The following is a 72,089-nucleotide window of genomic DNA, read 5'->3' on the forward strand; positions in this document are numbered from 1 at the left end:
TGAACTCTCCCTTCTGCATACACCCTTTTACTAATCTCCTCCATGATTAGTTGTGGACATTTGGTGTGTGGTGAGTGAGGATAAGACTGTCTGGTAAATTGGGTTGGCTGGAGTTAAGGCTATGTTGCTTGTTGTGTGGGTCTGCATTGTTCCTGAGCCCTGAGTGCTGCTACCTCTTTGCTATCCCTCTCTCTGAAGCTGATACAAAACTCCCATGATCTCAATGGGTTTTGGCTAATCTCAGGAAAACAAGGCTCAATCCAAAGTGACTGCAGGAATGATGTTGCCTCTCACTGAAGAGGCCTTCCCCCAAACCTGTCTGCAAAGTGAAAATGAGTGTGGCCCACTCTCATGGACATGCTGCTGTGGTTGCAAATTGAAACATGGTGAATTTGTATGAATCATCAGATGATCTTGCTCAAAATTTCCTCAGTGGATGTATTTATTCAGGCATGTCCCCAGCACACCCTACCTGCCAGACAATGGTTTGTGGAGGCATGACGCTTGTAGCTCCTGAACCTGTCCCTGTAAAGAGGCTCAATATATGCAAATACCATTATTCTTCTTATTGCAAACACTTTGAAATGTTAGCTTTTAAACTTCAAATTTCACTATTGAAACAACAGACGTACCTAGAGTGTAGTTGTTCCTTAATTACCTACAAGCCCACTATAAAATTATTTTTTCCACCAAAAAGATGTAAATAGTTTTAAAAAAAATCTATTAACTACTTATTTTTTTAATTGTGTTTTAACTGCTGGATCAATTTTAGTCCATTAAATGATTAATATTCGCATCACTATTTGTTTTACATAGATTGTGAGAGAGCAAAAGGTAATTTGGCAGTAAAATCTTATGCTGCCCTTCCATAGTCTCAGAGTACTAATACACAATCTTGCATAACTTTACCTTTTGATTTATTTTTATTTACTCTGAAAACAACCATATTAGTTCAGACCAGGGAGGAAATAACTGCTTTGAATAAAATATGAACCAACCCAGACCTGGAACCAATCCAAGCCTTTTTTTAAAAGGTTGGAAAAGGTTTATAACATGTTATGTTTCTGTGTCCCTCTGTTCTTTCTGAATTCGGTTAGGGCTTTTGTCAACTCTCATGATTAGATAAATCTCTCAATATTTTCTGCTTTATTTGAAGTCCTAGATCTTAGAGTCAAGTAATCACATGAGAATCTTTTTTTCATTTAATAATAATAATTAATAATTGTTTCTAGTCTTGAAGGTTGTAGAGAAAAGCTTGAAACATGAACCCTAATGACTTTAAAAAGAGAAGGCAAATAAAATGACCCAACAATGTATTCTTTTTAAAAATCTTATGCCTTAGGTCAATCGTGATTTTTGAGGGTGGGGAAGGGAGTCATGATTTTTGAATGTTTGGGGATAGCAATGTTGTGTACTTTATGTCTAAGTCAGCACATCCTGTCCCATTGACTTCAGTGAGACCTACATTTGGGTAATCTAAATTAATAACAAAAAATCAGGGAGATAGAAAATCATTCAAGTCTGTTAATGCCAGTGTTATTTCTTAACACACCAAACACACATATGTGTGTGTGTGTAATCACTCATAGATATTACTCTCTGATTTCATATGAAATAAATGCACAAACAGAATCTAGAGCCTAAAATCAGAAAAAACCCAAAAGCTTTAGATTTCCCGGTAGACCAGTCCAAGGGTCAAAAAGTAGCAGACCTAGTAGTAACAACGAATGTTACTTGCATCTGAAGAAGTGAGGTTCTTACCCACGAAAGCTTATGCTCCCAATACTTCTGTTAGTCTTAAAGGTGCCACAGGACCCTCTGTTGCTTTTTACAGATTCAGACTAACACGGTTACCCCTCTGATACTTAACAAATGTTGATACATTTTGGAAGGGATATTAAATTTTGCACTTCAGGACTTAAGCCAATCTCTCACTACTAGTGAGGAGGATGAGAATTATGGAGGCGGGAGGTGGGGGAGGGTTCCACATCTGCCTACTGCAAGGCTCTTATGCCTTCCCTGAAAGTACCCTGTACTGACCACTTTCAAGACAGGATAGTGGACTAGTCTCAGCTTGGGTTTGATGCCGTGTGGCAATTCCAGACTGTATCCAGTGTTTGCCTACATATAAAATCCAATAGTGAGGCAATCACACTTTAAAAACAAAAACATAGATACTCCACATTCTCCTGGCAATATCAGATTCACATCATATACTCACAATCTCAATTGACAGTGGATATCCAATCTTGTAATAAATATCCAATCTCAAAAGAGGGAAGCTGTCCTTTAAGATAAGTGTTTTCTATCCAGTTTTTACATAATAGTGGGTATCTCATCCAAACATTGGCAGCTGGTAGATGGAATATGCTGAGGGAAAAAAAGGGTAATTTGAGAGAATTCTCAAAGGCTTTGCAAACCCAAATACTTCAGTGACAGCATATCTAGAAGGTACTGTGCAATATGCACACTTATCTTTTAAGAACCTTTCTGACACCTTCTCTGATAACAGATCATTAGAAGACTTTGTTAGGGTAGATAGTTATTAAAATTTATTATTAAAGATTGGGTGTGATGAAATACTGGATTGGATTCCCTTTGTACATGAATCCAGTCGCATCATGAATATTTGAATTCATGGAACCCTGTTCCAAAATAGAATCTAAAAGAACTTCACAGTATTTTTTTTTTCAATATATGTAATTACAAAGATTCACAATTTTTAAAAACAATTGATATGTACAACTTTATTTCTATCCATGAACTCACAATATTTATGCAGGTACTGGCCCTGATGATACACTGTGATGTTGTGATGTGTATTGTCTGATCTCTGCACCTACCTGGAATGCCACTGACTTTGACTGGGCTCTATGTGGGTGCAAGCATCTATGCAGATCTCACAGCAAAACTGAAGTCTTTATACTTTATACAGAGTCCCACACATGCTGCAATTCTGTGGACATACAATTTGCCTTTGGTACAGAATTGTGTTTCTGAATCAAAGTATTCATTTAAAAATGTCAGATGTGTAAATTTGATGCATCAATGCCATCCTGAGCCTACAAAAAGCTTGAAATCGTACCTATGGAAAGTGTGACCTGTTCCTGTTCATCTCAATGAGTTGTTGACTGGACAACCAGAGAAAATTCAAGTCAGGGACTCTCCAGATGAGACATTATCCATTCTCCGGTCTCAGAAGTGCACACCTAAGACTCGGTAAGCGTAACATCCTAGCTGCCGCAAAGGTACATACCCAAAAAGAACCATGTAATGAATTTTATAGGCAGGGTCAGACATTACCAAGTAAAAAAACTATTGATCATAGCATGAGTTGGTCTTATAACACTGGCAGCTAAGAGTGGCTTTCCAGCTATCCAGATGAGCAACAGTTAAAAATATGTGGAAAAAGTGAGGTATCTAAAGCCAGGTATTGGAAAAGACAAGATGCCTGCTGACTAGATATGGGGGATGGCTTGAGAGCTATATGCCAAGTGGGTGGATTAAAGGAGGTCAGGAGCCTGGAGAAGAGCACATAGGTAGTCCCTTTGGAGGGGCAAAACAACTCTTCTCTGTAAGTAAAGCCTGAGACTTTGTTTGAAAAAAGCTTGAGATTTGCTTTCATTGGGACGGGATCTGCCACCATTATTCATACTGAGAAGAACCTTAACTCCTACTTTTAGAGTAAGAATGTGGCTACTTTCAGAGTAAGGTACTAGCCACCATGAATAAGTGTTGCATAATCTGTCTCAGAGGATGCAATTTCCTCAAGGGGACTGCTTCCTCAACAAGCATTGCTTGTGCTGTGTAGGGCCGCCCAGAAAGAATATCTAAGTGATGTGCACTACAGTGGCCTTTCTTGGCGGCCATGCCAGCTCAAATGTCACAGGATATCACATGTATGTTAAATGAGTCTAATTAAAAAAAATAGGGATGCTGGGCTTTTGAGATAAAAGCTATGCTCTGTCAATTTACAGTGCAGCATATCATCCTTTGGCTCCATATTTCTATGTAGTTACATGTGTAGACAGCTATTAAGGTTATCACTGTAATAGGGGTGAAAGAATCTGTAAAGAAGGAAATGTGGAAAGGAAAGCACCTGTAGTTTTATGTAGGAAAAAAAAACAGCTGCTGCTAGATTTATTTATTTGTATTAATTTCTGTTTTGCTTCAAGTTACATACCAATGAAAACACAAATCTGGTTGCAGGGAGTGGAGGTGGGTTGGGGGGGAACCTACTCTCGTAAACAAAATGAAGGCCAATTTATTCTCCAAATGAATGGACATCCTTTGAAAATATACCTAATGCCTGAGCTAAAGTGATAAGAATGTTCTAACTGCATTAGCCAGTCTTTTAGACTTGTATTATTTTCCAGACCTGTCAATTGAATAGTGCTTTTAATTTTTCTTTCAAGCACATCATTTTTCATTCAAGCCAGATAGGTTGGTAAGTGGTAAGGGCACCAGTGAACAACCTGATCTAGCTGATTGAAAATAATGTATAAATGCAATATTTTCTTTCTAGTGTTCTTTTGAAACCTACTGTATTAGTGAAATAAAATAGACAACAATAAAGCTAAGTCACATGGTACATTTTAATGCTTCCATTCTCACTTTGTGGTTCCCACTCACTTGATGCCTCTTAAAATACAATGGAGAGTAAAATAAGGCAATAAACACATTGTAGGTTCAGTAGTAGCCTAGCTCTGGTCCCATTGACGTCAATGGAACTTCTACCATTGATTTAAAAGAAGACTTAAATTGATACTGAGCACTTTTAAAAATATCACCCTATATATTTTTTTAAAAAAATGTTTTTAAAAGGGACTTCAAAATCAGAATGGTCAAGCCCATGGAGGAAATAACTCCTCAAACTATCATTATATGTGACAGTACAAGAGACAAAACTGAGGGAAAGGTGGTCTTTTGACTAAAGCATGTGATTGTTGCTCAAGCTTCTTGTCCCAACTCTGTAAGGAACTGCCTGTGATACACTGAGTCTATTTGCCCAGTCTTGCCTCCAAGGACAAAGGGAGTGCTCCCAATGGTTTCAATAGAACCTGGACTGCAATCTTAGCCTCCCTGTGCCTCAGTTTCTCATGGGTAAAACGGGAATATAAGAATAATTTCTTACCTCACAAGGATGTTACAAAGCCAAATATATTATTTGCAATGTGCTTTGAAAGCCTCATGGAAGGGTTACATAAAGCTTCAGTATTATAAATTACTCTAAGAATATGCTGGGACAATATGCTTTGCCTCTGGTGAGGGAGTCTCATTTCTTAAATCCAGCAGTGAAAGGTAGAAGCTACCAATAGGGCAGCTTCCCTTGACATGAAGGTATAAGAGATACACAGAGCACTTAGGGCAATAATCTCCCATGGAAGCCACACAGCAGATATGAGCTAAACTGAAAAGTTTTTTTTACCCTGGTTGCACTACATAAATGTAGCTTCTCAAGGTCTAAATAGGGATTTTTCTGGTGACATTGTTTCCATGTTGGTACAGGTGGATATTCAAAAGGAGACACAGTCTAGTTATAAAAGGATGTTAATTTTTTTATCTGCATAACACAGATTTTATTATTTCAACATTTGTGAAACTAAATAGTGAATTACACAGAAATGAGCTGTTGTCCCTTTGATCGAGTAGCTGTTCAACTCTTTCCACAGCTGCAGGAACCGTAGGCAGTTAAATCACGTGCCTCTCTACATACACAGATTGCAAACATGAACAGAGCAAAGCAAAATATTAGAAGTTGGGAATACCAAGATGAACATGACTGAATCTCAGACATTATGTCATTCTAGACTGGCAGAAATTCACTTGACATCTTCTGTGTAAGGTAACCTGGTGTCCATATGTCTCCCTCTAAATGACAGGAAAATGTACTCATTTCCCTCACACTAGAAATTCAGAAATGTTCAGAAGTTAACTTCTCAGCGTAAAGACAAGAAGGAATACAGGAGAAAGTAACTGAGATATTCATACGTCACTGAGGGCTGGTCTACACCCAGCCGCTAGTTCGGCGGCTGGGGATCGAAGTTCTGGGTTCGACTTATCGCGTCTGGTCTGGACGCGATAAGTCGAACCAGGAAGTGCTCGCCGTCGACTGCGGTACTCCAGCTCGGCGAGAGGAGTATCGCGGAGTCGACGGGGAGCCTGCCTGCCGCGTGTGGACCACGTCTGAACTGCGGTAAGTTCGAAGTAAGGTATGTCGACTTCAGCTACGTTATTCACGTAGCTGAAGTTGCGTACTTTACTTCGACTTGGGGGGTTAGTGTAGACCAGGCCTGAGAAAGCAAATAGAGACAATGATTAGTGAATTGCTGTCAAATACCATGCAGGAGAGAACCCCACATAATGACACAAGCCACTAAAAACAAAGCATGGGCTTCCTGCAATATTGAGGGATGTTTAGCATGAATGTGAGTAAATTGTCCTCTGGTCTGCATTATTTCATGACCATAGTAATTAGTTTGCTCCTTGTATAATAAATAGTACTGTATGCAAACCTTGAAAGAATTTCACACTTTAAGATGATTCCTAAGTTGGGTCAGTGATGGGGTGTTCACCCCACACTAGCCTAAGAAGGGTTAGTAAGATTGAGAAGGTGCCAATTAAGTGGATAGGCCACACCTGAGGGGAATTAGGTGGCCTAAGTAAACATGGATGGATGGAGATCAGTTGAGAAGGAATAGGTGGAGCTAGTATGAAGCCAGGAAGTTGAAAGCAGAAAAGAGGGAGCCTGCAGCTACTCTTTGGGTGTTCGTGAGGGAAGGAAGGAAGGGAACCTAGGGGGAGAGTAGAAACCCCAAGGGATCCTGCCCTGGAGGAAAGGTTTATCCAGAAGAGTGATGGAGCAAAGGCCTGAGACAGGCTGAGTAGAAGAAGACTCAGAGAAATGGCAGAAAGGTGGGATGTTGTAGATCTTGGCTGCTGATTAGTGTTGTCCCTGATCTGGAACCTGGAGTAGAGTGGGGGCCAGTTTCCCCTACCAGCCACTGGGGAAGTGAACGGGAAGACTGCCTGAGACAGTTCCATGGAGACACTTTGATATCACAGAAGAGGGAAAACACATAGTGACCTGGCTGGAGGACCAAGTCACAAAGAGGGAGCAGCCAAGCTCTGAAGAGAGAGCACCCTGAGGTACAGAGAGAGAGAGAGAGAGAGAGAGAGAGGTGTCAGGACATGTGAATGAGTGACAAAAGGGGGCTCGCCAGAGCAGCCAGGAGGAGGAATCTCAGAGATGAATGAACCCCTTGATAGGGTGTCTGAAATTTATGGATGGTCCCTAAACCATTCAGTTGGGAAAAGGGCAGGAGAAATCTGCACAAAGACCAGTCATTTTATTTCGGTTTTCATAGAGTATCCGTGAGCAGAAAAGAGAGTAACTTCCAATTAAGTCGGAGGACAGTACGGGTTGAAGATATTAAGCTGATAAAATTTTGCTTAAGGGTGAGAATGACTCTGTGTGAGTTAGATTATTTTATTATTCAAAAAGACATAATAGGAACTGACCATTGTTAATGAAAAACTAAAATCATATTAAGGGAATTGTAGCTTAAAAATGTTAAGAATTTGTCATGCATTATTCCAGTGGTGTAATCTGATTTGGAAATCAGCAACAAAGGAATGGATATAAATACAATATTGTATTGCACTTTTAATAGTATGTTTTTTTCCCCTACACTGTCTCTTTGGAGCAGGCTGAACAGGAAAAAAGATCATCACGTTCACCAAAGGGTGTTTTCACATCCATGGAGACTGGCAATCCCAGGCAGAGTGACTGATTTGCTAAAGATGAATTTGGTAAATGAGGCATTATCCAAACCATGACCCTCTTTTTTGGGGGTGGAGGGGGTGGGGGGAGGGGGAAGGCAAATTTGAATTCTTCCAGTTTGCTTGTAAGGACTACTGTGGGTGCAAGCAGTAGGTGTTGAGTGAGTTCATATGCTGTAAATGTAATTGGCATGAGTGCACCTAAAGGGAGTGCACAAAAGCTGCAGATGTCTTAAGCAAATCTTGTTGCCCACCGTAAGTGTGAGGAGTCCACGAACTGAGAGGAAAGCAAGGTCATTCCATCAACCAGGAAAAATCTTTTAAACCTAATTAACTGGAAATATGATGACCCTCTCCGTGCACCCGAAGACTGTTAGGACATCTGTTTCCTGATTCTGGATGCCTGATACATACCATGAGTGAGATAGAACTCTCCTCCTGGTGAGAGAAGTACACTTACGTCCTGGCAGTTTCTACTGGTGAAGTTCTGCAAGTAAACTGATATTTGAAATAATTTTTTCATCTCCCCATCAGACAAGCCAACACATGCCACCATTCCACTATTGTAGCCTAAATTTGTATAATAATTTGGCCCACCAGTAATGACTGACTATCCACTTTCCTCTCTTCACTCAGTAAATGTGATAGCCAGTTTATACCCATAACAACTTGAAAAAAATTAATACTTGGAACTAGGTGATAGTTCCCTATTCTTGACTGGGGGCAGGGGATGAGAGGGGAAGGCAGTTGTTAGTAATAAACATACAAGGTAGGATTTTCAAAAGTGTACATTAGCCCAATTTAGTTTCCATTAAAATCAATGGTAAAATTCCCCTCAACTTCAATGGAATCATTGTTAGGCCATCACTGAGTAATTTTGAAAATCCTACCCATTGTGGAAACAAAACAGTGACATTTCAAAAACATTGGGCTAAGTTCTCTACTCATATAAGTCTGTTGACTTCCATGGAATTATGTTGATTGACAATTTGGTCCAATATTTCTAAGTAACAATGCTTTACTGTATCACATTGGTGGATGAGCAGAAAATCTTCCTAGCAGGTTGAGGAAGCGTGGATAGTGACCAACTCTTATTTAGCTCCCCCTATTCAAATGGGCCATCCTCAAGTCAGCAAGCTAACCAAGGATTTTCTCTCAGGGCCATATGGTGTGATTCAGAGTTCACAGGAAATGGCTGGCCCATTGGTTGACACTTGTATTGTTCCCCTTGCCATTCCAATTGCGAAAAGCTTGCTGCTGTATTTAAAACTTGTATTTAAACCATATTTCTTCAGATAGTTGAAAAATATTTGTCTTCATGGAAAACTTCATTCCTTGGCAAGTCTGAAATCTTAAAAATATGTATATTTCTTTCTAAGATATTTGAGAATTCCCAAAAGTTATTTTAGTTTATAGAATAATTCTGTGTCTATTATAGAAGAAAGTTCCACCATAAAGTAGTGATAAATGCAGAGAATTTTTAATGAAAATGTGTAACATTATCTATCGTTGCACCTTGATGGACTGTGAAAATTTAAATGCCAATTACTGTGAAAATGTAAAAATCTAATTCACAGCTGGTGTAAATTTGTGTAGCTCCAGTTAAATCAATTGAATTAACCCAGGCCAATTTACATCACCTGAGGTGCGCATGTTTCTGTTATCAAAAACCAGTGGGAGAACACTTTAACCTGTCTGGTCATTCAATGACAGACCTGCAGGTGGCTATTTTACAACAGAAAAACTTCAAAAACAGACTCCAAAGAGAGACTGCTGAGCTGGAATTGATATGCAAACTAGATACAATCAATTTAGGATTGAATAAGGACTGGGAATGGGCCATTACAAACATTGAATCGATCTCCCCTTGTAAGTATTCTCACACTTCTTATCAAACTGTCTGTACTGGGCTATCTTGATTATCACTTCAAAAGTTTTTTTTTTTCTCTTACTTAATTGGCCTCTCAGAGTTGGTAAGACAACTCCCACCTGTTCATGCTCTCTGTATGTGTGTATATATATCTCCTCAATGTATGTTCCATTCTATATGCATCCGAAGAAGTGGGCTGTAGCCCACGAAAGCTTATGCTCTAATAAATTTGTTAGTCTCTAAGGTGCCACAAGTACTCCTGTTCTTTTTGCATTTCTGTGTGGGAATTCACTTTGATCAAATGTGTCCACTACTGAAATTAATGACAACTATCAATTAACTTTTCATTAAGATATGGTTTTACACCATAAGTATATCTAGCAATTTGTTTTAATGAGTGTTATATCGTATAGAAAATCCTTATGAAAAAGGAGCTGATTTAGACCAGTTTTACTGCTGTAGGTTAGCTTACAATGAGTCTTGATTAAATATCTCCTTAGATAAATTCTTCTTTCTCCCATCTAATCTACTTGCTTAATTGCCAGCAAACGTGTTTCCATAGCACAACTAAAGATCAAGTAAGCCTTGATTCTAGTGAAAGTTCTGTAAAATGAACTGTAGCAAAGATACAATTTATCAATAATATAAAAATAATATAGCTCTTATAATACCTTTAATCCTCAGATCTCAAAGGACTTTACAAACGATGGGTGGTATCTTTACCATCATGTTACAGATGGAGGAACTGAAGTACATTGAGGTGAAATGTCAAAGCTCATGCAGCAGACCAGTGGAAAAGCTGGGACTTAAAACCAAGGTCTATTGAATCACAGTCCAGGGCCTTATTCACCAGGCCACACTGCTCCCCTGGCCACCCCAAGGATTTCATTCTTTTGTCTGTGTAATAAGGGATAATAGTGCTAGTGAAAATGAAGGCGAAACATTCATTCATTTAGTTATAGGTGAAACATGTAGAGAGGAGAAGATAGGAGAAGATATACTACACTAATACACTGATGATCACCAGAAAGAGCTGCTGTTTTTTAGTGATTAATAAGTGCCTGATTCCTCCAGGACTCTCATGTGGAAAAAAGTGACATTTTTGTTAAGTTTTACTGACTTGTACATAGTCATCTTGGGAATAAACTGTAACCACCAAATTTGTGGGTCTCGCTACCTTAAGATAGACCGTATAATTGGAGGCTCAAATGCAAACGCGTTTCAAGTACTTACTGGCCACCAAGCCATCCAAATCCCATACTAATCAGCTCTTTAAAAAAAAAAAACAACAAAAAAAAAAAACACCTCAGTCTATGAACTTGTCATCTTCTGAAGAAACATTCATTACACGAATTGTAATAAAGACAAGGGAATCCAAGAGGGTCTCTGGATATGCTCCAAATGCCTAAACCTATGAGAACAGCAAATGCAATTGCTTAATTCAAAAGGCAAGCGATATCTGGGGAGAGAATGAAAAGATGGGACAGAAGTCCTTAGGGAATCCAACTTTAAACATGTAGTAAAGTACAACTGGGAAGAAGGTGGGATATAGTTTGATATTTTCTTCTTATGGTTTTGATTGAGTTATTGCACTGGGACTTTATGATTCATACTCTATTAACATCTACAGCTGGAGACAAAAAAGAAGGATGTTGTTTAAAATGAAATATACCAGGTTAAACACTTAAATGGTGAATTCATAATTTTGCTTTATCACAAAGTGACATTGTCAACCTGTTTAGGCCCCAAGATGTATCTACAGTACTTAAACATTGTTAATCTGTCAAGGAACTTCCTTTCGATGCTGCGCAGTGTGGTCCTATATTGGTAAATTCAGCCCAGAGTATATGTGATTTAAATGGCACCTGTTTACATCAAAATGAATTTGGCCCTATCTAGTTAATAAAACACTTTAAGGTAATATTCAAAAGCATTAATCATTTACAAATTATCAGTAAAGCTGCATAATCAGGCAGTTATCATAAGAAAAGTGTTGGTGCAGAAGCCATTGTTTTGTGTTGCAAAAAAACAGTTGGGAGTTCTTTAAGGGCATAGTGCTGCTGAGTGAGTTTTCTTTTTATGTTTTTACAGTGCCTACCACAATGGATCCCTAATCCTTAAATGAGCCCTACAGGTGATACCACAATACATACAATAAATACTCATGAGTTATGAGTGGTAGCCTTACTTTTTTTTAAGACAGGTTGTCTGCCTAGTAGGGCCTGATTCTGCAAACTCTTACACATGGGTGTAACTTTCCTATTGTAAGAAGCCCTGGAAATAGTAAAGTTAAGCATGTGCATAAGTGTTTGCAGAAATAGGGCCCAGATTTGGCATATGAAAGATTTTTGGCTCATTTCTTAGCCATTATCACTGTATCATACTTTCACAGAGTTGCAGTACAGGTATGTGGGTGGGAAGGATTCATATATTGGGATGGGGGTAGACTTTTCAAGCTGATCTTTAATTTTGAAGTAAGCACATGTTGAAAAACTAAAATATGGAAAAAAATCGACTAGTTTATAAAAAAGTCAAAGTTTATCCTTCTAACCTTATATTTTATATATTAAATTTAAAAAAACCTTCCCAAACTCTCTCTATTACACTCAATTAACTTTCCGTGATAGGTTGTTTTAAGAAGTAAACACATTTCTTTTCTGGAAAATTCAAGTAATTCAATACTTGGGCAATTGTCTAAGTATTACAAAACAGAATTGTTGCTATGAAAACTCATTCTGTGATATTATTAAAGCAAGACTGGCTACCGTAAAACTCAAATTAAGTGTATGTCACTGCTTCCTATTCAGGGGTTCACAACTCTTCAGTACAAATTTGCTCCCAACTGAAATTGGATTATGAAATCTTGGTTCATAAGTAATTTTAAATTCAAAAATAAAATTTGAAATAAAAGGGGTATTCAGATGTATCTTAAATCTTGCTAAGATTCTGCCTTTACAGAGGCATGGTCTCAGGAATGTGTGCCTTGGCCCTGTGGGTCCTACCGGCCAGCAAGGCACTATACGTTGAGAATTCTAGTTAGAGGTCAATAACTTTCTTTCATTCAGTGAGAATGCCATTGCAGATCCACCCCCTCCCACTCAGGAGACCATCTTTCAGTAACAAACTTTTGTAGTGGGACTGAAGGGAGTACTGCAGTAAATATTGAAGCACTACTATCTGACCTGCCTCCTACATTGAGGGTAGTGACACTAGAAAGATAACATTTATCCATTGGCATTAATGTTGCCTCACCATAATATCCCACGTTAGGAATAGGTGAATATCCCAGATTCTCATAATCAGATCAATATTTGTGATAAATTAAATGCGTTGGGTAGATTTTCAAAAACTCTCCACATTTGCCTAACTCTTCTCCCTCTGAAGATAAACTCCCATGGATTTCAATTAGGGCTTTCAAGCAATAAAAAAAATTAATCGCAATTAATTGCATTATTAAAAAAAAGATTAATCATGTGATTAATCGCACTGTTAAACAATAATAGAATACCATTTGTTTAAATATATTGGATATTTTCTACATTTTCAAATATATTGATTTGAATTATAACAAATTCAAAGTGTATAGTGCTCACTTTATATTTATTTTTATTACAAAAATTTGCACTGTAAAAAACCAAAAGAAATAGTATTTTTCAATTCACCTAATACAAGTACAGTAGTGCAATCTATTTATCATGAACATTGAACTTACAAATGTAGAATTATGTACAAAAAATAACTGTATTCAAAAACAAAACAATGCAAAACTTTAGAACCTACAAGTCCACTCAGTCCTACTTCTTGTTCAGCCAATCGCTCAGACAAATAAGTTTGTTTACATTTGCAGGAGATAATGCTACCCTCTTCTTGTTTACAATGTCACCAGAATGTGAGAACAGGTGTTCGCATGGCACTGTTGTAGCCAGTGTCGCAAGATATTTACGTGCCAGATGTGCTAAAGATTCATACGTCCCTTCATGCTTCAACCACCATTCCAGGGGACATGTGTCCATGCTGATGACAGGTTTAGCATATCTGGCACATAAATACCTTGCAATGCCGGCTACAAAAGGACCACATGTATGCCTGTTCTCACTTTCTGGTGACATTGTAAATAAGAAATGGGCAGCACTATCTCCCGTAAGTGTAAACAGACTTGTTTGTCTTAGCAATTGGCTGAAAAAGAAGTAGGACTGAGTGGACTTGTAGGCTCTAAAGTTTTGCATTGTTTTGTTTTTGAGTGCAGTTATGTAACAAAAAAAAATCTACATTTCTAAGTTGCACTTTCACAGTAAAGAGAGTGCACTACAGCAGTGGTTCTCAAACTAGGGCCGCCGCTTGTTCAGGGAAAGCCCCTGGCGGGCCGGGCCGGTTTGTTTACCTGCCATGTCTGCAGGTTTGGCCGATCGCAACTCCCAGGGCCGCGGTTTGCCTCTCCAGGCCAGTGGGGGCTGCAGGAAGCGATGTTATTTCATATTAAAAAAGCAACTTCTCACTAGTGGTATTTAGTGATTTAAACACAAACAAGCAGCCAGACATTATTGTGTCTCAGGTCAAAAATCTGCTCCTTAATGTCATTGAATATTGATTTACTTGGTTGACTGTAGTGGATCTAAAAGTGTTATGGTCTATTTGGTTAATATTACATGCTTTGCAATAGAGCTTTATGATGTATTTACATGATACATCATAAATCTTGAGCTACTGTTAGGGATGAAATGTGTATTATGTATGGATTACAAGGTCAGTTGTAATAACTGGCTTAAATAAGACTTCATAGAATTAATAGAGTAGTTAAAGTCAATCACTTCATTTGAAAAGGTATCTGCACTTTCAGGAGAGATTATATTTTCATAACAATTCTTAAAGACTTCACAGGAAACACACATGCATGCACATACACAGACAAAAAGAAAGAAGGAAAAAAAGAGAAGTCTTTTCACGTGTTACCAGTCAAAGCTCCTGAATTGCTCTTACTATGAAGAAATCAATTCCAGTTGTCCTGCAGAGGATTTCCTGTACTACGTGGTGAATGCAATTGGATCATATTGTGCTCTCCTCCTAAAGGGCATTTGGGATATTAAGGGTTTGGGGATGTAAATAAGGTACCAGATAGCCTAGTGGCTGCATTATATGTTCCTATTAGAAGAATGATCCCTAGCCCATAGGCCAGCAGGAGACAGGAGCAACACACAGGTTTTGGGAGGGATAAAGCAGCTAGCATCACTCTTGAGTAACTTTCTCTGGCTGAAGAGTAGACACATTCAAAATCTCCCTATGGAGTGGTGTTCTACTCTTTTTTTGTTGGACTTTGCCTCTGGATATCTCACAGCACAGCAACCAAATGATGTAATGATGCTAGGGATCTCTGGGGGCTCAGAAGAGGAGCATTCGTGGGGGTGGGGTGGGATGGGGTGGGGTGGATGGGAGCCTACATGGAATTAGTAGTTTTTTTCTTAAACCAACAAAAGGTGGCAGTTTAGAATCATGCCTTAATTTTCTCCATTATGTTTAGTTGTAACGACTGCAGAGTTTTCTATGTCATTTCAGATAACTAAGAATTTTAAAAAGACTACTCTTTCCCCAGGAATGAGGTCTATTTAAAAACTTTTGATGTGCTTGCAAATGTAATGCAGAAATGCAAAATGCATTTTTGTAAAAGCCTCTAAACCATCCAGTACCAAAGGATTAGCAGAATTAAATCTTATATATAGGTAATCTGAATAAATTTATTAATTCCATTGTTTTAGCTTAATCCCTGGACGAAAGATGTCTGGATTTTAGTTAAACAGTAACACCTTATTTGTGCTGAAATCTTAATGCACTGTACTAAGGGATCTACAAATTAACCCTTCATCTAAAGAGTCAGTCGAGCAATGCATGTGCACGCTGTGTATCTCATTCTCAACTTATATGGAATGTATGGGAGTAAAGGAAGGTCCCAAGGTGGTCTCTTCACTTGTTGCCAATCAAAGCTTTGGGGAAGCCAGATACTATGCTGAAACCAAGTGCAAATTAATCAAAACTTGCTCCATTTCATAAATCATTTTTCCAGTTTTAAGTGATTTGTACTTTGGATAATGATGGGTGTGCATAAACTCTGCAAGTAGCAAGAAACTGAAATTTAAACTATCATTTATAGGGAAATATGAATTTCCACTTTGGTTTAGTTACACTATAAGAAAGCATTGTAGAGATTGCGATAATATTTGCTAGAGTTAAACACCCCTGTTCATTGCAGTTATTTGGGTGTATATTCTAATTATATTGTACATAAAGGCCAAATTTTTCACACCCGAGTGCCCCCCACTTAAGTGTGTGTGATATATATAGATATAGATAGGTATCTACATGTAGATTTAGGAGCCTAAGTGTAGGCACCGAGATTTGAAAAGTTTGGCCAGTATGACTTTGCTAACCACATAACACATCCCTATAGCAGAAATTATGAATGGATAATTTGTTAAAAATCTATTCCTGGGGAAACTCCTATTAATGTCCATTAAATCAACAGAAATACTCCTGTTGATACCAATCAGAGTTGCATCTTCCTTTAATTGGGCAGGAGAGAGAAGGAGCAGGAAAATGGTCAGATAGCAACTTGTGTTGCTGCAAATATCCTCTAGTGAGTAATATAGTTGAAAGCAAGTAGGTATGATCCTATATCACTTTGTAGTTTTCTAACCATCGTGTAGGAAACATCACTGATGAGCAATTTTAAATGAGGTCCAAAGCAGGGTAAATGTATGCAGTTGGGACATGTTCCTTTGCTGCACAAATCATATTAATATTATCTGATATAAATGATTGATACCTAAGTAATGGTGCTGGGCTCTTTCTCTAATGGATCTCTCCTAACCTACTCTAAGTAATGAAAGTGGAACAGGGCATGGAATGTGTATGGATCAGCAGCAATCCTTACAGAGCACATGCAATTCTGGCACACACTGCTCTTTACTTTTATGTTTTGTCAGACTGGTATTTGGGGGCAGAGGCTGAATTAGCCAGAGCTGTGGGAGAGAGAGATAAGGTGCAAATGAGATTTATCCTAGTCCACTGACACTAATGATAATATATCAAATACATAATAGGCTCAGTGATTCATCCAGAAAAGCCACTCTCATTTCTCTTGAACTCCAAGACATTGTTAGACCATTTTCTTTTCTGTACCTTTGCCGAAAACGGGCTGTAAATTAGCTGGCTAGGAGTTCAACAAGAATAGGTGAAGTGGCAAACGTACAAGGACTCTTGATCTTTTTTTGGTAGATTATTTGGAGGAGGAGGAGGCATAAACGTTCTCTATAATTTTGCTTTTTGTGTGTTTTCAGAATGGTGCCTAAGCAGATGACAGTTATTGTCAGTGCAGTGCTTTCCCAAACTGCGGCTTGTGCTCCTGGGCGACCTATATGTGTAGATATAAACCTCCCACAAATTACGTTTAGTTTACACTTTAATCATTCCTTCTGATTCTCCCCTCGGAGACTATATAGGAGATGGACTATCAGGCCTGCAAACCTAGTGGATCCCAAGGATCCTCTGTTATGACAAAGCATGACCCTTCAGGTCCCAAGCAATCCCCATGGGGGGTGGGAGGGAGGGGCTAAATCTTCCATTCTGGTGTCCTACCTCTTGCCTAAATCCCAGATACTCTGCATTCTTTGGAGCATTGCTGCTCTTAGGTAATTGTGTTGGTGCCAGAACTTTACATCTTTCCATGGTGGCATAACAGGTACAGAGGTGGAGTTGATCTTGGTCTGAACACTATAGCTTCCAGTCAGAAATCTATCCAGTCCCAAGAACGGCATGCTACTTTGAGAGGAAAAGGAAATCCCATTTATCTTCTCTCAGAAGATGGCTGTGATTAAAATAGGTCCATCTTCCCTGTGCCTGAGCAGGTGCTCCTGGTTGAGCCAGTTTAGGGGGTGGATCTGCACCTGGGCTATAAAAGGTCAGAGAGAGTTTCAGTGAGGGTATAGCCAGAAGAGGAACTGCAAAGTGAAGTTGCAGGGAGGAAGGTCTCCTGCAGTGGTCTCTGAAGAAGGAAGTTAGGTCTGGGTAGGAAAACCTAGTGACAGTTTTGTTCTTCCTTCGGGAGAACACAGGCCAGGACTTGCATCATCTTCAGCTGCTCAGTTACCAGGAAGGAACAATACCGCAGGAAGGAGGAGCTGAGCTTAGCTTATGGCTGGGTGGAAGATTTGTTTTTGTTTGCTTTTTAGAACTGTGTGTTAATAAAGAAACGGATGCCAAAAAAGGGCTCTGAGGGCTTTGGAGTGGAGCCCGGAGCTGGAGCGCGGAGCAGCTCCTGAGCAGTGGAGCTGCAGGTTTTTGCCTGGAGCTGGAGCGGAGCCGGAGCACAGCTCCAAAGCCCTGTGTGAGTGGGTGATCAAGACTGTATGGAGTCTTGTTTAGGAGCCCTGAAGAAAGGAATATAGGAACAGCATACGGCAGAGGCACCGCTGGCCATGAGGGGGCACTAAGGTGGTGGCTACAAGGTTACGCCACCCATCTCCACAGAAACCTTACTATGTGCCTCTGGAGCAGCGGGGCCTCCATGGTATCTGGGACGAGAAGGAGCATATAGAAAAGCCACTGCTGTCCACATGTTTGGAGTTTTTTTACATAATAAATGGTAGCAGGAAGCCCTAGGGATTTCCTGGAAAATATACTGAGAAAATGTGAGGGGTTTTTCACTTGCTATGTTCCAATTCCACTGCCAGGAAAGTCACAACTAAGCTAGACAAATATAAAGAGAGAATTTGTATTGCTATAGATGCTGAGTACTGGTCTGATTTTAAATACAATACAGAGACAGCAACAGAAGCAAACATATTTAATTTTGTGACCTAAAAACACTGGTAACCATGCTGATAGTGTCCATCAAAAGAACACATGGAGACTAGCAGGCATTCAGTGCTGGCTGCCTACCTGAGCAAACACATCTTGCTATTAAAAACCAAGTAAACTAATATGTTTTTTGTAACCTTTCTCAGCCTATTTGGCAACAGCTGACTGAACCGTTAAAATACTGGGCTAAAAATAACAAATGTGCAAGAAATTGCAGAAAACGTTTGAGGGCAGCCATGTCAGCAGCTCCTGTAAAAGTCCAGTTCCACATCATGAAATTGCTGTAATTCATTGGGTCCTCTGGCCCTGGACATATTGAAGTTATTAGATGGCAGTCTCTCCTAAGGGGGAGGAGATAAAAGCAAGAACTACACTTTAACCTGCATTGTTTGGCTTTGCAGGGGAATAGGGCAATTTATACCCTCCTTAACCTTTTCATGGTCTACCAAGACTGATAAGTATGTGAAGTAAGTGGGACTATATGGCTATTCATTCCCTTCCTGGAGCAAATGGGCAGTGAGGACAGAGTTTATTTACTCTCTGGTCAGCGGGATGAGTAGTAATTAGAGCTATCAAGCAATTAAAAAAATTAATTGTCATTAATCGCACTGTTAAACAATAATAGAATACCATTTATTTAAACATTTCTGAATGTTTTCTACATTTTCAAATATATTGATTTCAATTACAACACAGAATACAAAGTATGTAGCACTCACTTTATATTATTATTTTTATTACAACTATTTGCACTGTAAAAAAACAAAAAAAATATTATTTTTCAATTCACCTAATACAAATACTGTAGTGCAATCTCTTTATCATGAAAGTTGAATTTACAAATGTAGAATTAGGTACCAAAAAACTGCATTCAAAAATAAAACAATGTAAAATTTTGGAGCCTGCAAGTCCACTTAGTCCTATTTCTTGTTCAGCCAATCGCTTAGACAAACAAGTTTGTTTACATTTGCAGGAGATAATGCTGCCTGCTTCTTGGTTACAATGTCACCTTAAAGTGAGAACAGGTGTTCTCATAGCACTGTTGTAGCCGGCGTCGCAAGATATTTACGTGCCAGATGTGCTAAAGATTCATATGTCCCTTCATGCTTCAACCACCTTTCCAGGTGATGACAGGTTCTGCTTGATAACAATCCAAAGCAGCGTGGGCTGATGCATGTTCATTTACATTATCTGAGTCAGATGCCACCAGCAGAATGTTGATTTTCTTTTTTGGTGGTTTGGGTTCTGTAGTTTCTGCATCGGAGTGTTGCTATCTTAAGACTTTTGAAAGCGTGCTCCACACCTCATCTCGCTCAGATTTTGGAAGGCACTTCAGATTCTTAAACCCTGGTTCTAGTGTTGTAGCTATCTTTAGAAATCTCACATTGGTACCTTCTTTGTGTTTCGTCAGATCTGCAGTGAAAGTGTTCTTAAAATGAACAACATATGCTGGGCCATCATCCGAGACTGCTATAACATGAAATATATGGCAGAATGCGGGTAAAATAGGGCAGGGAACATAAAATCCCCTCCCCCCAAGGAGTTCAGTAACAAATTTAATTAACACATTATTTTTTTAATAAGCGTCATCCGCATGTTCTCTGGAATGGTGGCCGAAGCATGAAGGGTCATACAAAGGTTTAGCATATCCGGCAAGTAAATGCATTGGAATGCCAGCGACAAAAGTACCAGGCAAATGACTGTTCTCACTTTCTGGTAACATTGTAAATAAGAAGAGGGCAGCATTATCTCCTGTTAATGTAAACAAACTTGTTTGTCTTAGCGATTGGCTGAACAAGAAGTAGGACTGAGTGGACTTGTAGGCTCTAAAGTTTTGCATTGTTTTGTTTTTGAATACAGTTATTTTTTGTACATAATTCTACATTTGTAAGTTCAATGTTCATGATAAATAGATTGCACTACTGCACTTGTATTAGGTGAATTGAAATTGTAATACCTTACTCAGAAGTACCTTGTGTAGTTCCATTGAATTCAATGGAACTTCTTGTGCAATGAAGTACCATTTATTGTCAATAAATCTACCACAGTCTGGTCCTAACAGTTAATTTACACTTAATCTCAAAATAGAACATGCCATTCCAAAACACAGTTCTACAATTTTTCATTGTTGAAGACAAGAATACTGTTGCACTTGCAGTATCGCTAGGCGTTTGAACCTATGTAAACATGGTTCTCTCAATTGGAATAGTTGCATGACTAATAGGAACCAGACTGATTTAAATGTCAGGGAGTAGCTGGATGTCTGTATGTATATTTATTTCTTGTCTGGGTACAACATAGTCATAATCTGAGTTAATCATGTTAGTTAATACAAACTCCCAGGGAAATGAAAGCAGAAAGATAAATAAAAAACTGAGAAAAGACTCCTCTGTATTAGCCTGTGAGAGTAACTCCCTGTTACTATGGTAAAACAATCATGTGGCCTGATCCTGACTGCTTTCCTATCTACCAAAGCCAAATCTTTCTTTAACTAATGCTAGTGGTTATGGGATACTTGAAATGGATAATACGTTCAGTTAACATAATTTTCCAGTACATATATTAATACTATGCCTAATATTTATGTATTGGCTAACAAGAAGTTCCATTAGCTATAAATTAAGCATTCTTTTATATGAGGGTGACTTCTTAGGGTTACATCTAGAGGCATTGGAATTTTTGGAAAATAAAAATGCTGTGGTGTACTGAATCAAATAAGTATCTGATTGGGAGAATTTTACTTTTATCATTTTGACATCTGTTTATTTTTAAGCCTTTTTTTCATTTCTCTATTTAAATTTTCACAATTGCAGTAAATTATGGAGGGGAGGTCAGACAATAGTTATTTGACAAAAGAAGCCATTGAGATTCAAAAGGTTAAAGTTTTATAACTCTTGAAACACCGCTTATGTTTAAAGATACAATATGGATATCCGTAAACTCCAAGTTCTGGAGCAGTGTTTTTCTTTGTCTATCTCTAAATTTTGATTATCATCAATGGAAATATTTGTGTGTGAAGGATGAGATTGATGTTTACTGATAAAAAATTAAATTCTTCAAGTCTAAATATTTAAATAAGTTACAATATCTTCACTGCCAATACAGACACAACTTTCCAGTGTCTTTTTTGTGTGAGGTGCATTCAAGAACACAAACAATGTTGGGATTAACATAATATGATGTAATTTTCTGGCTCTGTAACTTTAGAATACATTCTAATTACTCCTTGAGCAAAATTATACAGTAGTTCAATGGCTGGATTAGTATTATTGCCTAAAACTATATGTGTTCAATTATTTAAAGAACATCTGTATCATATATATTTAATCTGTGTAACTATAAAGAGGTTTGATACATGATGAAGCATATAAATGTTTAACATGCAGAAATACCTGACTGATGATTAAGGACACAACAGTGATGCTAGGAGTTAGTGTCTGTGCAGATTTCTTTCTGTTCTGTTATCACCATGTATGGAGAATGTCAAATGCTGTTTTAGTGTAATGAATTACTACATCTTTAATTGGCAGAGGTTTTCCTTTTTAGCAAATGTCTATTTGATACTTTTATCAACAGATTATATAATATTTGAAGAAACAAGACAGATTATACTGGATATGCCTATATCCTACAGGCCATTCATTGCAATATATTATAAATATAGGGCCTGGATCAGGAAGGTAGCTAACTGTGTGTCTAATTTATGTATGGACACTGAAGTCAGTGGAAGAATACTCCTGTAGGTATAGTTAGACATGTACAGAAATGTTTCTGGGATTGGGGCCTTAAACAGAACAGAAAAACCCTTTTCTCCCAGATATACTATACATAAAACAACAAAGAGTATTGGCATTCAAAAGTATTTTTTCTTGTTTATGTGACTTTTAAATCAGATATTTAGAGTTGCCAATATCAATCTCTCTTTAAAGTATAGACACCAAGGAGGAAATGGAGTATAATTTTAGGCTATAACTAAAAGTAAAGAGATGAAATTAAATAAAAATAAAAAGTCTAAATATCAATACAAATTTTCTGGGTGTAAGGTTGAGTGCATAAGACAATGGAATACTTTGACAATTGAAGAAATTGAAGCTCCATCAATAGAGATGTTTATAGCTAGATTGGCAAAGCACTACAAAATGTACTATGGGGAGCAGTCTGACACTGGTGGGTGGGATAGGTTAGAAGACATTTAATAGTTCTCCACTTCTTATTTATATAATATAATGAAATGAATGTGTCAGAGTCACTTTTCATGGAGCTGCTAGCTGTGAAGTTTGAAATGCTTCATGTTTGAACAAAGCAGCTTGGCTGAAAACTAAAATTATGGTCTCAAAGAAATGTACCCCTCTAAACATTGATCATTACTATATAAATCAAAAATAATAGTGTTCCCAGTAATTGAGGCAATTCGTTCCTTTGGTTGTATCTCTGTGCTTCCACAACACACGCTAGGAGCTGGACTCTGGTTTTATAAGTTTTAACCCATTATAAAATTAATACTTTTAATGGAGTCATTCCTGATTCACACTCGTGGAAATGAGATAATAAACTGCCCATAGGTTTCCCTTTTCATGTCACAAGGGAGCTCTGATCCCAGGTAAAATTTCCTTTCTACAATAAGCATGTCAGCCATACTATCAAATCATTCAAAAACTAAAAGATCTCGTCATAAAGAGTTAAGGCCTAGATTGTGTCACTCTCTCTGACAGTAGTATCTTAATGTGCAAATACTCTCACTGAAATTAGTGGGACTAAAGTACTACTTATCTGGAATAAAGTGATATGAATTTGACCCTAGGGCTGTGGGTTTTGCTAGAGTCCATCTATCGCTCCAAAATAACATTACACTTTCTTTATAAAAATTTGCATCTTAGTACATGATGTCTTTGCCTACTTTCCTCATTATGTGAACCCAGCCAATTAAAAGGCCATATTCGATTTCCCCCCTTCTTCCACAGGTTTTGGTGTCCTCTGCGCAAAAGCTTGTAGCCAATTAGAATGCCATATCAGCCAGAAAATCCCACCTTAGCAATGACATCTCTCTGTCCCAATGAGAGACGGAGCACTTCTGCAGGAGTCCTTCCTCTTCAATGATCCCTTCTGAGGTCAGTTAGGAAATAGAAAAACCTCTATGTACTGTCTTAAATTAAAAAAAAAAAATAGTGATTCTGAATACACCTGCACTCTGTGCATGAAGGAGTCCACCCCTTTTTCCTTATTTTTATTGTGTCCTACAAGACGATTGGAATACCCCATTTTCAATAGGTTGTTTGTAGTTGTAAGAAGTTTAAGCATGACTTTCCCCATTATGAAAATGATTTCTAACTTAAATTTAGAGAGACTGTATTATAAAAAGACTTACAAGCATAGGATCACAACAGGAAGGAAACAAGTGGTTTAAGTTAAATGGAAAACAGTTCTTATGAAGCACTATCAATAACAGTCAAGATGAAAACTATACCTGTATTTGTTTGCTTAAGTAGCAACAAATGAACAGAACCCCAAACAAAGGGACTCTTCTGTGGAGTAGCCCAGACTGAATGACTCCGTATTTGTAGAAGTCTCTTCTGAGGCGTAGCAAAAGCCCCCTTTTCCTGAGCAAACCAGAACAGCTCTCCGCATAGCATACCATTTGGAAAACCCATGGCAAAGTAACTCTAAGTTTAAACATTATTTTACCAGTGATGTGGCCAGTATCATCCCTTCCTGAAATAATTCATGAGAAGGGGATTCTTGGGGAGGAAATCACTGCAAACATTCCCTTGTGAAGAGTGACCTGCATGGAGATGGGGGGATTGTTTTGTCCACAGAAAAGGTTTTGGGTCTGCCCCCAACATTGTGGATCCCAGAGGAACCATGAGAGGTCAATGCCATATGTGGGGCATGTTTTGCCTCTGCACCCACTCTGGCTCCTGGTGGGGCTTTCTCAGCTCCCTGATCCAATGGCTCCATTAAAACTACATTGGACCCCCCATTCCCTGAGGGACTGAGGCTACAAGGAAGAGGTAACACAACTTGAGGATGTATAAATTGTTTGTGTAAAATCCATGGAGCCAAAGGAGCAATGGGATGGGGCATATGCCCATGCTGGAAAATAAAGGGTTAACAGGGATTCTGAGGGCCCAGTTAGGCTATTTGGTGGCACCAGAGGGGAAACAGCTAATTAAGGGTTAGACTTAGATGGGAAGGTTCAGGCTGCATGGTTTCTATAAAGGAAGAGGGTTGTGGGAAACTCCTCTTCTTGAAGGAGGAGAGAGGAGATAGAGGGTACGTCTACACTTACCGGAGGGTCCGACGGCAGGCAATCGATGTTCTGGGATCGATCCCGGAAGTGCTCGCCGTCGACGCCGGTACTCCAGCTCGGCGAGAGGAGTACGCGGCATCGACGGGGGAGCCTTCCTGCCGCGTCTGGACCCGCGGTAAGTTCGGACTAAGGTACTTCGAATTCAGCTACGTTATTAACGTAGCTGAATTTGCGTACCTTAGTCCGAAGTGGGGGGGTAGTGTGGACCAGGCCAGAGTCTCCTCTTTCTGCTCCTGTAGCTTCCCTGTCATTCCTTTCCCAGAGTTAGCCCTGTGGCAGGCCGTGGAAATGGAGCATGATCCATGGAGACAGTCCTGCAAGTTGGTATTCCAAGGGTGGAACAAAGAATTGAGAAAATCTAGAGAGAAGTTGGGGAGACCTGGTGAACCAGAGAAAGAACTGTATTAAAAACAGGCTATTGGAAAATGGAGCAAGGGGCTTAGAGGTGGGAAGTGGCCAAGGGAAACAGCAGTACATCTAAAGGATCTAATTGCTTAACATGGACTCCCTGGTCCAGAACCCAGATCACACGGTGGAACTGGGTTCCCCTACCAGCCCCACAGAAGGAGCGTAAAAGCTAGACACAAAATCTATTAAACTCAGAATGGGTCTCAAGAGTGAGTACACAGGAGAGGCTGTGGAGGAGTTTAAGCGAGTCAGGAGAATCATGTTTTGGGACCTTTGGACTTTTAGTTGGATTATTTTTCCCCCAGCAGGGGACTGAATTTAAGTGTGACCTGGCTGGAGGGCTGAGTCACCCAGCAGATGACGTGCTGGAGCCAGACTGCCCAATGAGAGGGAGTGTTAGAGTGGAAGAACCCCTGCAATGCCACCTCCTGGCATGTGGGGATGCTCCACTGGAGTTGCCCACAATACAATGGACTAGTGTCTCTAAGCCCTACCCCATTTTGTCTCCACCTCCTTTCCCCAGGTGGATTTTGAGTGCCCTCTGAAGGGGTGGAGTAGAAGCAGTACAATGGAGTTAGCTCAAATTGCCTTTCTGCACAGAGAGGGGGGAATATCCATAATGGAGGGACCCCTTTATGCATGGTCTCAAGCGGGATCATCCAGCCTGTAGTGTTTGTTTACTAATGTTGTTTAAACTAACCTTTACTTCTCTGTGCAGAGACCATTTTTGTTATATGCTTGTACAATGTCTAGCACAATGGTGCCGCACCCTGTAGGCACTAACACAATACAAATAACACATTATTAAGAGCATCAATACAAACATGAAATTGTAAAGTGCATTTAGCAGAATTTTGGTTGAAGACTAATTCCATGTTTATATATTACTATGAAGAATAAACTTGATATTGACTATTAACTGAACCAAGTATAGTTTCTGAAGTGAAAAAGAAAAATTTGGTGTTGGTATTTATTATTGGCATTTTAGTTTGTAGACAATATATAATACTGAAGGTAGCAGTAAAACAATGAAATGGTAAAGTAAGTTTGCAATTATTACTGACTACCTGTTACTACTTACACCTTGCAATAAAAAAGTATAACATTTTAAATTAGCTGAAGTATATATAGACTAAGGTTAGCATACTTTTTTAATATGAAATAAAAACAAATACACTGTTTCTTTAACATTTTAATTTACAGAACAACTAAATCTAACCTTATGTTATTAATCAGTAAAAATGTGTGTGTTTGTGGTTGCACACAAATGGGAAAATAGCTCTGAGAAAAAAAACTGCCTCTTGCATCTTAGTGGGTTGTTAACTCTGAAACATAAAGAATGTCAGTGTCAGCATGAACAATCACACTCCTGATCTTTTTAACAGAACATAATTTAACAAACAATCCCCAAATAAGTCACACCAGGGCTACTTTACAGATTTTTTTTTTTTAATTCAATAAACTCATTTTTTAAAATTTTTATGAAACTGCCATAGAATTTCCACTTGTGTGCACAGAATTCAGGTGCTTGCCATAGAAGTTAGGTTCTTTTTCCATGTTGTACATTTGGCTTCGTATATAACCTCAGACTCTTGTCCTGTTTGTGTCCCATTTATGTCTTTAGAGGGAATAAACCCTATTTTTGCTAATGTATTTTTAGGAATCCAGAGTATAATCCCCAGGGTCTAATCTTCTTCTTGAAACCACATTTTGTGTTTATACATATAATTTATTTTTGTTTCTCCCTCACCTGCAAACAGGATCATTAGTGCATCTTGGACTGTTCAATTATGTGAGTTTTAGTGGAGATTGTATGTGTCTAATAATCTGCTCATATATTAAATTCCAATTTTGTAGTCAATGTATTTTCTTGACATAATTCAACATGAAATATAAATTCATGACATATACATCAAGATTAACATGCTAAATGAGGGGAAGCCAGATTTTCAGATAATGAAGCAGTAAATCAATTTTTTCTCTCTTTCTCTCTCTTGCGGGTACACACAGAGAGATGCTGAGAATGGATTTGAATTTATGATGAAAATGGTATGAAGATGCATCACCATAATGACTCTTCTACTTTATGATGTAAATACAAACAACATTGAAATGAGAAGTAGATGATTTTTTATACAATTCTGATTGGAATTCCAAACTTGCTCAGCCTTGTTCAGTTAAAATTATCTAGCTCAGAATATGTTTTTCGACCATGGGAACACAGTGGAATTATGTTCTAAGGCAGTATTTCCTAGATATTTGAAAGCTGTGTCCCACTTCAGGGAGAAAAAGACCCCAAAGGTCTGAGATGCAACATATGCAGTAAAGGAAATTACAATGGGCCCAATCTTGAGAGGTGAGGGACATCTGCAACTCCTATTGGTGGCAACAGTTCACTAGTGAGGAGGGGATAGGAGCAATCAATATTTTAGTGAAGGAATGATGGTCTTGTTGCTAAGGCACAAGCCTGAGACTCAAGAGACTGAAGTTCAATTCCTAATTTTGCCACAGACTTCCTGTGTGACTACAGGGACTTAGTTTCCAACCTAAAAAATGGGATTAACTTTATCTCCAACTGTTTCTCTTTCTTGACTATTTAGATCGGAGTTCTCAAACTCTGTGGGACAGGGGCTGTATCTTACAATGTGTACATACAGTACCTAATGCAATGGAGCCATGATCTTAGCAGATGCTCAGGTACCACGATAATATTACTACTAATTCTTTTTCACAAATGACTGACACTTTAGCATTGCTGAAAAGTCATGGGTATAGAATTTTCATGTGTGCAAGATGTTCCTTCTCTTAAATGCAAAATGTCCACGTCCCACTCAGGTAATAGAGAAACAACTATCTTGGTTGCAGATGCACATCTTGATAAATGGGGGAGCCAATCAATCAATGCTGAGAGACTTGTATATTTACTGTGTAATTATCTAAATGAGACTGGCATAGCTAATCACAGTGCAAAGATTTGCACTTCTGAGGGGGAAAAAAACTCAGCTATGAATCTGGCTGAAGCTGTAACCAATTGGTTTATTTTATCATTCATTTATTGTGTGTTGTGTGATGTTATAATTAACTCATATGCTATGTTGTATATAATCGCATGCTAAATAGATTGAAGCTGTAGGATTATAGAAGCATAAAACTGATCAGTAGTCAAAAGGGAGAAGTATGAATTAGGTATCTAAGTAAGTGGGATTGAAATACAAGGCTTGCAGGCTGAGGCCTGTAAAATGTCAGCTTAGCCATACTAGGCCATAGGCTTAAGAAATGCTTGACATAAGTAAGTGACCAAAGAATAAGCCAATGCCACACGATTATGGGAAAAGATGTCCCAGTGGGTGGTATTGTGAAAAATTAAATGCCTATGTGCTTCGATGCTATGAGAATAAAAGGAACTACAAACAACCTATGGAAAATGGGGTACCCCAATATTCTTGTGGGACACAATAAAAATAAGGAAAAAGAGGACGGACACCTTCACGCACATGCACAGAGTGCAGGTGTATTCAGAATCACAGGATAAAAGAGGGCTCCCAGGTGGGGTAAAATGAATCCCCTACGGGATCCCTCTGCTGATGAGCAATTGGCAAGGCATTCATCAGACCCCAAGAATATCATTAAGGATGTGAGTATAGCTATATTTGTAACTTGTGCATAGATCTCTATAGAATTTCTATATGCTTGGGTACTCATAACCTTAATTGTAACTTTAACAAAACTTATAAAACAGACTATGCCTTGTACTTGTAAATATATGTGTGATCACTATCCTTGGTCTTTGTGTTCCTACAGACACTAAATCTGAAGCAAGTAACAGAGGTGACTTTCACTCCTGTAGAGCCTGAAACAGTAGCCACCAGAGCAGAACCCATGGGGGTGTAATACAACATTAGTAAATTCACTTTAAATGCTATAAAACAATTTTCATTAAAAATTCACTTAGTTTTCTGTGACCGATTTTTTTGAACTTTTTATTAAGGCAAAGTTACAATAAGACATTTACATACTAAATAGTACATTACTTATTCAGGATCAGGTTAATAGTCAAAGAACCTGGCTGGGGAGCCCTCATCCTCTGAGTATGCTAGAAAGGGTGACTAAATATCTAAATACCTATCCTTTCTACAGTGAATGTGAGACTACAGATACAGAATCAAACTGCAATTTTGTGGCCGCAGTAGAATGCAGAAGTTTAAACGTGAATGCACTAACTTGATGTGCTGCTGTGTACACTGGGGAAAGGATATATAAAACATGCTGAATTTCAGGCCCTATTAGTAAATCACTTTGAGAACAGCATGTGAAAAAAATTATGACATAAAACTGCTTCCTGATGCTCATCTCAATAATAAACTACAGCGCTCAATGACTTAGTCTACTATGTCACAGTAAACTATGCCAGGTGTGACTTTTTGTGGACAGAACTTAACAGCCTATCCAGTGCCCGCATATTTTTATGTCATACTTAAAGGTTTTTTAAATGCATTTCCTGTAGTATGAATTCCTCTTGGCTACATAACAGTAACTTCAACCAGATGCTAATTCTTTGAACTGTAATTAACAGCATAACACTTAAGTAATTTTTATAATGATTACAGTCACTATACTTTGATTCTTCTGAAGTGGTAAGTACTGTAATCATCACCTGTTCACAGACAGGCTTATTACGCCACAGGCTATTAACAACTGATAGCACCATTTAACTAAAGCTTGGTTCCTAATAAATTGCCAGTAACTGATTTTTTTTTTAAATGTCAGAAAATGAGGAGACAGATAATGCATCTACTTAACAGTCTGAAATTTAATGTATTCTAGGCAAATAAGTTTTATGGACAAATTTTGTTTGACATTTTCAGCTGTTTTTTAGTTTCTGTTACAGATACAAAATAGTTTATTGGGGAAAATGTGATGAGATTCTGTCAACATTTCTAATTTGACTATATGGTTTGAGAAAGTGTGGCCGTAGTGGAAAAGATGGGAAAGACATACAATCTAGTGAAAAATATACATAAATACGGCCAGCTTAATATCTTACAATGGAGTTCTTCCAGACTTACACTTGCGTGACTGAGATCAGAATCTAACACGTGGTTATTTTTAAAAAAAATGTTGTATGTAGAACAGTGCCATAACTTCCAAATAGTAATCATTATTGCTGTTTTGGTGTCTCCTTCTGATTATAGTAATTGTTGCTCTCTTAAAATCATGGTTATAAACCAGCAATGGTACCTAATAGTCTAGGGCTAGATTGTCAACCCTTTATTCACATTTGTGAGCAATTCTTCACACAAGTGGTGACATTGGTGTCGTTGAAACTACTCGTGAGTAACTGCACTGCGATGTGAGTATGTGCTTCAACAGTTCATATATCTAATATTTAGACTTGTTTTTTTCTCATCAGTTACAAGCTAATAAATATTCTATACCATCCTAACCTACTAGTCTTGCTAAACCGGTGGGTTTTTAATTCTTTAATGTGAGGGGTGCCTTCAGTCCCACTGATGGCAATGAGAGATCAAGGGGGAGCCACTCATGCTTCCTAAGACCAATTGCCTCAACACTATCCAATACACATAGAATCATGGAATATCAGGGTTGGAAGGGACTTCAGGAGGTCATCTAGTCCAACTCCCTACTCAAAGCAGGACCAATTCCCAACTAAATCATCCCAGCCAGGGCTTTGTCAAGCCTGACCTTAAAAACCTCTAAGGAAGGAGATTCCTGAGAACAGTCTAGATCCATCTTCTTTGGAACCCCCTTTCAGGTAGTTGAAAGCAGCTATCAAATCCCACCTCATTCTTCTCTTCTGCAGACCAAACAATCCCAGTTCGCTCAGCCTCTCCTCATAAGTCATGTGCTCCAGCCCTCTAATCATTTTTGTTGCCCTCCTCTGGACTCCCTCAAATTTTTCCACATCCTTCTTGTAGTGTGGGGCCCAAAACTGGACACAGTACTCCAGATGAGACCTCACCAATGTCGAATAGAGGGGAACGATCACATCCCTCGATCTGCTGGCAATGCCCCTACTTATACAGCCCAAAATGCCATTAGTCTTCTTGGCAACAAGGGCACACTGTTGACTCATATCCAGCTTCTCGTCCACTGTAACCCCTAGGTCCTTTTCTGCAGAACTGCTTCCTAGCCATTCAGTCTCTAGTCTGTAACAGTGAATGGGATTCTTCTGTCCTAAGTGCAGGACTCTGCATTTGTCCTTGTTGAACCTCATCAGGTTTCATTGGCCCAATCCTCTAATTTGTCTAGGTCCCTCTGTATCCTATCCCTACCCTCCAGCATATTTACCACTCCTCCCAGTTTAGTGTCATCTGCAAACTTGCTGAGAGTGCAGTCCACACCATCCTCCAGATCATTAATGATCATGATGTTCTTGAAGCCTTCTTGTTTAGATAACCTCATTTTATGTACCCCTCAGAATGATTAGGAAGTCCACATGGCTAATGAGGGAGTTAGTTTTCTTCCTCCTGGGCACCTGGGTCCAGATCCTCAGCAGGTGTAAATTAATGTGGCTCCATCAAGTTAATTGGGGCTATGCTGATTTACATCAGGTGAGGACAGAGTGTTCTATACTTATACAGTAACTGAAAATGCAGAGTTTTCTAACTGCAAAGTTAGAATGGATAATCTATGCCTTCAAAGCTCCCTCTCTGGTAAGATTGTAATTTCATTCTCATGCTGAGCTTTGCTTCATAGTTTCCATTTGCACACACAATATTCATGAGATAACTATACCAGAAAGATTTTAAGATTGAAAAGAATGGTGAATTAGAACAACTGATTGACGGAAGATTTAAAGATCTAAACAAATTCATTGTCATATGACTTAAATATGAGTATTTAAAGGGTGTAAAGACCAAGAAGGGAGACAACGTATATGGGGCTGTGACAAGAGTGCAGGGTGTGAACAGGTGAGCCTGCACTCTGATCACTCAGATGTTAATTAGCTCTCCTTTAAAAAGCTCATGGGAGTAATTAGACAATCTGGCTGGCTAGATTGATGGTCTAAGGAACCAATTATCTCATCAGCCCAAGGCTGATAAAGAGGCAGCAAGGAAGTGCCAAGAGGGAGGAGAGAGAAGGAGACCAGGCTGGTTGAGCTCAGTAACAGACAGGCCTCAGGGGAGGAAGACCTCTGTTCCCTTCGGGTCCTGGTGCTGTAGGCACTGTAAATAGACTCTTGCACAGAGGCTGTTGTAGAAACAGTGGAGGGAACTTAAAATAAAAGAATATGGTGAAGGCACAACCACTGGAGTTTGTGCAGTTTCTGTGGGGAGAAGGTAGGAGAGGATCCAGGCCCCATGACATGGGTGTATAATTACAGAGATAGGAATATCTTGGCTGAATATTAAGAAAAAATATTTCCAATGGAGCGAGCTGTGAAACTGGATTAGGTAAAGCCTGCAAGAATGTTTTATATATGGAACAATCCTTCATTGGCAGGAACTTGATGGGCTCTCAAACTGGAGCTTACAAACAGGTTTCAGGGGAACCACTCTCCCTTTCTTTATGGTGACAGAGGTTCAGGATTTTTTTTTTCTTTTATAATATGGAAATGAGGTCTGAGAATCACTGGCCTAATATGTCTCTTCCTTCTCTAATTTACATGGACCTTTTACTACCTGTCTCAGTCCCTCTCTCTGGACAGACACAGCTGTTGCAAGTGGGCCAAACTGTTGGATCCCATGTGCTTTTAAGCTTCCTGGGTCTGGGCAGTGACTGACTGCTGTTCCTAAAGCTGGGTTTCTCGGGTGCACTCCCAGGGCAGACTACAGGTCTGACACCCTTATGGGCAGTGTAATCCCCCGTCCAGCTGCCTTAATCCCCAGAGCTAGTGCCATAGCCCTCCCAAGTATTCTGTTCCTCAGACATCCACAGTCTCCACCTGGATGTGGGAGCCCTGGTTTCTTGATTAACCCGCTTTGGGACAATGTGGCAGAGAAGCCAGGAACACAGGCTTAGCAAAGGAATTTCTTAACCTCACACATTTTACTGTTAAAACATGAGAGAGTGTTACAGATCTTTGGGAAACAACAAACATTTCTGAATTCAGCCCCACAAGTCTGATCTCATAAAAGGGGTGAATCCTGGATTTGAGCAACATCCTTAGGCTCAACCGCCCTTCCTGCTTTCAATCTTCTCTAGCCCTTTCCTTCAGCCCATGTGGCTGTGGACTCCCCTCCACAAAGAACATTCTCACTTAAATTATTATTGTTTATGTCTTGTATTATTATAGTGGTTAGGAGACCTAGGCATGGACCAGAACCCCATTGTGCTAGGTGCTGTACAAACACAGAACCAAAAGATGGTCCTTGCCCCCAAGGGGCTTACCATGGATGGATATAGACAGGTGGGGGAGTACAAGTGAACAATGAGACAATGTTGGTCAGCAGGATAGGGAGTAGTCTCACTACAATAGCTGCATAATCATGAAGTTTTACAGAGGCATCATGCCAAAGGATTGTTTTGGGGAGGGATTTGAGGATGGATAGAAGTAGGTGGAAGGATATTTATGTGGAGTGCTGCCCAAGCAGGCGGGGCAGCATGGGAGTTAGCACAAAAGTATTTAAATATAGTTTCTGACACATTTGCTTAGGTGGGCAACCACAGATTGCAGATCTCTCAGTCATGTGCTTCCTGAGGGAGTTCTGGACTCTAGTCCCCCTTTCTTCTCTCAGCTTCTGTGCCGAGGTTCATTCAAAGTCAATAACCCTACCAGTAGAAAAAAAATGTTTCAGAAGGAAGAGTCCGTCACTATTGATGGCCATATATTGCTCTGTGCCAGGCTGCCAGATTCTCAGACATAGTCATTTAACTGAGTATCAAGCCGCCAGGGCCGTCTCCAGGCACCAGCGCAGCAAGTTGGTGCTTGGGGCGGCCCATGGAAGGGGGCAGCACGTCCGGGTCTTCAGCAGCAATTCGGCGGCGGGTCCCTCAGTCCCTCTCAGAGGGAGGGACTGGCCGCCGAATTGCCGCCGAAGAATGAAGTGGCGCGGTAGAGCAGCCGCCGAAGTGCCGCCGATGGTGGCTTTTTTTTTTTTTTTTTTCTGGTGGCAAAAAAGCTGGAGCCAGCCCTGCAAGCCGCCACTACAAAATGGATGCTCTGATCCCCAGTGGAGCTTGCACTACACCAGGAAAGTCACACTCCAAAATGAAGGTTAAAACACCATGTGGGGCCACTACAAAGAAATGGCATTCACAAAAGCTCATGGAGTTCACAATTTGACATAGACATATCCCCAATCTGTCACAGGCCCAATTCTCTAAACCCTTACAAGACTAATTCTATGTGCATGAGTAAAAATATTCATGTAAGTGAGGGCCTACAAGATCTGACCTCAAGATTTTCCTCCATAAGCAATACTACCCTCCAGTGGCATGTATTAATTTATGTAAAAGGCTCTCTTCCTTCTGAAGAAAATGCTGGTGTCTTGTCAGATCTTTACGTTTGCACATTCTTTCCTAGTGTTAGTTTCTTTTAAGTGAAAAATGAAATCACATGATTGACATGAGCCATAGTTAGAATGAGATGTGGAAAAACCCATAGATTTTATTTGCAATTTTTTGTGCCTTTTGAATTTTATTTTATTTTAACCACATACTTGCCAAAGCAGTTTTGCAAGTACTATGTTGACCAATCAATGCTACAGTGCTATTAAAAGGAAAATCTTCTGTTCATTGTCATTTACACTTCCTGAATATTTAGCAGCACTTATTTAGGTACTTTATGTTCCACTACATACCCTAACTTTGAGTTCACCTAGTTGATTAATTGTCAAGTTATCATTATTACTCAAGCTATCATTATTCATATTGTGAAGGATTTAAATTGTGAGTGTTTGATATAGAATAACTGTAACAAAGGGTCATAGTTATTATTTTAATGACAGTATAATCAGTATAACTCTGATTTATTAGAAATGCTAATTTCGTTTTCACTAAGTTTTAATAACCTTTCTGATTGAAAATCAAGAATTGGTTTAATGTCAAAGTATATTTAAAGATAGGGTTATGGAAATGATGGATTTTTTTTATGAAAAATGGGAACACAAAAAACAGTGGAATAAAGGGTTTAATCCTGCAGAAGGCTGTGCACCCTCACTACGTTTGTTCAGTTTGGACTCATGGGGCCAGATTCTCAGCTGGTGTAAACCGATATAGCTCCATTGACTTAAATGGAGATATGCTCATTTACACCAGTGGAGGATTTTGCCAGTGGTAACTAGGAACCTTGATTTCCAGGTGAAAGGATACAGAAATAGTGCAAATAAGGTTGTTTTTTGTTTTTGTTGTTGTTTTTTTAATTCTCTAAAATGTTCCTAAATAGTTTTATGGTTTATCTGGAACACACAAGATACATGATGATGTGATGTGGCTTAGAGGTTTATTGGCATGCAGTTGGGATGACCATCAGGCTTTTCCACTTATGAGTAACACAAAAATTCCAAACTCTTTCTGATGAAATCTTCAGACCACACCACAATACTATCTGTTCTGAAGGGGGTTGATAGGAGCATGTGTGTGTATGTGTGTGTGCACGCATGCCTGCATATAACAAACTAGTTGTCAATCATACAAACATCAGAGCACCTCTTGAGAACAGGTGCATGTTCTCAACTCCCAGGGCAGGGTTTCTCACAGGATTTGGGCCCACATTTTAAGGCAAAGGAAGTAGTGGTCAGCAGAGGACTTTGGCTTGAAAGGGCTTTGGATTGGGCACTTCATGAATGCATTAGACATTCACAGAGGTGCAACGTAAATTCATTATGACCTACAAGAAGATCTATAGAACAATCTAAGTGTTCATATTGAACCATGTGAATTAGCAAAAGTGATAAATATCTTAGTATACACCTCTAATAAATATCTTACCTTTCAGTCGTCCAGTGAATACCTTTCTTACACCTACATTAAAATAACAGTAAAAATGTCCAACCTTTGTTATTTGCTGAGCAGTTTCCAAATGTGGTAGAACAAAGCCTCAACAGCCATCTTCCACTTTCATTGCTAGTTGTTCCTTTTTAAATACACACATAAAATTACAGTTCTCACTAATCAGGTGAAAAGTTTCAAAATATTTGACATAAAATCTATGCTTTGTATACAACAGCCTGGAGTGCAACCTGTTTGTCAATATTCAACCAAGCAGTTTTTGAGTTTGGCTGCTTGTTTGTGAAATGAGCTCTCGGTGAGGTCTTCCAGGTTGACGTTTCTTGCATTTAGTTCATTTTACTTCATGGTTAGCAAAGATCAGTTCAGATGAAAGTATGTTTATGGTGATGGTAATGAGTATGAATAATGTGTAAGGGCATATTATGTGCGCCACATCTGCAGTATTAGCGGCACTGCAAGACTGATGTTGAAATGGGTTAAATCAATTGCTTCTGAGTTAAATAAATTTGGACCAAAATATTTAATCCAATAGATACAATTGGACTGGAGGACCAAGCTTTGTCTTGGAATGAGAAGGACCTTTAGGCAGTCCTATTGCCTTGCTGTCAGGATCGTCTTTTCACTCTTGCAATATGCCTCTGAGCCCTAACTCACTGAAGAAACTTGTCATTCTGATAATTTTATAGATAGCTTTTAGTGCATAATGCTCAAAAGCTTGTCTTTACTCTGCCTTTTTTTCCTTGTTCACCTTTTAAAGTCCCTTGGTAAATCAAATCTGCTTACATCCTTAACCTCACAAGCCCTTACTGCTGATGAGCTTCTGAGATGCTAGCGCCAAACACACAACAGGCAACATAAAGCAAAGGAGGATGGATTAAAGATAAATAAAAGGCAGATGACCTGATAGGAGCTGACTAGGAGAATCATAGGACTGAATGTAAATTACCAAAGACAGAGTTTTGATGATCCACTCCAGCAACCTTTCAGAAGGAAAGAGTCATTACCCTGAAATCACAATAAACTCTGATGCTGAAACAGAACTTATACTTCCCTGAAAAAAATAGACTAGGATTTTGATATACTTTATTAACCTGCATTTTTAAAGTACATTTCAGCTGTCATTTAGCACCACAGTGCAACTATAAATGATGAACATAGTAGGCTCAAACTTTTTTGTATGATATTTTGGTATTAATTCTCTAAAAATTCCCACCAAATCTGCAGGACTGGAGAGCTGTTTCATTCTATTATAAGTTTAAAATAGTGCATTAATCTGTAAGACTGAAAAGTGATTCTGCAGCATTGTTCTGCAGAAAAATAAGATGATCAAAGCAGAAGTGTCTTGAAGAGTAGAGGCTGAGGGGGGAAATAAATACCAGCCTAGACCTTCTCCCTTCTCGGGTTTCCTTGTGTTGACATTAGCTATATCAATCTGTAAATCCTTCTGAACTGGTTATTACTCTATTATTCGAGTGCAAAACCAAATTATCTTAAAGTCTTTCCATTAAATTAAACATTTCAAACGTGGGGAAAACTACAGATTGATTTCTTAATAAGATTTTAAGGTAACTGTTGATAGCTTCAATTATCTACCTGTCATGGCAGAAAACTAATTACAATAAAAAGTTTACTTTCATTGTAATGATTGGATATTTAATAATGTTAAAATAAGGGAAGCATATAACTTCCTTGATATATAACTTTGCAGAGTGAGACCTATTGCAGGTCCTTAAAGGTGACTATTAAAGACTATTAGAGTCTTATTAGAGACTATTCTACATCTGCCTACAGTGAGCTGCTTATATCTCTGAAGCATCTGGTAGACACCATTTTCAGAGACAGAATAGTGAACTAGATGGACCTTTGGTCTGATCTAATAAGGCTGTTCCTATGAGGAAAATCTCCTATTATGCTACTTTATGATGTAAGTGAAGAGGAGACAAGCAACAGGGAAGCATTTGCCCAATCCCTTACCTGATGAAGTCAAAACAAAGGCTCCCATTGACTTCAGTGAGCACTGGACTGCAGACATAGTGTATGGGTAAGGTTGGCAGGTGTCTGGTTTTCGACTGGAATGCCTGGTCAAAAACGGAGCCTGGTGGCTCTGGTCAGCATCGCCGGCTGGCCCGTTAAAAGTCCAGTCGGCGGTGCTGCAGGGCTAAGTCAGGCTAGGCTTTACCTGTCCTGGCACAAAGCTGTGCCCTGGAAGTGGCCAGCAGGTCCGGCTCCTAGGTGGGGGGGTCACGGGGCTCCGCTTGCTGCTCCTGCCCCGAGCACCGGCTCCGCACTCCCATTGGCTCGGAACCATGGCCAATGGGAGCTGGAGGGGGGGGCGGTGCCTGTTGGTGAGAGCAGCACGTGGAGCCTCCTGGCCTCTCCGCTTAGGAGTTGGACCTGCTGGCGCGCAGCGCAGTGTCAGGACAGGTAGGTACTAGCCTGCCTTAGCCCTGCAACACCGTTGACTGGGAGCTGCCTGAGGTAAGCCCATGCCCCAACCCTGAGCCCCAACCTCCCACCCCAGCCCTGAGCCCCCTCCAAACCCAGATCCCCTCCTGCACCACCCTCATCCCCGGCCCCACCCCAGAGCATGCACCCCCAGCTGGAACCCTCACCTCCCACACACCCTAAACCCCTCATTCCTGGCCCCCGCCCAGGTCCCACACCATCAGCCCAGAGCCCGTATCCCCTCCTGCACCACACCCCCCTGCCTCAACCCGCAGCCCCCTCCCACATTCTGAATCCCTTGTCTTCTGTACCCAACCCCCCAGCCTGGAGCCTCCTCCTGCTCCCCAAACTCCTCATCCCTGACCCCAGCCCACAGCCTATGCCCCCAGTCCAGAATCTGTACACCCTCCCACATCCCAAACCCCTGCCTCAACCTACATCCCCCTTCCACGCGCCGAATCCCTTAGCCCCAGCCTGGAGCCCTCTCCCACACCCTGAACCCCTCATTTCTGGCCCCACCCCAGAGCCCGCACCCCCAGTTAGAGACTTCACCCCCTCTCGCACCCCAGCCCAGTGAAAGTGAGTGAGGGTGGGGGAGAGCAAGCCACTGAGGGAGGGGGAATGTAGTGAGCAGGGAGGGGGCCTTGGGGAAGGGGCGGGCCTAGGGTGTTCAGTTTTGTGTGATTAGAACGTTGCCAACCCTATGTAAGGGAACAAACAAACAGGAAAATGCTGCCAAAAAAGCATATGCAATGTTGTAACTGGACAGAAGTACAGAAGACATGGCAGGGAAAGGTGAAATGGAAAGAAGTAGACAGTGTGATTAACATCTCCCAAAAGGAATGTTAGTGTTCCTAGACTGTGTGTACACCAATGTGCATAGATGGATTGTTCAGTTGACAGGGCAATAGACTTTCTCTTCATTTCATTTTTCCCTCCCACCTGTTCTGTCTACTCACTTTCCTGCATATGCTTCTGGGAATCAGGGGACCACGATTCTATTCCAGGCTCGGACAACGCCAGGACCATGAAGCCATATGACCTTGGGCAAGTCACTTCACCTGTTTGTGCCTTCCTACCATTTCCTTCCTACCTTTCAGCTGTCTTGTCTATTTTGCTTGTAAGCTCTTTGGGGCAGGGACTCTCTCTTGCTATTTGTACCATGCCCAGCATGAAGGAGCCCTAACCTCAACTGAGGCATCCAGAAATTATAGTAATAATGTTAATAATAAACTTACAAGTAAAACATGTGGAATTTGAATAATCCATGAAGAAGAAGCCAACTAAACCAGTTTTGGGGAGTCCATAAAGTAAATTCCCAAATTTTGATCCAAATATATGAACAACAGTTGTATTTTCAATTGTAAAACAAATGTAAAAAATAAACCCATTAACTTCATAATATGAGCAAAATAAGTTGGAGGAACACGAATCCCTCTGTTGAACACTACTCAGAAGGAGGACTTAAGGATGTAACACAGAGGACATGCAAAGAGTGGCCTGGGATGTTGGAGACTTGTTTGTGCGCTAAGTGATATGTGACTGTGAGGGAAGGATTCAGATTCAGAAAACTCTTAATTAAAATATTTCTAGAAACAAATTGTAAAAATGGTGTATTTCAAACATTTTTCTTCTCAAAGAAATGCTATGCGACAACAAGGACTATTCCTATCTGTGATTCTCATGCATGGCAAACTGGGGAAAGGTGAATTTCAAAAGTAGAACTTTGAGTTCCATGTGTTTGTGTATCTAGATCTGAAGGTTTTTGCTACGTGAGTCATCAGAGTATGGTACCAGTGAGGATTTAAATGGCTTTTGATTTTTTTAATCGTAGGATGAAAAATCAATTAGAAGTGAACATGGTATGAAATATTTGAATTCCCATTACTACATCACCTGCTTTTTCAAGCTGAAACTTTTTAAATCTGTTCTTTCTATGATTACTTAAGGGCTTCATCACTTCTTGCATTGTCTTCCTGGATTCTCTCTTTTCTGAAACATTTCTAAAACGGTAAGATTTAGGAAAACTGTAATTGAACGTTGAAGAAAATTATTTCATTGGAAATTAGTTTCAGGGTTTTTAAAGCTAGAGCAGGATGGAGAGTGCATTTAGACAATAAGATGGTTTTTTTTGTCTTTTTATTTTTCTATGGATGAACAAAAAAGGGTGAAAATAATACAGAAGTTGTCAGCATTTTCTCTTTGAACATTCTTGGGACAGCATGTTTCATCTTCACTCAGCATTATCTTCAGTTTTATAGTCTAGGTGAATAGTACAACTCTGGAAAAGTTTTTTGGCATCTAATAGAACATAACATCACTGCAGGTTTTTGAAGCATCCTGTAGAATTCAATAGAGAATTATATCCCTTCTCTAGAATTTATTTTTATCCTATAAGAAGTATATTTCTGTAAATGTGTGAAATCTCTAGTCTATTAAAGTCAATGACAAAACTCCCATTGACTTCAGAAGGGCCAGCATTTTTAGAATTTCTATAGAAATTTATTACATTCTGATGGAATCCTATTGGTTTAATCCCTACAAATTTTACCATAACAATAGTCCCTCAACTGGCATACCCATGTGCTGTCTGTCTTAATATATTTGATCTTAAGGTAACATATTTTGAAGGCCCAACGAACATTAACTAAAGTAAATCTTTTAAAAAATCCAGAGTAAGCAGCTTTACTGATCCACATCTTTAACACAAGTCTCAGTGAATTCAGTTTTCACCACAGTCCATGTGCACCATAGATGAGATATATTTTACATTCATTGAATGAATGGGGATTGATGCTAGATAGATCAGTAGGAGGAATGCAGCAAAATAATATGGAGCACCGAGGAACCCAATTCCTGGACCAACAGGAACTGGGAACACCAAGGAGGCAACATGCTCTGTCTTTGGGAGAGGGTTACATCTTCTATTGCTGTGCAATGGTCACGCCAGTTAACTTTGGAATGTTATGAATTTTCTTCTTTATACACTTGTTTTAAAATTAAAAATATATAAACTTCTCGTGGGTTTTGAACTTAACCTTTTCTGAGAAACAAAAAAATTGTTGGTCTCACGGAGAAGAGACAGGTGATTTTCCCTTCCCTTCCCTTCCCTCCCCTCTCCTTTAGGCAACATCCACAGTACAAGCTAGGGTGTGATTTCACTTGCTTCTGTGTGCGCTCGTGCTCTCTCTTTCACACACACACTCACATAGCAGTGTAGCCACAGTAGCACAGGTAATGGCAGCAGAGACATGGCTTACTTATGCCATGCATGTACCCAGCAGTTTCAGGCATGTTGGTACTTGGCACAGCAAAGCTGTGTCTCTGCTGTTGCTCATGCTACCGTGGGTACGCTGCTATTTATACTCACGCTAGCATATGTGTACAGAAGCAAGGGCACCACACCCATAGCTCACAGTGTCGATGTAGCCTTAGCGTGTGACAAATCCAGGCATAACCTGCTCACATAACATTTTTCATTTCACAGCCCCATTAAAAAGTCAACACTTGCCAACGAGTTACCAAGCATTTGGTTACAATCTCATCTATCTAGCTGGGATGTTATATCATGCTCATAACTATATATCTCAGACACTACAGATTCTCCCTCTGAAGCCCCTCGCTTCACAGGGGTTGGGTCCTGGGTTCTTTTTTGTGTCTGCTGCTTCCTCCACTAAAGGTGACTCGTCACTGTGCCCAAGATACCAGAAGTGTTGCCCCTTGGGAAAGATAAATAATGCTACCACTGCTGGAAAGGAGTGTAAAACCCAGTACACACGAAACAATGAAATACACCAACACCAATCCCAGCAAAGAAATGACACATCTAGACAGGGGTGAAAGTAACTTAAAGGACTTGCCGGTACTCCGGAGTCCTGAGGAAGGGCGTGGCCTCCACCGGAAGAGACTGGGCCTTTAAATCCCCAGGCCTTTTAAATCAGGATTTAAAGGGCCCGGGGCTAGGGCTGTGGTAGCAGCAGCTGGGAGCCCCAAGCCCTTTAAATCACCCCCTGAGCTCCCAGCTGCAGAGGTGTCTGGGAGCCCTGGAGTTCGGGGGCGATTTAAAGGGCCCGGGGCTCTAGCTGCTGCTACCGCAGCGGAGCCCCGGACCCTTTAAATTGCCGACGGAGCCCTGCTGCTGGAGCCCTGGGGTAGCGGCGGCAGGTCTCCGGTGGCTATTTAAAGGGCCTGGGGTGGTAGAGGCAGCAGGAGCCCCGAACCCTTTCAATAGCCACCAGAGCCCTGCTGCCGCTACCCCAGAGCTCCGGCAGGCTCTGGGGGCTAGTTAAAGGGCCCGGGCCCTTTAAATTGTCCCCGGAGCCCTGGGGTAGCGGCCGTGGGGCTCCAGCAGTGATTTAAAGGGCCCGGGGCAGTAGCGGCGGCAGGAGCCCTGGGCCCTTTAAATTGCCACCCGAGCCCCGCCGCCGCTACCCCAGGGCTCTGACAGCAGGGCTCTGGCGGCAATTTAAAGGGCCCTGGGTTTCAGCCCTTTAAATTGCTGCCTCAGGAAACCGGTCCACCCCAGTATGGCGCACCAGCTCTTGCCGGCAGGGGTGGCAGGTTTGTAGAAATTTTGGTGGTGCCCAGAACCTGCCCCTGCCCCTGCCCAAACTCTGTCCCCACCAAGTTACTCCACCCCCCACCTGCCCAAGGCTCTGGGAGGGTGGGGGAGGAGGTCTGGGGTGCAGACCCTGGGCTGGGGCAGGGGACTGGGGTGCAGGAGGGGTGCAGGGTGCAGGCTCTGGGAGGGAGTTTGGGGATTGGAGGGAGTGCGGAGGGAGGGGGTGTAGGTTCTGGGAGGGAGTTTGGGGATAAGAAGGGGTGCGGAGGGAGGGGGTGCAGGGGTGAGGGCTGTGGGGTGAGGCTGTGGGTGGATTTGGGGTGTGGGAGGGGACTCAGGGCTGAGGCAGAGAGTTAAGGTGCATGGGGATGAAGGCTCTGGCTGGGGCTGGAGATGAGGGATTTGGGGTGTTGGAGAGGCTCAGGGCTAGGACAGAGGGTTGGGGTGCGGGGGGGATGAGGGCTCTGGCTGGGGGGGTGTGGGCTCTGGGGTGGGGCAGGGCTGGGGATGAGTTTGGGGTGCAGGCAGGCTGCTCTGGGACTGGAGCCAGAGAGGAGGACTCCCCCCCAGCCCTCTCCCTGCCGGCAGCAGCGACCTCTGGGGTAGGGACCCCCTTCTCTCCCCCGACAGCACACTCACCCCCCCACTGTCACAGCACGTGCTCCTAGGGCCCCTCTCAGGTCCAGTAATCCCCCTTGCCTCCCCCGTGGTGGGTGCCATGGCGGGGGGGCTGCCATCACATGTGCGCCTCCTCCCCTGCTGCTGCCCCTCACTGTAGCCCCACTGGGGGTGGGGGATGGGGCTGCTCCTTGCCCAGCGTGAGGCAAGAGCGGTGATTGCAGGCAGGGGGGGTGCTGTACTGGTGGAGGGTCCCACCAGAAAATGAAAGGGTCTGAGGGGGAAGGGCAGCCTGCCCTGGCAGTAGTGGAGGGGGGGCACTAGGACCCTGTGGCGGCAGTTAATGCAGGCAGGCAGCATGGAGCTTCAGAGGAGAGACAAGGAAGGGAGGTGCATGGGGGCAGCAAAGGGGGGCTAGACCACACTCAGGGGAGGCGCGGGGGGCAGCAGGTGGGGCCAGGGAGGAGACCTGGCCCCGAACATTCATGGAGCCGGGCCCCCGGTCCCTCAATATTGCTGGAGCCAGGAGGAGGAGCCAGAGAGGGAGAGAATGCTCCATTTTCTTGCCGGTACGCTACTGCACCTTTTCTTTCCAGTCCTCCGTACCGGCCCGTACCGGCTTACTTTCACCTCTGCATCTAGATATAATAAAGGAGCATTTTTTTGGGAGCAGGAAATTAGGATCTGGGGAAGGACTGTGTTAGGGTTAACTAAGAACTTAAACAGCAAACAAATTTCCCACCTCCCAACAACTGCAACTCTTCCCAACCCCAACCCCCCTCCCCAGCACCTTCCCAGGCAGCTGGTACACTGAGGATGAGTCTAGAAATGATTACTGCAGTGCTATGAACGTTGGCTACCTTAAACAACAAAAAAGGGGAGCAGTGTTCTCTCACAGAGTCTTCACACTTAGGTGGGGCAAGGTCTTCTCCTGGTTCCCTGGACTGGAGTCCTATGGAGGTCTCAGCTGGCTCTCAATAGCCCACACAGGGTCAGATCTCATCCAGGGCTGGAACTGCCTGACCGAGGCACTAGATCCCACAGCAGTTCAAAGACTCCCTTTGTGTGGAGCAGGAATTAATCAGACACTCTCTGATCTGTACTACTAAACTCAAATTGATACTACTAACCCCAGCTTCTTTGTCTGAGTCAGGCTGTCCCATCCAACTGAGGTGGCCAAGCAGCACTAGCTGCTCATTGGCCCAGCAAGATGCCTGTCCCTATTATCCCAGGCAGCAGCCTCCCTTTTGTCCTCAGCAGGAGTTTCTAGTTCTTTTTATCCCTACCCCAATCTCCACGTTTGCTGGGAAGTGATTTCAGAGAGCTCTTGTAGCCATAATTATTGTAGTGCTTAGGAGTTCCTGAGTCCCCCAGAGGCTCAGTCTAGAATTCCAGGAGCTGGCAAACTCCAAGTGGGGGGCTTGCATTTAAAGTGGGAAATAGTTTTGGCAGCTCTGCTCTATTTGTAGGGAAAATGACTTTTTATTGGCAACTGCTGTAAATGTAAATATTTATTGTTTACTTATGGGACAAATGTGGGCTTAAAATATCAACTTGCTAAACTGCTTCTGATGAATGGGAGTCTTGCCATGGTGTACAAAGGAACCTGTACCATAAATTTCTGCAGAATTTAAGCTATCATTTAAAAAAAAAAAGACAGCTACAAAGTCCCCAGATCTTACAGTAGTGAAGGCAACCTCCAAATGTGAAATGAACTAAATTAATTCTGTACAAGTCTTTCTGACTCTGGACACAGGACAGCTGCAGTGCTCTGCGGTTGCTCTGAACTTTGCCAAGCAGCAGCAAATTAAAATAAACAGGAGTCTGGTCAGTTTCCCAGGTACCATTCAGAAACTACAGAATCATGTTAATTTCATTCTGTTGTTCGGGGAAGCTCTAAGAGACAACCGGGGAGTCACTGGGAGGAGGACCCAAGAAACAGAAATTGGGGAAGGGGTAGGTTCATAGACACTCCTCACTCCCTGTCACAGCAGATGGGAGGTTTTGGAGAGGGGGAAAGTAGCAGAGACCTTTCTCCTTCAGAGAATCCAGGTGGATTTTGTAAGGTGGCTACTCATTCCCAGAATACCAGACATTCCGGCACTTCCAGGAATGGCATGGGCCCACCTTGCCAGCATGGGGCATGCCACCCTGCCCCCAGCAGCCTGAGCTTCCACACATGGTGGTATAAAACCAGATGAGTGGATTCCCTTCTAAGGGAGATATAAATGCAAGAGGCCTTCTCTATACAGCCTCCCCTCTCCTGCCCAGAGCCTCCTCCCCTCACTGGCCAGTAGACTCTGGAGAAGGAGAAAAGATAGAAAGCTCTTTCTCCATGCCAGCATCTGGGCAGGAAAAGGCTTTTGTTTTTGTTTTTTTGTTTTCAGCCCTCTCAGGAATAATATCCTAGTAGCAATCCTGGCACTCCTCCTTCCCTAGCTCAGTGTGTCAGGGGGAATGGGCTTCTCGCTAGGGATTGTTCCTAGACCTGGTTGGTAGGGATTTGTACCCTCATCTTTCATATCTGCCTCTGGCTAGTAGGTTTAGTCAACCAGCTAGCAGGGATCTGGTTAATATCAAGCCCTGTTGTAAACCCTGTTCATATGTACACATGGGTTGCTCTTTTAGTGACTGTTTCTAAATACAAAACATTCCGCTTGGCTGAAATTAGAGTACTTCTTTTAAAAAAAAGATATCTGCAATTGTGCAAAATTTAGCAGTATATAATGTGGTGGTAAAGCCTCATCTTGAGGTGGGGTATTTCCAAGCATAAATTCTTCTGTATTAAGATTAGAGTATACCACTTAGAATGCACACATGTAGTCATTTGCTGCAAATTTATTTTGTAAGTTGAAAAGCTGCATAGTAGAGTACCTTGTCCACAGTGGTACCTATGCTTTGTACATAATTAGATCACTTATATAAGAATCACTAAAATAAACAAAAAAAAATAAAAATCTTAAGCAACTCTTAAAGTACTAATTAAAATGTCCTTTGCACCAGTTCAATAAATCTTAGTTCACTTTCAAGTGGAACCTCATTAAGGCAAAGTCTTCCATACAAATTAGTCCTTCCAAATAGAACTACTGGCAATTATTAATGATGTTTCCATGTGAGTTATCATCTGCCAAGTTACAAAACTAAACAAATCAAATACAAACCATGCTAGATTATGTGCAGTCAGTGGCTCTTTGTTTGTTTGTTTGGGTCATTGGCTCACTTCTTAATGCAATCTTGTTTGTACATATGTGGCTTCAGGATTTAGTGGCTATATAATGAATGCATTGGTGTTGATTAGTATTTGGAAATATTTAAACAATACTTTAGGCATGCAAATATATAGAAAAGGGCACAAAATTCAATTTGCAATTCACATTTTAGGCAACTAATATCTTTATAACAGACTTTTTCAAAAAGACAAAATAAAATGGGCAATTAAGAGTAAATAAGCTTAAAACTAATGGGAAATGGAAAGCATATTAGTTGTCAAATAAAACATTGCAAATATAATAAAAAGAAGACTTTAACTCAGTTAGGACCAAATTAGAGCAGAATTTGACCTTTAGACTTAAAATATTATATTGATTCTACTGGTAAGTGCTAGTAATTAGTAACATAAAGTATGAGCCATTAATTACATTTCGCATGATTTTTTTCATCCATACTATTATTTAAGATTAGATAAAATTTTAAACTAAACTACTCTGTATACCAAAGCAATAGATCACACTATGTTTATAGAAGAGTCTATCTTGAGTCTGATATGGCCCCTTCATGCCACTGGCAATGCAAATAGGCCATGTAGTTGGTTTGCACAATCAGGGATTCATCTAACGCAGGGAGAATGCTTGGGAGGCATAAAAATCCCTATGCCAATGTAACGCCAACAGACCCTGGTCGTCAGCAGGCAGGATCCAACCAGGGACGTCTGGCGCTTAGTGCATGAGCCTCTACGGCATGAGCTAAAATTCTGCTGCCTCTTAGCTAAGGCTGTAGAGCAGACTCATTTTATATCTCTCTCTAAGTGGTCTCGGTGCCACTAGATGGGACAAAACACCACACCCAGAAGGTGTGTGGGTTACACCAACTCCCCAAGCATAGGATTCAATGACAACTGCGTATAAAAGGGGGTGGAACATAATAGGTGTGAGGGGAAGGGAACAGTCTTAGCTCATTCTTCTTGCAAGCATGCTCTGATTGTACACTATTAGTCAGTGTTGTCATGGTTGTGTTTTGATGACCAAAACTGAAAGCTTCAAGAGTTACTAATTAAAATAAATATCCCCAGAAAACAGGGTCAAGTATCTTCTCTGAGTCCTGGCTTGCAAAGGGTGCATCAGTTTGTGCCATTGTAGAATAATATTGTGGCAGGCTTCTTAAATGGGTGCTAGCTACTTGTTGATGTATGAAACCATGGTGATCTACATGCAGAATTGTGGGGAGCAAGGGGAGAGACATTCTATTGCTAAAACCCTTATCAAGAACATTCCTATTTACGTTAAGGAGGAAGATAGGGTGTTAAGAGGTACACAATTCTGCACTTTTATTTTATTAGTGCAAAGACAATTAATTATTGCAGCCTCATCATAGTAGATGGGAGGGTTTGTGGGGTAATTGTACATATCATGAATATAGAGGATGACACTGTTAGAACATTAATAAAAATTATCCTTTGGAGCTTGTAGCCTTACCAGTGTCCTTGATGTCATTCCAAGTAGTGTCATTCTGTACATTTTGTAATTTTTTTTTCTTAATTTGCAAGATTTGAAGTCCTGTATTGGTTTTTGAGGCCAGTAGGACTATGCTTCTCTTCAGGAGTGTACAATTCATAAATCGGGAATATTTTTCTCTATACATTAATGATCAGGAATTATAGCAGGCTGATTATGTAATAGTTTTTATAATGTTGCTATTGATGTACATTTGCCAGTGTTTGTTTCCTATAAGTCTATTAGCTGATTTCTCTGAGAGAAGGTTGTTACCAGATTTGCCCGTTACTTTGGGGTATGTTCATTTATTCGGGTTATCTTCTGGGGGTGGGGCGGTTCTGTAATTCTGTCAATGTACTGCTTGTGTCACGTGTGTTTTCATATGGAGCTCTACTCCTCCCTTCTGCAAGTCCCCTCCCAATGGAGCTATCCTGGACGACCTAGGTTCCCTAGGGCTGGGTTCCTCCAGCCCCAGAACTGGATGAACACACACACACACACACACACACACACACACACACACATTAATAGAGCAAGTCTGAGCGGGTCAATCAGCACTTTCAAGCTGACTCCCTTGTATGTCCCTGGACTCAATGGGCTGGGTCAAGCAGCACTTTCAAGCTGCCACCCTTATGTGTCCCAGATTCAGCACGTTCCTATCCCCCCTCTCACATCACAATTGTACTAGTAGTAACCTACTTGCTGAACAAACCCCACAGTATTTTGGGCGCTGCAGGGATCTTTAGCTCAGGTAAAGGAAGTGTTGCTGCAGAGTAAATGGGGGAAGCTAAAAACACAAAAGAGTAAAGTTCAGCAAGAGAGAGAGAAGCAACCAGCTTAACCATAAAAGTTATTTATTGAATAATAGTGATAACTACACAAGGAGGGCTAAACCAACATAACATACATTATTAAAGGTTAATACCTAAGGTAGAAAGGAAAACAGAGAGAGAGAAAGAAGAGGATCTCACCGCTCCCTGAAGCTTGAACTGGTCGAGGTTCCCAGGTGGTGGTGGTAGCTCAGGGTCCTGAGTGCGGGAGACAGGCAGAGCCCCCAGCACGATCAGTCAGGAGATGGAGTCCCAGTGTAACTGATGCAGAGCTTGGGTCTATGTATCAGATCACTTACTGGAGGGTGAGTAGGGATTTTTGTAGAGAAAATACAATGGTTCAAGAGAGAACACTAGATTTGTTTATAGGTAAACTGATGACTAAAGGGTTTTCTTTAGGCTAGACAATAGGATTGGATCACACTTGGCTATGGGTGGTGTTTTCTTCCAGGGATCTCATAATGCAACTAGGCTGCTTCAGTATTTTGGATATCAATCAAGGATTCAGTACTAGAACTGGTCTGATAACTGCTGAACTGGGAGTGTGCAGGCGTAGGTTCATTAACATCTGGAGCAGAGATCCCCCATGATGCAGTGCTTCCCTGCTTTTCTGGTCCCAGAGTTCAGTGCGGTTCTCTGTTCTCCATTCTGTATGCAAATGGAGATGTCTTAATCTTGTCACTCTTGTCAGGAAAGGTCTAGGTGTGTCTCCCAATGCCCTTCACTGCTCTCTGCAAGCCTTTTCTCTGGTCGGTTTTGGTTCAAGCAGAGACTGGCGGTGGTGGGGGCTGTCTTTCATGAGTCAGACAGGCTAGATACTGTACCCTGGTTCCCCAAGAACACAGAACTGACTGGTATCAAGGTTCAGTTCATTTTTCTGTGAGTTACGGTAGCTGTTACAAGAGTTTAATAACAGAGTTTTTAATGTAGCTTCTAGTAGCTTTTCTGGTTAATTCTGTGGTTCCAAGAAATCACTTCTAGGTATTCAGAAAGCCTGCGACATTATAATTCAGAACATATCTATTTGCATCTTTAGCTGTCTAAATATGTTGGAAATCTAGTTCAAGTGCTTAAGTCATTTTGGAAATGGGTTTTAGGCTTCTAAATTTGTATTTTTGAAAATTCAATCCTTTTTTTACCTTTGGGGAGCCATGTAATCTACATATTTTTCCTGCTACCCCTATTCTAAATATCACATAATCAATCCTTAAGCTGTTGTAGTGTCTTGTCCAAGGTGAAGAGCCTCTTCTGTGTTCCTTTTGTTAGTGTAACTCATGGGCAAAGCATCTATGATTCACAGTCAGGTCTCTCCTCTGACTCTGAAAACCCCTCTAGGATAAGATCCAGAGCGAATTAGAAACATTCAAACTCCTGTTCCATCACTATGGTGAGATTCTGTGTATTGTCTCACACAAACCTTGGTGCAGAATAGAGGTCTGTTTGTCTGTTTTTGTTTCCTCCCCCACACCGCCCCAGTTGTGTTTCTTATCAGTGCCAGGAAAATGCAGCCTTCCCTTTCTGGTTTTGTGCTCACCTAATTCAGACTTTTTTAAAATAGATATGTGACCAGGAATATTTTTTATCATTGTGAAATCCTATATGGGTTCAATGCCTGGCTGCTTTGGACTTTTTATAAGATCCATGAGGAATGAAGCCAGAGCCCAAAGTTAGGTGTGAATCTCACTTCTAGGTCAGCATGAGCCCCTCTTCCAGCCCCACAATTTAATGTTTAATGTGTAACCGCAAAACCTAGCTGTATTTCATCTTTCTCCATTACTTTAATTTCTGAATCCTGATAGAATTTGACTGTTCAGTATTACAATACTAAACACACATATCCTTAGAGTACAGCACGGGAGAAAGACAGTCATAGGCTAATAGGGGCAAGTCTACTGTTTATACAATTAATACTGTCCTCTTGATTTATATATTTTCTTCACTAACAATCCATTTCACATCCTTCTTGTCTCCCACAGTTATCTGTGTGTTAGGCAACTGTTTTCCATGACAACTCACAAATCTGTTCCTTGGTCAGTATTTTTTTTTTCCATTTAAGAGAGAGTCCCAGTTCATTCATTCTTTTCTCAAGATAAGAAGATACAATTGTATTGTGGTGTGCTGTGCATGATTTTAACAGTGTAACTTCCATTCTTTCCATTCTGAAGGAAAGCTCTGTGCCTCTCAAAAGCTTGTCTGTTTCACTAACAGAAGTCGGTCCAATGAAAGATATTACCTTACCCATCTTGTCTCTCTATAACAGGGGTCGGCGACCTTTCAGAAGTGGTGTGCCGAGTCTTCATTTATTCACTCAAATTTAAGGTTTTGCATGCCAGTAACACATTTTAACATTTTTAGGTCTTTCTATAAGTCTATAATATATAACTAAATTATTGTATGTAAAGTAAATAAGGTTTTTAAAATGTTTAAGAAGCTTCATTTAAAATTAAATTAAAACACAGAGCCCCCCAGACCGGTGGCCAGCACCTGGGCAGAGTGAGTGCCACTGAAAATCAGCTCGTGTGCTATAGGTTGCCTATCCCTGCTCTATAATTCCCTCCATCGATTAGCTAAGCGGGTTGCCCTTAAAACCTTCCTAATTTTTGCCTTTGGTAATTGAGTTATTTCCCACTTCCCTATGCTCAGTGTGTGGAATCCCACAAATATTGCAGTAACATCATCTATTTCTGAAATGCAAAAATGACTTATAAAGCATGATACTTGTGGGTAAATGCCATCCCATTCCTCTAATGTGTAATATATATATTGATCTGCATCTTCTGAAATGTGCTAATACACATACAAATAATTAATCTACTTATTCGCTAAAAGATATAGCGCTTCTTTTCTATGGTATCTAACCACATTTTTGGAATGTTTACTCAGTCTATGTGATCTGCAGATTTGCAACTCTTGCTTTTTAGAAGCCTCATGCAAATCATGAACATAATTCATTGTGTCTAGGAAAATTAACTGATTTTTTTAAATTTCTCCTCTGTGACACCCCTCCGCCTTCAGAAAACTTCCCTCCTTGATTTCTTATATTTTAACAACTTTTTAGACACAGGAGCCATTTTGTTGTTGATAGAGTTTTACCCTCTGTGACCAGGCAGCCAGAACATGTCAAACTCTGTCAGATTTATTCTGTATTCCTAAATGTGTCACATCCTCTCTGTCTGCTCTACCAATTATGTTCTCACTGTATTTTGTCCTTAGTGATGTTAGTAAGGAAAAATATATTGTGTTTCTCACCCAATATTAATTTTCCTTCCTAAAACCGTGCTTTTAAAGCAAGTAGGTGAATCATAAGCGTTAGTGGATTCATTATGAGTTTTAATACATCTATTTACCAACTGTATCTATCCAGGTTTTTATATGGTTTGAGATACCTCTCTGAATTTAACCTTTTGTAAACTTATTTAGATATCCATCAGAAATTCAGCTCTTTCCAATATGTTAAAGTACGGCAGAGTGCTGCAGAATTCTTTCACAACCTTCACAATGGTGGGTCCTATCCTGCAAATTCTTATGTCCATACTTAACTTTAAGTACATGAGAAGTCCCATTATTCACATGCTTAAAACTAAGCATGTGTATCAGTATTTTCAGAATTGGAACCCTAATTATTAAAGCCAAGTATTTCAAACTTAGGTTTCGAAAGTTAGGTGCCTTGATCCATATTTAGGCACCTAAATAAGTGACTGATTTTAAGATGTACTGGGCACTTACAGTACTTATTAGTTGCAACTTCATTGACTCTAAATTACCTTACCCACAGTGTGCCAACTCAGGTCCATCTCTAAAAAATATATAAGCTTGAATTTTTCTTGTGGAGATAGAGCATCAAATTCCTTGATACTTGAGGTGTTATTTTTTTCAGACTATTGTAGCAGAGCAGCTAAAATTCCTGCTATTTGGGGACTTGTGATGAGTTGAAGAAAAAGCATAACCAGCCGCAGATCAGAGGTCATACATAGGAGTACAAGGAGATACCAATTCACAGTGGTAGCATAGAACAAGACCTGTCAATCCCTTACAGCTTAAAAGATTTTAAGATCAATTTAAAATTTGACAGGAAGCCAATGCAAAGAAGGAATCACAACAAGCATAATTAATTAGGTTTATTTTGAGTTAAAATTGTAAACAGCAGACACTTCCCTGAGTAAAATGTATTCTATTACTGACAGTCTCATAATGTCTTAAACATACTGCGTGGTCTACATTAATATATTGCTTCTTCATGAGTGATTCATGAAGCTAAATTGTTCTTACTAGCACTCCCATTTAGTATTTTGCTAAGAATAAAAGAATATTTAGTTTAGTTCAATATTTATAAAACTCAAGACGATACTTATAGAGTGCCTTTTGTCTGCAGTTCTGAGCACTTTATGATCATAGTGAAAATTTTATCCTCAATTTCTGTGTGACGACATTGGGATGGAGAGAGATAATTACTTGCCAAAATTCACACTCTGAGTCAGTTGCAGAGCAAGGAATAGAACGCAGGTCTCTTGACTTCCAGTCTGGGGCCTTAGTCATTGGTCTGTGTTGCCTCATCTAGACCAAAGTGTCTTTCCAGGAAAAAATTCAAACCTAAAATACATAGAAGTTGAATTAAATGAAATTAATCGTCTAGTACTATTGTCAATGAGAGAGATCAAATTCATTATGACAGATAGGGCTTGATCCTGCTGTCATTGGAATTAGTGGCCAAGATCCCATTAATCTTTATTCCTATAATCTTTGTTTTATGTACATGCAAGACTACTGGCCTTACAACTCCAGAGAAGAATGGTCCTTGTCTTCAGGGACCTACAAGTTCTTAAGAAATAATAGTGAACTTTTACCAAGAACAATATTGCCACCTCCAGATATTCAAACATCACAAATCTGGCCCCAACAATCATGAGATGGGCTTAAAATTATAAGTGTTCTCCCTTCCCCACCCCACCCTGTAATAAGTGCTGGGTTCGTTTTTATTTACCTATTGGTTTTTGAGCTTTTTGTGTACCTGAGTTATATTTTGGGGCTTTTCTTTGCAATCACAAGGGCAATAAACTTTGTTTTTAACTGAAAGCTGATATTCTCACTTAATCAAAGAACTCAGGAATGGGGGCTTTAAGAACACCACAAAATATTGTGAGATTTGTGATAAAATTGTGAAAGTTGACAATGCTGCAAGAGATAATCTGTATTAATATAACCTTGTTCCTCCAGGCTAGGGGTTTGCACCGCTAATGTGTGTATTGCTCTGTATGTTACACTCTTTACCTACAAGAAAAAAAACGTTGTTTTTTTTTAAATGTAAAATCAATAATTGTCATAGAGTCATTCTTAGATTTTAAAGCTAGATGACGCCATTGTGATCATCTAGTCTGACCTGAATAATACAGGCCATAGAACTTCCCTGAATTAACTCCTGCTGAATTATCCTTTCTCCTTGTCTCCTGAGATATTCAGCACCTATCCTTTAAATAATGTTGCTGTGATTGGCTATCTGCCTTTCTATTGAAAAGCAGGGAGGAGAGTTTTGATTGCCAGCCCACTGAACAAAAGATTCATTTTAAAATCATACTGTAATTACAGCTATCTGTCTAAGGAACTTGTATGGCCCCCATTTCCATAGCATGCCAGTGCCTTCCCACCTTTAATGTATTTATCCTCAGAGTAGCCCAGTGAGAAAAGGAAGTACCCCATCCCCATTTTGAAGACAGAGGCTGAGGCACAAAGACTAAGTTCTTGTCTACATTAACTATGCCAATATAACTATTCTATACCAGCAAAACATTCTAGTGTGAACACATTGAAAGCAGTATAAATGCACATATACCAACTGGTTCGTCCGACAGGCATAAGCTATACCAGTAAACTGTATTTATACTACACACACACACTCACTCTCTCTCTCTCTCTTTTATCTGCACATGCCATATAGAACACAACTTTCATAGTTAACCTATTTATCAACTTTTCTTATGTTAGAAGCAAGGATTAGTGTTGTGGTTTTGCTACATCTTCTTTAAAGGCCTCCACTTTTTCTTTAAAATGAATCCTCAAATTAATTAAGCAAGCCTAAGTTTATCTTATATATATGTCCAAAGGTTTTATTAATAATAATTAATAATATTTGAATGATTAACAGCTTTGACATGTTTGTTTCTTTCAGTGGACAAATTTGTTAGGTATTGTGCCTGAAGGTCAATTGTGAGTTGATGTTCATTTTTAGATCAGTGAGTGGAAGCCTGTGTTGCTTGTACGCTCGTTGGACCTGTTTTGTGGATAAATACAGGACTTAAATTTCCAGTGCTGTCAGCCTGGCACTTTTCACAAAGTGAAATGGTGCTGCCATTTACATTAAATCTTCTTCTGAATTCTGGATAATTTCAAATGATTCAAAAGAGATATAGAAATACTAAACTTAAAAAAAAATTAGTGATCCCAGCTGTGAAATAATGAAAGCATGACTCAGTGTCGGCAATGATACTTGAAAAATAATTAGGCTCAATTTAGTAATATTCTCTCTAACTTGCTTAATAGGAAATAGGAAAATTAACTTAGCATTCAGAAACCCATAAAAATTAAAATATTTAAAATACTTATATGGGATAAGTTATGAGTCCACAGGGTGGGAGAAGGTGACTATTCAGTGATTTGATGCATCATGATAATGATTAGCATATTTGATCGTATTACCTTAGAGAATGGTAAATAATATGATTGCTATGTTGTGTTGTTGGAGTTTTTTAAAATTGTGTGGCCAGGCAGTGAAGGACAGCTATGCCTCTACCTCGGTATAACGCTGTCCTCGGGAGCCAAAAAATCTTACCGTGTTATAGGTGAAACCGTGTTATATCGAACTTGCTTTGATCCACCAGAATGCACAGCCCCCACCCCCCCCGGAGCACTGCTTAACCGCATTATATCCGAATTCGTGTTATATCGGGTCGCATTATATCGGGGTAGAGGTGTATTTCCATATTCATAGAAAAAATCCCACTCAAACTGTGTACCCATTATACTAGTTGCAGAAATCCATGCACACTGAAAAGAGAATTTACTTCAGTATGTTTGAAGTTCTTGATATTGTCTAAAGTAGTTTTTTGCCTTGACAGTCCATGTTCTTTGTAGAATTAAATGCATCAAAGGTGTATGTTTTTAAGCATGGAGGGAAGTTGATTAGCAGACAAAAGTATGACATAGAGGAGGTGATCTTTGTAACATCTGTATGGTAGAGAGATAGGTTATTAATGCATAGCTGATTTTTGAGCTTTGGGTGGTTGGGTTTTTTTCCCCCTCTTTTTGCTTTCCTCAGAATATTAAGGTATTAGTCTCTGCCAGCAGTGGGATTAAAGACTTCATGGACTAACAGTCTGATACTGATCACTGAGGAGCAGCTTTCTGTACAAGTAGACCTGTTGACCTCAGTAGGCCTTCTTGTGGAGTAAGTGTGGTAAAGGTTTCAGAACTTGGCTGTATGTTTGAAGGTGGTAGTATTTGTGGCAGCACAATCACATTCGTAAGTATTCAAATCCAGAATTTCCCCAAATTATCTTTGAGCCAAGGATTACTCTATCCATCGACATTACACTTTAGGATAGACAACTATGTCTAAGCACTAGAACAGGGGTGGGCAAACTTTTTGGCCTGAGGGCCACATCTGAGTATGGAAATTGTATGGCGGGCCATGAATGCTCACAAAATTGGGGGTTGGGGTGCAAGAGGGGGTGAAGGCTCCAGCGGGGGGTGCGGGCTTTGTGGTGGGTCCAGAAATGAGGAGTTCAGTGTGCAGACTGGGGCAAGGGGTTGGGGTGTGTGGGAGATGAGGGCTCTGGTTGGGGGTGCAGGCTCTGGGGTGGGGCTGAGGATGAGGGTTTGCAATGCAGGAGGGTGCTCTGGGCTGGGACCAAAGGGTTCGGAGAGCAGGAGGGGATTAGGGCTGGGGCAGGCAGTTGGGGCATGAGAGAGGGTCAGGGGTGCAGGCTCCGGGCAGCGCTTACCTCAAGCAGCTCCTAGAAGCAGGCATGTCCCCCCTCCGGCTCCTACATGGACGCGCGGCCAGGCAGCTCTGCACACTGCCCCATCTGCAGGCGCTGCCCCTGCAGCTCCCATTGGCCGTGGTTCCCAGCCAAAGGGAGCTACGGGAGCGGTGCTTGGGGCGGGGGCAGCGTGCAGAGCCCCTTGACTGCCCCTACATGTAGGAGCCGGAGTGGGGACATGCTACTGCTTCTAGGAGCTGTGTGGAGCCACGGTACAGGCAGAGTGGGGCAAGCCCCCGACCCTGCTCCCTGGCGGGAGCTCGAGGGCTAGATTAAAATGTCTGAAGGGCCGGATGTGGCCCTGGGCTATAGTTTGCCCACCCCTGCACTAGAATATAGACTACTCTCTTTCCCAATATCCATACCTAATCACAGACTAAACTCACACTCTTTGTATTTTCAAGATCAGATCTTCAGTTGGTGTAAATCTGCAGCTCACTACTGAAGTAATTTTCTAAAACATCTGGGGCCAGATTCTTAACGAATATAAATGGGTGTAGAATCATTGAAGTTGGTTTCCAAAACATGTAGATTTTAAACTTGTAGAAGCGGTGTGTTGTAAAACTCTACCTGGGAGGGCATCTTAAAAGTTATTGAAACATCTTACTGATGTGTAACATGTATCATGAAGCAACTGCTAGCGCTAGCACTAGTTTGTACAGTGTCAGTATTTAAAAACTGAAGAGAGCTTTATAAATAAACTGGGTAAACAGAATACACAGATCATTTGGAATGCAGAGGAGCCCTAATAGTACCCATTTGTTTTTATGCCACTTAATCACTTGGGGGCTGACACTCACTATACTCCTAATGATAAATGTCAGTGTGCTCCCAGTCTGAGTGACATGTATCCACTCTGTGTTACAGAGATGTTTCCCCCTTTGGCTTTGTTGGTGAGGGTGAATGTGCAACCGTTGCTCATCTTGTCGGGTGCCACTACATAGTGTGTTTAATGCAAGAGGTAGGTCCAGCTTGCCCAGCTATATAAAAAATGGCAAATGAAAAGGTGTGTCTTAAAAAGAGATAAAAAAACAAACAGTGAAAAGCTACAGAATCTTACCAGGAACAAAAAGGGAATATTATAGCCTGGAAGCTGCTCATATAGTAGCTCTGAGTAGATTACACTGGAGATTAGAGATGAGTTACCTATGCATCTTTTAGCGTGCAGGACATCTGTGATTTCTAGGAAGATATATAGAAAGAGAAATTGTGGGAACCATTGCCAGCTTGTTTTATGAGGATTATCATTGTGAAGCTGGACAAGTAGGCATGGTACCAGCCTGACATGAACATGATGAGAAAGAAAGAAGATTGAGGGCATTGTGAGACTCAAGTTGGAATGACTTCAATAACTGAGAAACCACCTTTTATAGTATTAAGAAAGCTAAGCAGGAAGATGTGTAATTCAGCCATGTGAATTCAGTGTTGTTACCAATTGGCAGCAAAACATCCAGCACTGGTACCTAAAGACTAAATAATACCCACTAGAAGCAAGTCAATAACAATTTTATATTTAAAAAAAAAATGTGCCCAGGCCTGAACTGAGTGCCCTCATGTTTATTTGCTTTGCACACAGCTAAAGTACATTGACTAAAATTCAATTATAAATTCTTTGGGACAAATACTATCTTTTACTTCATCTCTTTAGCCCCTAGCACAATGTGGCCTTTATTTGGTTGCTAGGAGCTACAATAATTGCACACACATGATGTGTCCTTTCTAACCCCATTCCCTCATTATTGTTTGTTACCTTCACAGGTCAAACAATGTCTGAACTGAGATGACAAGGTCTCTGAGGCCTAGAACGTGTCTTTTTTGTTGTTGTTTCTGTGAAGCATCTTGCACAAGCTTAGGTGCAGTAAAATGAATAATAATTAATAACGAGAAAAGCTGATGTGTGACTAGGTTTTAAGAAAAAGTATTGAGGATTATAGAATGGGCTCACCAGTATAGGACAAAACACCACTATTCACACTAATTGCTTTTGGCTACATCTTCAGGAATACAAAACTGTATAAGAAAACAGGCTTGAATATTTTACAAGTGGTGCACAGCTAGTAAACAAATTCAATAAGTCTCCAGCACTCCTCCAGGTTTATCACAGACCAGAATTGCAAAGAAAGATCACTTTAAATACCAGTCTGTTTTATTTTGCATGTGAGAAGCTGAATGAGAATCACAGCACTTCAGCATTTGCTTTCTTTAGATGTTTGTACAGCTAAACATTGAAAACAATTTCTCTTTTTGAGAGTCTTGCAAATTAAGGATGCTTGTTTGGAGTTGTCACAGGCTTGTATTGAAAGAAGTAAACAATCAACGACACAAGGCTTTTGAGAAGAAAGAATAATCAAGGAAGTTAGTTACACTATTCTGTCAATTCAGCTAGCAAACAGAATTTCTTTTACACTTGCCTCACATTCTGATATTTGCAAAGTTCATGAAATAAGATCATTGGTGAGATTTCTTTATCTAAACAGTTAAAGGGGTATAATCCCTTCTCCTTTATATTCATATGTAAATATTAGTAGCATCTGTGCACAGCATTTGGAAGAGAGTATTGAACTTTCTGAATGGTACATTTGTAATTTTAAGCAATTAAACTAAATATCCTTTGGAATTCACTAACATGGGAGAATGCAAAATCACATACTGTAATTAGAATTTAAAAAGGGCTTAAGAATTCTGGACCCACCACCTTTACTCACCCATGGAATGTGACAAGGACCCTGCACATTTGTTACATATATTGCTCAATGCACATAATTCTACTGCTGTCTAGAAAAACCTAATATATGATGGAATTTATTTCTTTTCATAGACTTTGCTTTTAAAGAGAAAATTCCTCACACTCTCACAAACTACAGTAAAAGAACACTGAAATTTGAAGCATTCAAAATTTAATTACTGTTAGCACCTTAATTCTGCTCCCTTTTCTTGTATGCATTATGATAGTCATTAATGACACAATCACATATTATTTCTCCTCATCCATTCAAGACTCGACTGAGGAGATTTTAAGCCAGAGATCTACATAGTGGGATAATGAGGAGCCACATAACCCCTGGAAGAGCACAGGAAAAATTGTGCATCAGAGAATTAGGAGGCTGGTGGTATCCTCAATTTAGAAGTGAGTAACTGAGGCACAGGGAAGTAAATTGACTTGTCTACTTACACAGAAAATCTGTGGCAGAGAAAAGAATTAGAACTCAGATATCTTAAGGTCTGGTTCAATGTTTTAACCACTAAACCATCCTTCCTTTTCCTGTGGACTCCAGCTCATTCATTGTGCAGCATCTAAATTCTGCTAGACACAGGCCTCATCATTAAACACAACACAACACCTAAATAAAGCTCCCTATCAGAAGTATCCAGAGAGTTAAGGCTAAGCAGGCAGCCTTATTATTGTTGATATGACTTCTGAGTTGTTCATATGCAATCTTAACATTCTTTTAATGTATTTTACTTCTGTTCATATATTATAGAAAGAAAATTTATATTTAAGAAAACCTGCTGCTTTCCATATTAAGACCCTGTTTCCAGTTGCTTGTAACTAGAGCTGGTCAAAACACCTAATTTCTCTTTCATAGGAAATCTGGACTTTTTTTTCCCCCTTCTGATTTGAAACAAAACTAAATCTTTTTTGAAATTCTCCATAGAATGACAATTCAAAAGAAAATGATTTTGGAAAAATTCTGTTTTGTAATTTTTAAATTTTCATTGCAGATTTTAAAATTTCAAATCGAATGTTATTTTTATTTTAGTATTTTATTATCTTTACATAATTTCATAAAATGGCAGTAGCAGTAGTGCTATTACTCCTGATATGTCATGAAATAATATGAAAATAAAAATATTCAAACTAAAATATTGAAATTTTCCCAAATGAAAACTTTTTGAAATGATTTTTTTCCATGGGAATATTTTTCTGTGGGAATTTGTGTCCAGACATTTTCCCCCAAAATGTTTCATTTATGACAATAATGGCCTTTTTGTCAAACATTTTGAAAATGTTTTGATCAGCTCTGCTTATAACTGCTTATAACTTTAACTGCTTGAGCTAATTTTCCATGGTGTCTGTCTGTCTCAGACTGATTTTTTTTTAATTAAAAATAAAATGGTTCAACTGTTTCCAAGAATGGGGTTTAAAAATAAATGTTTTTAAAAATAAATCCTATAACCATTTCATTGAGATGATACAATGGTTCCATGCTTTTGGAATCAAGGCTTGATCTTTTGCAGAGGGGTCAGCCAGGTCTTAATAATGTGACTATAGATATTCCTGTGATAATCCACCCAAAGTTATGAGCCTCGGAAAATTTCAGTTTGCATATGCTTAATAAAACACTTGCTAGAGTTTGGTCCCCAAATTCTCAGAAGATTCTATCTGAAGGGAGCATGCTCCGTCCGAGAGCAGAGCAGGAATTTCTCTAATTGCTCTTTCCAGCACACAAAGGCCGCTATGGTACCAGGCACAGGAACTCAAAGCAAGGAGAATTTTCTCAGTGATGTCCAGTCAGCAAGGAGAAGAGAGAGAAAGCAGCCAGACTGGAATGGGGATGGTTCACAGGCAGCCTAAATTCTGGCATTTCCCACCTTTGGCAAACTTAACATTCTTTTAAGGTAGTTTTTTGTAAGTACACCTCTACCCTGATATAAAGTGACCGATATAACATGAATTCAGATATAACGCGGTAAAGCAGCGCTCCGGGGAAGCGGGGCTGAGCACTCTGGCGGATCAAAGCAAGTTCGATATAACGCGGTTTCACCTATAACGCAGTAAGATTTTTTGGCTCCTGAGGACAGCGTTATATTGGGGTAGAGGTGTAACATATATATATGAGAGCATGTATAAATATTTTAAAAATACTCCACAGTCATAAAATTCATAGCCAAATCTGACTTAGTCCAGAGTTTCAGATGTTCGGTTCTTTAGCACGCTCACTTATATTTCAAGTAGCTATTTCTTGCAAAGTGTGTCATATATAATAAAGTTTTCAGTAACAAAATTCATATTCATCCAAAACCTGAATATTATTTGTGGTCTTCTGTTTCTTTGGTTAGTTGGCTTGAAAACAATTCTTATTAAAGAACAGAATGATATAATATATATAAATCTTTCTTTTTTTCAAAAATCCATGCCAAGGAATCCCCACAGTGATATTCCAACAATATTTATTTCCAGTAATAGCAAGCTTATTTAATTTGGAAAGACATGCACAATCCAGTTACAGCCAATATGCCAGAACTAATTGATTTTTAAACCAGTCCATATATCCCAGTATTTTGTGTAGAATCTGTTTTCTAAGACTTCTGCTGAAAAGCTTAGCCACTTTTCTCTCATAGATATTGTTTTCCACCATTTTACTAACATAAAATACTCTCTCAGGTGAAATCTATCAAATGTATGTTGTTGTTGTTTACTTTCCCTTGAGTTCTTCAATTTTGCTACCTAAAACTTTCACTTCTGATGTGTTACATTGTTTTCTAAGATTTTTATGCAGTATTTAAATAGCATACTTTCAGATATCCTATCGTTCCTCACATTTCCATAAAATGTGCACCCAAGCACATTCCAATTTGGTCCACTTTAAATCTGCTTTTTATAGTTAATAAAATTTGTTTTGTGTATTATTAAACCCAGTTTCTGTAATTTCTAACGGGGGTGGGGGTGAAGAAGTATGCACACCTCTCTCCACATGGAGGGACAGGGCGAATTTAATAATATATCTTTGGGTCTGCATTCCAAGGGAGGTGGACATCTTAGTGTGGGAGAAAGTCCCATAAACTGAGTTTTCCCAGAGCTGATCTACCTATGTGTGTGTTAGAGGAGCTTTTAAGAGCCTGGCTCAGCAAGACAAGTTAAAGGGGGCCCATGCTAGCAGAACAGGTAGACTCAGGGGGGTACCTCAGCACATCAGGTGGCTTCTGTTGACCTGAATTTGATGAGGTAGTTTTTATGGCTCGCCACTGAATGCATCCGACCAGAAGATTTATAGGCTCTTGTCCAATTCAGACTACAGAGTTCAAGAACTCAGAGAGTTCTATATCAGGAGAGGACTCTCGGGGTGCTTGGCAAGAACACGTACACTGAGGACAATACCAAATTGATAAAACCTTTATTGAAATCAACATAAAAATAAGAAATGCAATGAAACTTATAACTGAAAAACAGTAAAAGAATTCCAAAACTCCTGCTGGTAACATTTCTACTATAAGTACCTTAACCTAACATACTCACACCCTTCCTTGTGGACCCGGTAATAGGAGATGAAGGACCAGCCTCACTCCTGACATGCCCGATTACGTGATAGTGCTGGCTTCCCCAATGGTTAGGAATGTTGAGTAATTATACTATACTGTGCAAGCTGAGCTGATAGCATGATAGAATAGATAGATAAGATATAAGAAGTAGAACTTAGTTAAAGAGCTTTAAGAAGAAACTTAAAAAGAAGAAGTCTAAGAAGAAACTAAGAAGAAGTTTACGAGCTTAAAAAGATAAAAGAGCTCTCTTACAAGGTATTTTATAGGATCCTGACCTATGTAATTCAGGCCCAACCTACTATACCCAAATCTTATTTCTGTACCCTAAGAAATGTATGGGTACCCTTCTCCTATAGGTTAGTGGATTATGATACTTACTTTCTAAATATATTAATAAGGATTATCTGACTCCAAAACTGCCAACGTAGGCTCTCTTGATGACCTCAGGTTGTGGTGTAACCTGCGGTTACCAACCGGTTGTAGATGCTGGATAAACCTGTGATGTGATGTGGCTAGTTCCTCCCTTTGGTTCCCCAAACTTCAGGGACCATTCTTATCTGTGCCAAAGGTTGCCAGCTTTTATGCTGACAGATTTATAACTGATCATACTTGTTGCTATATAGTAGATCTTACCAGATATTACAAGCTGGTAGGCTTCTTGCATTTCAGCATTTCAGCAAAATTTGTTCTTAGGAAACACATGCCTCAACACATCTTAAATTCCAAGGAATTAATACTGACAAAATATAAGAATAAAATGGATTAATTTCAGAAAAAGAAACATATTAATTGATACTGCTGGCTGGATTAGTAGGATATAATAGCTAGCAAAATAATACTATGGGGCATAACCTGTCACAATAAGGACATCATTTAAGTGGCAAAAATGGCATATGAACATTTTTTTCACGATTCACAGTTTAGTTGAGAAATATTAGCTATAACATGATCAGAGATTAAAAAGTTGAAAGATAGTCAAATTTGATTAAGGGGTCTGCTAATTAAGACCTTGATTCTGCAAAAATGTATATATATCTTTATGTTTGTAAGTATTTCTACTGAGTAATACAGGGTTAATCACATGCATAGTGATACACATGTATAAGGGTTTGCAAGATCAGTACCTAATCCAAAACCCATTGAAGTCAATGAGAGTTTTCCATTGACTTCAGTGGGCTTAGGATCAAGCCCTAAATCAATATCCAAGAATAATCACTCTTGGTTACTTGGCCTATTTCATTCTTTCATGTACAAAATTCTATAAAATTATATTCATTGTCATTAATGTTGAAGTGAAACTGAATGGAAGACTATAAATGTAACTTCCATTCAGAAGAACATTTTCTAATGCAAATTTCTCCTTTGCATCTCTACAGTGCAAAGGTGATTTTCTTTTTATATTGACTGATTATGCTAATAGGGCTGGAGATTGCAAGCTTTATTTTGTTCCCATTTGTGGTAGTTGTGCTTGGTGTGTAAAATTACATTTTTGTAAAAATGTGACCTATTGAAAGCTTTCTATTTATTTTTCAGTGGAAGGCTTATTTCTCCAGGGCAACTATCTCTGAGGGTTTAAATTATAAAATAGAAAGCATCTCTGTAGCATCTGATACCTTTCTTGTGATGCTACGTACTGTTCTAGAAGTTATTAGAAGGATAAGGTTATGAATCCCTACTTAGTTTCCAGAATGCATTTCTTGAAGGAGAAAATTTATCTGGTCCCCTCCACCTCCACTTCTTTGCCATGGAGTGTTCTAGTAGAAAAGAATTAGTGCAATTCTGCAATCCTATGGGGCAGGGGAGAAAAATGTTATGTCAAGACCAGAGCTCCATGTGTAGTACCATGCAGGGATTTAAGCATGGTTGGACCTGGGATCTGCTTCTATGTAGATCCCTGTCATTCTAAACTCTTTTCCCTCACATTGACTATTTTAACAAATATGATTCCTCCCTACAGTGTCTCTCCCCATAGCTATTCAAAGTAGACCCTGGCAAAATTGGCATGGCTAAGTAGTTTTGTGTATACGGCATAGTGTAGAAAAGAATATGCACCTATAAATGTAGTCAAAGAGTTTGTGCATCTAATGTAAGATCTTTTTATTTAGTCAAATCCTCCCCTCTACCTTGCAGATGCAAAGGGCTTAGATCAGAGTGCAGTAGAGTTGGAATGTGTGGCTGAGGGTGGGCTCTCGAAGTAGAGGAAAATTGCATATATCTTGCTGTGAAACAAGTTCTTGAGCATCTCTGTGCAAAACCACAAAGGGTTTATTGGGGAGGTATAGGTCAGGTAGAGGCAGTGAGCTAGTCAGTGGAACTGACTACAAAACCCAGCAACAATTCTTCCCCATTGTGTGGGGGCGGAGCAAACCAAATCAGTGACTGCAACTTCACTGCTGATGCTCAGTAGCCTGATGGACAGGATTCTTTCCCCCTCTCAAGTTCTATGGAGCTTTCCAGCATACAGCCCAGTTACACAGTCTGTGCAATGCGAACTGGATTTGCCCTTAAAAACAGAAAGTAAATGCCACCACTCTAAATTCATTGAGTTAGATTTGTTTATCTCAGTTACGTCACTGTATTTCTAAGTTAAGTTAAATGAATTCAGTAGAGTCCAGAATTACTTCATTGTAAATGAGATCAGAATTTCCTCCATTTTATTAATCAGTAAAATTCTGTTCATGTTTTGAAAGTTTTGTGTCCTAAACTGCAGTACGGTTTATGTATAAGGTTCATTGCATTGGACATTGACACACTTAATTAAAAATATATCCCTTAACTAAAACTAATCCAAGTTCTTATGTCTTGAACAGAGATTTTACCCAATAAAATATTCAAAGTCCTTCAAAAATGTTTCCCTAAAAAAGTGTATATTTAATAAACAACCATTAACATCTCTTCTTCTCAGTAAAATGTATTCTTTGAGTTCTCTGGAGTTTATTGGAACCACTCTGCAAAATTAATCATCTTTGATTTATTAATCTCAGCTAAAATCATGTTTACATTTTCTTTCCTTTTCAATCAATTTGTATCATATTTTTTTCTACAGTCATTACATTTTGATGAACTCAATTGCCTCTGTTTCCAACAAATAAAAATTATGCTTTAAATAGAATTCTTGCACTCAGTGAAATCCTCATACTGATTGAGATAACAGAAATAGCTATCAATTATTTTATAATTTCCTATTAACATAACATACTGATTTTACTCTTGTCATTCACTGAGTGCATTAATATTCATTCATAGACTTTCTTAAGTTACTAACTCACAACATAAACTACCACTTTCATTTCTTTAAGATTAGTTCAATTGAAGCAAACTTATTTCTGTTTTTTTTTTCTCTCTAGTATATTGCACTTTCCATTGGTAATTTGTAAAATTATTTAAATGTTCACACTCAAGCACAGTTTAGCTGGGTTAATTCCCCTAAACTTCCTATTCACCCTCCTTCACAGCAGCCTGCAAACTGTTTTTGTTTGTTGAGTTTATTAAATACCCCACAATGTTACTTTGTCACAAAAATTCTACGAGTTCAAAACACACACACACAAATCCCAAATACTAAATGTAGTATATAGAACATGGAAATGAATAGGGCTTGCCGGTAAACAAAAATTGTTTCACAAACAAATTCAAAGTTTCGGCATTTGGTTCTCTTTCTGCATCGTGATGAAACCAAGACCTTTTGAAATGTTCAGAAAAAACAAAGCGATCCTCCCCCCAATAGCCCAGTGGTTAGGGAACTCACAGGAGATGTGGGAGACCCTGGTTCAAGTTTTTGCTTTGTTTGAATCAGTGATCTAACCATTGGGATGTTCTAAGGTGGATGTCTGTTTCTGTCTGGGTTTCCCCAGAAGTTTCATCCTGGACCTGAGAAACCTGTCTAAAAAGGGTACATTTCTGTGAAAAGTTTTGATTTTGATGAATGGGCATTTTCAGATGTGTGACAAGATGGCCGATATAGTATGGTAGGTCCTGCGCTTTTCTTGATGGGGGGCTAAGATGCCACCCCTTGCCCCTGCTCTTGGGGCAACAAGGGCCCCGCTAGTGGCCCGAGAAGGTGGTAAAAGAGGGAAGCGGGAGAGGGGCCTGGGTTTGCTCCTTACTCTGAGCCCCAGCCCCTCTCAACCCCTGGGGGTTCTTACCCTCTTCCCCCTTGGGTGGGGTACCTTCGGTTCTTAAATGCTGCGGGAGGAAGTCTCTCTCCCCTGCTGAGGCAAGGTCTCCCTTACTCCAGTTTTCTGATCTTTCAAGTCTCACAGCACACCTCCAAGCTCCAGTCCTCTCTCCTTCCTCCTTCTCCCCTGACACCCTAACACCCTGAAGCAGGGGTTTTTATTAGGTTGCTAACAGGGCCTTAATTGACTACAGGTGCTCCAATTAACCTGTAGCAACCCTCTCTAATCTACAGGGAACCATGCCTTCATTAGCCTAGGACTTATATACTTCCCCTCTCCCACTCTCCCACTACTCCCTGGCTGTCCTGTATCACATATCTCTCCCCCAACACCATGGGGTTGGGCTACTTGGGACAAAAGACAGTGTTGTCGTGATAGGCCGTCCGCCTTGCTGTGTTGACTTCCAGCTCTATGCTGGATCCAGAAGTGAAAAGGTTGTAGGGATAGGAACCATCTAGTCACTCGTGCATTCATCTCATTATTTGTGTGCATCCATTGGAGTGGGGCATGGTCTGTCACAAGGGTGAACCGCTGCCCTAGTAGGCAGTACCGTAGAATCTCCATGGCCCATTTAATCGCTAGGCATTCCTTTTCTATTACGGCGGACCGTTGCTCCCTGGGCAAGAGCTTTCGGCTGAGGTGAAGGATTGGGTGCTCCTCATCCCCCACAATCTGTGAAAGGACGGCCCCAAGTCCTACCTCCGAGGCGTCTGTTTGTAGGATGAATTCCTTCGTGAAATCTGGGGCTATGAGCACTGGATGGCTGCAAAGGGCCGTCCTTAGGTCTGTGAAAGCTTCTTCTGCTTCCTCAGTCCACTTAACTATCTCCGGGCCCCAAGCTCTTATCAGGTCCGTCAGAGGCGCTGCCCTTGTGGCAAAGTGAGGGATGAACTGGCAATAGTATCCTACTAAACCCTAAGAATGCTCTGACTTGCTTCTTGTGGATTGGGCGGGGCCATTTCTGTATTGCCTCAACTTTGTTCCATTGGGGCTTCACTAGGCCCCTTCCGACTACTTACCCGAGGTATCTGGCCTCGGCTAGCCCTATGGGTTAGCGGTGAGGCCAGCCTGTCTAAGAGTATCTAGTACTGCTTCCACTTTCCCCAGGTGCATCTCCCAGTCAGGATTATGGATTACCACATCATCTAAATAGGTAGAAGCATACTTGGCCTGGAGTCGAAGTAATCTGTCCATCAATCGTTGGAAAGTCGCGGGGGCCCCATGGAGCCCAAAAGGGAGGACAGTATATTGGAAGAGGCCATCAGGTGAAGAGAAAGTGGTTTTTTCCTTGGCATCCTCAGCCAGGGGGCTCTGTCAGTAGCCTTTTGTCAAGTCCAAGGTGGTCAAGTATCGGGCCTTGCCTAACTGATCCACCAGCTCATCTACACGTGGTATTGGGTAGGCATCGAATTGGGATTCCTCATTTAACTTCCGAAAGTCATTACAAAACCTCAGGGTGCCATCAGGCTTGGGGACCAAGACAATAGGGCTGGACCACTGGCTGTGGGATTCCTCAGTCACCCCAAGTTCCAGCATCTTCCTTACTTCTGCCCTAATTTCTTCTCTTTTTGCCTCCGATATGCAATTTGGTTTTATCGTCACCCTTGCTCCGGGACAGGTGACGATGTGGTGTTGGATCAGCGTCATACAGCCTGGTTGTGTGGAGAACATGTCTTGGTTCAACTGGATCATTTCGATGACCTCTCTTCATTGTTCTGGGGCTAATTCAGAGGATATCCTTACTTGCCGTTGTGGGCCATCTGCCTGGGGTGGAGCCGGCAGGACGGCCAGACACATCTCCCGATCGTGCCAGGGTTTCAGTAAGTTGACGTGATAGATCTGCTCTGGCCTTCGGCGGTCTGGCTGCTTTACCTTATAATTCACCTCCCCAACAGTTTCCACGATCTCATAGGGTCCATGCCAACTGGTCAGGAGCTTACTTTCTGCTGTTGGTACCAGCACCAGTTCTCCTGGTTGAAATTTCCATGTTTTTGCCCGATGATTGTAGTAGATTTGTTGGGCCTCTTGTGCTTTCTCCAAATGCTCTCGTACTATGGGGGGTCACTTGGGCTATTTGTTCTCTCATCTGGACTACGTATGCAATGACATTCTTCCCTGGGTTGGGTTGTTCCTCCCATTCCTCTTTCGCGATGTCTAATATGCCACAGGGGTGGCATCCATACAGTAGCTCGAAGGGAGAGAAACCAGTAGATGCTTGGGGAACTTCTTGTATTGCAAACATCAGGTATGGTAGGAGGGTATCCCAGTCTTTTCCATCTTGGGCCACCACCTTTCGGATCATACTCTTGAGAGTGCGGTTAAATCGCTCAACCAGACCATCTGTTTGGGGTTGATAGACCAAGGTCCGCAAGGCTTGGATGCGGAGCAGGGTACATAAGTCTTTCATTACTCTCGACATGAAGGGAGTCCCTTGATCTGTCAGGATCTCCTTAGGGATGCCTACCCTAGCAAAAACCTGCACCAGTTCTTTTGTGATCGCCTTGGACGTGGGGTTTCTAAAAGGAATGGCTTCAGGGTACCGTGTAGCGTAGTCCAGGATGACAAGTATGCTTCGGTGGCCCCGGGCCGTTCTTTCTAGTGGGCCCACTAGATCCATTGCTATCCTTTCAAAATGAACTTCAATTATAGACAAGGGTACCAACGGGGCCCTTAACTGAGTTCGGGGACTATGCAGCTGGCACTCTGGGCAGGAGGTGCAATAGCTTTGGACTTCTGCCCGTACCCCGGCCAATAGAACCTTCTTAGAACTCTATCCAGAGTCTTGTCTGCTCCTAAATGTCCCCCAAACAGATGACTGTGAACTAACTCTAATACAGCCCTTGTGTGCTTCTGTGGCACCAAGAGCTGTTCTACTACTTCCCCTCGTATTGACACTACCTGGTACAACAGATCCTGCTTGATTATATAGTATGGCCCTGTGCCTTTGGTTTTCCCTTCTACTGGCACGCCATTTACCTCTACTACCTCCTCCCTCACATTTGCATACAGTGGGTCATCGGCTTGGTCCTGCCCAAAACATTCACGTGCGGGACCGATCTGACCTGATTCTATTGACTTGGGCTCCCCTCCGTCTTTTGGGGTGCTTCCGCTCATGCTGGGGCCGTCTCTGGGTCTCCACAGGGCCTCCTCCCAACCAGGGCAGTTCTCTGGTTTGCTGCCAAGATCCTGGTTCCAAATCTTTTGTCTGCCCTCCTTTCCCATCTGGATTTCCAGGACTTCCTGGGGAGTGAAAATAACTCTGGGGAAAACCCAGCAAAAATTGTGGTAGGGTCATCCATGGGCACCTCAAACTCTGCTCAGGGTTTACTTCCCTCCCCTAACTCGATGTGAGGGAGTAGGCTTTCAAACCCAGGAAAGTCCCTGCCAATTAAGACCCGGTAGGGAAGCTTGGGGACCACCCCTGCAGTCATCTTGGTAGTATTTCCCTGGATCTCAATCCGTATTGGAATTGTGGGGTAGAAATTTACTGTGCCGTGGACACGTCACTCCAGTGCTTTTGGCCTGGCTCAGTTGGTCTTGCCCCACTAACGTTCCTGAGACCAATGTGACAGCACTCCCAGAGTCCATCAAAGCTATGGTCTGGATGCCATTCATCTTTACCCGCCTGGTGTACCCATGTTGGGCCGTCGTGACCCCCACCAGGCTGATTAGGCCACATTGGTCCCCGAAATCCCCCAGATTACATTGCATGGGCTCCTCCCTGTTGGGGCACTGGGCTGCTATGTGCCCCAACTCCCCACACTCATAACAGCAATATCTCATTCTGGAGGTTGCCCTCTGTCTTGGGCCCTCTGACTCGCTTCCCCAACCCTCTCCCCCCGGATCCCCAGGTCCCTTTGGGGCCTCAGGCCACTCCTTGGTGCCTGTTCTTCCAGCTATGGCTTTCCTGGAGTTCTTGATGATCCGGGAACTCAGGGTCAGGACTGGTTTCCTGAAACGCCGTGTTTCATCTCCCGGGGTTTCGAACAGTTCACGGGCTGCCAGTTGTCTCTCTACAAGGGTGACTAGTTTGTCATAGATGGAGGGGTCATTCTGGCCTACCCAGGCTCGGAGGACCGAGGGTAGTCCCCTCGTATAGTGGTCCAGCACCAGAAGCTCCATCATTTTTCCTGAGCTGAGAGCCTCTGGGCATAACCACTTCCGGGCCAGATGGATTAGGTCAAATAGTTGTGATCGTGGTGTCTTGTCTTCACAGTACTGCCATTCATGGAACCTCCGGGCTCCCAAGGCCATCGTTACCCCTGCCCTGGCTAGGATCTTCGCCTTCAGTCGGGGATAATCTGCTGCCTCCTCTGCGGTCATATC

Source organism: Terrapene carolina, unplaced genomic scaffold, assembly GCF_002925995.2.
Source record: "Terrapene carolina triunguis isolate 2854851 unplaced genomic scaffold, T_m_triunguis-2.0 Scaffold211, whole genome shotgun sequence".
Classification (NCBI taxonomy): Eukaryota; Metazoa; Chordata; order Testudines; family Emydidae; genus Terrapene; species Terrapene triunguis.